Raw genomic sequence first — 72089 nt, forward strand, 5'->3', positions numbered from 1 at the left:
GAAATGTGGGTCTGTCTTCCATCAGCCTGTCTTATAAAGGAAGTGTAGAGTCAGTACTGCCTCGCATCTTCAATCATTTCTCCTGAACCCAGACTGACCTTCGATCTGCTCGGCTTTTTCCATTCGTTCCACTCATCCGCAGATAATTTTTTTTGTATTTTCCAACCATGATTTATTGGATTTCTGGTTCACTCATGTAGCTATGAAAAATGTTCTAATATAGAATATGTAGCATCTGTTTTGCATTTGTATCTAACTATGTATCTCTTGTAAACGTATATTGTAAAGATGAATTGTGGTAGAAACCAGCTTCTAAAACGAGAAACTAATAGAATCCGGTACCAAAATTAAAGATAAACCTGATGTGATCAAAACAAGAACAGACTAATCAGAAAACAGACGATGATATTGCAATGTATGTTTGGGAAAAAACTTTTTGATAGCCAAGAGCGCATAAATTAGTTTTTATTGTTGACAACTGGTTTCGATTGTTACAGTTGTCATCTCCTCGTCTGTAACATAATGCAGATACGTGGAAAGTATCTCTTACCATGATCCATCGAAAAATACTTGAGAAAAAAGTTTTGTGAGATCACAAATATGGAACTTGAAACTGTACATTTATACACCATCAAAAACTTTGTGTTATAAAATGTGTTCCACTCTGAGTTAGTATGTCATCCATGTTCTGTTATTTTATTTCATCCCCCTTGTGCCCCCTATGGGTGGGGGCTGGGCTGCCAGTGGTACAGGTCACCCACTCTTCAGCCAACGGACAATTAAAAAGCAAAGTAGATGAAAAAACAAGAAACAGATAGAGGATATGTATACACTGAATGTAGAACTGTTTAAAGGTGAAAAATAAAATAGAAGTTTTGAGATATATAATGGATGACTTTTTGCACTGGTAGTTAAAAACAGTAATAATAAAAGAAAAAATGAAAAGTAATAATCGTACATTTAATATATGTTGACAAAACACTGATATGTGAAGGAAGCACTTACCTGTCACTAGAAACTTGAAGGACCTGCCATGGGATAGGGTGTCAGGGTTGGTTGGTGAAGTGGGTAGGAATGTGTTGGTGTAAGGATAGGGAACTGGTGCATTGCAGTGATGGGGTAGGAGAGGCTGTTGTGATTAGAAAGTAGGGTGGAGTAGAGGGGGAATTGATGACACTAACAGTGGTTGTGAAAAGGAAGTTGGCGAAAGAAAGGCAGTAGGACAAGAAAGGGAGTAAGGAAATGTGGGGAGGACACGGAGAGAAAAGGTGGATTGGGTGGGGTGGACCTATAGCAGATAGGATGGATAAATGTTGGGGCAGTGTTCATGATCTGGAGTGGGAGATGGTTGAGGTTTTGCTGGGAGAGCATGTGGAGGGAGTGTAGAAGGAGGGTTGGTGGGATGTGTTGGTAAAGGCGCGGCAGTGTAAGAGGATTGGAAAGCAGAGGAGAAACGAAAGAAAGGCAGAAGGACAAGAAAGGGAGTAAGGAAATGTGGGGAGGACACGGAGAGAAAAGGTGGATTGGGTGGGGTGGACCTATAGCAGATAGGATGGATAAATGTTGGGGCAGTGTTCATGATCTGGAGTGGGAGATGGTTGAGGTTTTGCTGGGAGAGCATGTGGAGGGAGTGTAGAAGGAGGGTTGGTGGGATGTGTTGGTAAAGGCGCGGCAGTGTAAGAGGATTGGAAAGCAGAGGAGAAACGATAGATTACTGGAGTCGAGTTTGCGGATGGTGTAGATTGTTCGGAGGTCTTCAGGGTGAGTGAGGGAAGTCAGGAATGTGATGAATCAGGAAGCGATCCTAGTGGGGGAAGCGAAGTGGGGTCATGGCGTTCCAGGATCTGGAGGGAGCTATAGAAATTGGGAGGGGCGGAAATCCTCGCAAAATTTGCACAGCGAAGGACGAGGTGCATTAGGGATTTGTACATGCGAAACACAGTGAAGGGGTGTAGTCCCCGTGTTCGACCGGTTAGAAGTTTGTCTATTGTGGGCTTTCTTTTGGATGGTTAGTAGGCGAGATTTACACGTTAGCTGCTGGTCGAGGGTTAGTCCAAGATGTTTTAATGTGCTAGTTAGCTGGCTGTTGTCAATGGTAGAGTAGGACTAATGGAGGCGAAAGGTGCAGGTGGTTCGTCTTATAATGTAATTATTGCCTGGGTTTTGGAGGGCTTGGTCACACAAGGAGATAAACTAATGGAGGAGGAGTTGGAGGGATCGTTGAGATTGATGGGGCGTGCCATGTTATCACCATAGTTCTGTCGATATTAATTTCATTTACAGTTAAAAAGCATCTTGTACACATGGGCATGTTAACATACATAGCACTCACAGAGGCTTGTTAATTATTAAAACATCAAAAATACAGTAAAACTCATCTATGTTCGTCTATTTATGTTTGCATCACATGTTACATTCATTGTTCAAGCACCTTAGTTAAAGTATACGCTGCAGCAGGTTCACAGTTATGCAAATCTAGGGCGTGAACATGGTTACAGCCACTAGATGGCTCTTTCACAGTTATCGTAAAATCAGAAAATAAATTGTTCTCTTTTTACACTTAAATTACAACCTTTCGTAAATAATCTTCAAACATCGAAACGATTACAAAACTGGGCTGCTCTCTGTACACGTTCTTTTTTTTATGTTTTCACAATACCCTTCAAAGTTCTTATTAAAATATACTTCACAGGTAGGTTTTGGTATTTATTCATCTACAATATATTTCTATATCACAGTGGCATGTGCACCCATACATAACACGGAATCCTACACCTTCTACCCCTCCGCCGGTGTGCCCAAAGGTTCTGTCCTCTCCCCTCTTCTCTACCTTCTGTATACGGCAGACGTGGTGCAACCAGTGGTTGCTCAAGGGCAATCCTTCCAAGACCTAGGCTATCATTATAGGCAAAACCACCCCTTCCTTCCGTCTCCTCGACTTCTATATCACCATTTATGGCCGTCCTATCACCCTCACCCCTACCCTCAAGTATCTTGGCGTCACCCTTGACCGTCACCTCTCCTGGACCCCCCCCCCATCACTGGACAATCCAAGCCAAGGCACACTCCTGCCTCCATCTCCTCAAGCTCCTTTCTGGCCATATATGGGGTCTGGACCCCTCCACCATCCTCCACACCTATAAATCCCTCATTCGCCCCAACCTCTGCTTCACCCACCCTGCATGGATCTCCACCCCTCCTACCTTTTAAAAATCCCTACAAATCCTAGAACGCCATGCACTCTGCCTAGCCTATCGCATCCATCTCCCCTCCTGCACTCGGATCCTATATAACCTTAATCCATTCCTGCACCTCCTCCTTTTCCTTGAATGGATATGGATCCTCTACACCTACCGTAAACTAGATCCCCCTCACCCGCTAGCCTCTCCCATCCTCTCCCACCCACTGCCGCATGGTTATTCCCACGTCCCACCTGCTCTCTACCTCTCCACTCTCCATACTCCCCCTCCCTGATGATACACTCATCCTCTCCATCTAACCCTTCTACAAACTTTGATCCTCCCCTTCCACACCCTGTGTATTTTCCTTAGGGCACCCTCTCTCCCTTCTCTCCCTCCTCTCTTCCTCCCCCGTCCTTCCCCCGGGCTTCCCCTACCCCCCGCCCCCGTACCTTCTTTCCCGCCCATCTCCTCTGCCACTGGCATCTACACTCTCCCCTATCCCTCCTACCCACCTTTTCCCCTTTCGGCAGGTCCCCGGACTCGTACACATCAAGTGAACATTCGCGCACTGGAGATCATCGCCGTCGGTTCTTTGTGTGTGCCGTCGTGTTAGTGCTTCAGTGTTTTCACCGCCCACGCTCCATCGTTCACGTGTGTCATGTCAGTCATCATTGTTCGTGTACAAGTGCTGAACGTTTTTTTATTTTACTACACCTGTCAACGGCTCCGGGCTTTGTCCTCACGTGTCTACTGTTTTTTGTCCACCATTATGTTTTGTTTTTCCGTGTCTTCCTTGTTTCTATTTGTACTATCCGTGGCCGAAGAGCGGCGTAATATTGACGCTGCCGGCCCACCTTTTGTATAAGGTGTTAAATTAACAATAAAGAAAAAAATGGCATGAGCGCGCCAACGGCAACAAAACTACAACATGCAAGGTGCTTGATGCATTCATAAGATACCCAGTGCATGACAGGAATCCTAGAAGAGGGGTGGGGGCGAAGGGGGATGGGAGTGAGATATAGCTGGACATCGCAGCTTAGAGGCCTCTATTCATCTTATGGACACATGTGGTACTGCATGTACCTATCGCCATTCAGTGCTGCAAATAAGAAAACGCAGAATGAATTATTATTAGACGCGACAAATTATCAGCATATTGGATTTTCTATAGTACATGCGAAGTTTTTGTATAATATGGAAATGTAGTCAAGGATGAAAAGAATTTAATGTGTGAAACAAGTCTGTTTCTTTAGAAATCATTAGACTAAAACCTACTTACATGAAACTCAGGACTCATAAAACAAGTGATGGTCAGATAGAAAGGCATAGAAATGAAAAGCACACAGTTTCAGATCTGTGGGAATCCTGAGATTACGGGGGAGAGCAGATGAGAGGAGAACAGAAAGCCGTGAGCCCAAGTGTAGTGGAGACTACCAGTTGCTCAACTGAGGGTCTGATGGCTTCATTGTAAGGACCGTCGCTGAGCTATTGAAAGCGATTAAAATGTTCACTGAATCGTTGTGGTAGAAGTAGACATAATGATTGCACCGTCAAAAATTAACACTGATATACTTGCACTGGAGAAGAAAATATGTTATATGGACATAGATCCTCAAACGGTTTGTATCCATGTTAGAGCTCAGTTCCTCCAAGTCTTTAAAATATTAGTGAAGAGCGCATTTGCTTTAAAGAGAGTTTTGACATATTGTTGAATAAAGTGTACACGTGCAGGAAAACCAGCTGTTAATAGTGCCTGCATCGGCTACACGTGGTAAAGGTACAGCAGGTTCTCATCCAGCACTCTCCAGAACAGCCACGTCGTCAACTTACTTATGTCGGCGCGCCCAGTTAGTCGTGTGGTCTAAGGTACGGCTTTCCGGAGTGGGAAGGAGCGCCCTGTCCCCGCCACGAATCCGCCCCGCGGACTTGTATCGAGATCCGGTGAGCCGGCCAGTCTGTGGATCGTTTTCAGGCAGTTTTCCATATGCTTCGGCGAATGTGGGCTGGTTGCCCTTATTCCGCCTCAGCTACTCTATGTCGGCGATTGCTGCGCAAACAAGTTCTCCACGTACGCGTACAATACCATTACTCTGCCACTCAAACATAGGGGTTACACTCGTCTGGTGTGAGACGTTCCCTGGGTGGTCCATCGGAGGCCGAACCGCACAATAACCTTGAAAGAGTGATTCGGTGTGGGACGGCGGAGGGGTGAAGTGCACTGCGGTGGTAGTTGTGGGGTTGTGGACCACTGCTGCTGCGGCGGGAACGGAGCCTCTCCGTCGTTTCTAGGCCCCCGGTTAACATACAATACAATATATAATTATATTACGCTGACGCTAGGAGTGTCGTGAACTGCACGATAAAGTTGCTTCTCCATTTGAGGTGCCCTCCCTTCCAGGCCTAGTCACGAGTAGTGGGCTTAAACACCCCATGCTCCCTAAGACGACCATCCTGAAAAGTCCTCATGTCGAGGCACAGTCCTTCTGGAAATCTCCTCCGATGCAAACGTGGAGAGCTACGGTCACTACCATCTGCTAGTCCATACAGCAAGTGGGCATCTGCCAACTCCACATTTGAGTACATCTGTTTCAATAACAGACATCCTAAACCGCAAGTGAATTTTAAGTAGAAGAAAGGAAGGATGGAAGATTATACACTCCTGGAAATTGAAATAAGAACACCGTGAATTCATTGTCCCAGGAAGGGGAAACTTTATTGACACATTCCTGGGGTCAGATACATCACATGATCACACTGACAGAACCACAGGCACATAGACACAGGCAACAGAGCATGCACAATGTCGGCACTAGTACAGTGTATATCCACCTTTCGCAGCAATGCAGGCTGCTATTCTCCCATGGAGATGATCGTAGAGATGCTGGATGTAGTCCTGTGGAACGGCTTGCCATGCCATTTCCACCTGGCGCCTCAGTTGGACCAGCGTTCGTGCTGGCCGTGCAGACCGCGTGAGACGACGCTTCATCCAGTCCCAAACATGCTCAATGGGGGACAGATCCGGAGATCTTGATGGCCAGGGTAGTTGACTTACACCTTCTAGAGCACGTTGGGTGGCACGGGATACATGCGGACGTGCATTGTCCTGTTGGAACAGCATGTTCCCTTGCCGGTCTAGGAATGGTAGAACGATGGGTTCGATGACGGTTTGGATGTACCGTGCACTATTCAGTGTCCCCTCGACGATCACCAGTGGTGTACGGCCAGTGTAGGAGATCGCTCCCCACACCATGATGCCGGGTGTTGGCCCTGTGTGCCTCGGTCGTATGCAGTCCTGATTGTGGCGCTCACCTGCACGGCGCCAAACACGCATACGACCATCATTGGCACCAAGGCAGAAACGACTCTCATCGCTGAAGACGACACGTCTCCATTCGTCCCTCCATTCACGCCTGTCGCGACACCACTGGAGGCGGGCTGCACGATGTTGGGGCGTGAGCGGAAGACGGCCTAACGGTGTGCGGGACCGTAGCCCAGCTTCATGGAGACGGTTGCGAATGGTCCACGCCGATACCCCAGGAGCAACAGTGTCCCTAATTTGCTGGGAAGTGGCGGTGCGGTCCCCTACGGCACTGCGTAGGATCCTACGGTCTTGGCGTGCATCCGTGCGTCGCTGCGGTCCGGTCCCAGGTTGACGGGCACGTGCACCTTCCGCCGACCACTGGCGACAACATCGATGTACTGTGGAGACCTCACGCCCCACGTGTTGAGCAATTCGGCGGTACGTCCACCCGGCCTCCCGCATGCCCACTATACGCCCTCGCTCAAAGTCCGTCAACTGCACATACGGTTCACGTCCACGCTGTCGCGGCATGCTACCAGTGTTAAAGACTGCGATGGAGCTCCGTATGCCACGGCAAACTGGCTGACACTGACGGCGGCGGTGCACAAATGCTGCGCAGCTAGCGCCATTCGACGGCCAACACCGCGGTTCCTGGTGTGTCCGCTGTGCCGTGCGTGTGATCATTGCTTGTACAGCCCTCTCGCAGTGTCCGGAGCAAGTATGGTGGGTCTGACACACCGGTGTCAATGTGTTCTTTTTTCCATTTCCAGGAGTGTAGTTCAAAGTCACGTCGACAACTCTGTTATTAGAGACAGAGCACTAGCTCGGATTACGGAAGGATGAGGAAGGAAAACGGAAGTGTCCTTTCCAAATGAATCATCCCACAATTTGCCTCAAGTGCTTTACAAAAATTTCGGAGAACCTAAATCTGAATGAGCGGACCAGGCTTTGAACCGTCTTCCTTCTGAATGAGAATCCAGTGTGCTACCACTGCCCCACCTCACTTAATCTTCCACGCAGCTTCTCTCACATTAAACGATGTACTTATCCAGTGTAGCATCTATATCTACATCATCTACACACACATGGCTATTCTGCAATTCCTACTTATTTGACTGGCATAGGATGTATCGAACACTGATCTGAATCGTACTTGACAAATTGAATGCGAAAGGTTGTACTGAATTCGTTGGACAATGTCGGAAAGATAGAAGATTTTAGTGAGTAGGGTAAAATCACCAAGGGAGCTCCAGAGGGTTCTATTTTGGGTCCACACCCATTCCTTATATATGTGAATGACCTTCCACAATATTCAACAAGCGAAATTAGTACTTTGTACAGACGATACTAGTGGTATAATAAATCCCATTAGAGATAAGGCCAAAGAAGGGTTAGTAAACGATATTTTCCACAGAATTATTAAGTGGATCTCTGAAAATAGACTCTCCCTAAATTCTGAAAAACACACTACATTCAGTTCTGTATAATAAATAGACTAATACCAATAACTGATATACCACGTGAGCAGGAGTCAGTAAGTAGGGTGGAACGCACCACATTTTTGGGTGTATGTACTGATGAAAACTTGAACTGGAAGAAGCATATAACCTAACTTCTCAGACAATGAAGTTCAGCTATTTTTTTTTTTTTGCTCTTCGTGTAATTGCTAATGCTGCAAAACAAAATTATCAAACTCCTGAGATATTTGGCATATTTCCGCTCAGTAAGGTCGTAGGAAATAACTGTCTCGGATAATTCATCACTTGGAAACAACGTATTGATTGCATTAAAGCCAGCAGTAAGGATAATATGTGATGTTCACCTATGGTCATAATGTAGGTGTCTCTTCAAGGAGCGAGGCATCTTAACTGAGCGTCACAATGCATATTTTCGTTAATGAAATTCACCATAAATAATCTATCACGGTCTGAGAAGAATAGTGATGTACATACCGACAGCACTCAAGAGAAAAATGACCGTTATCACCAAACGTTAAAGCTGTCAGTGGCTCAGAGAGCAGTTCCTTAAGTAGCAATAAAATTTTTTGATCATTTCCAGGTAGGGAAGCAAGCTCTAAATGTAGTTTAAAATCACTTCTCCAGAAAACTCCTTCTATCTCACTGACGAATTTCTACTTGAAACCTGGTAGCCAGTAAAAAAAAGTAAAAAAAAAACTTGTTTTTAAGTGGAGTTGCTTGAGTAGGAATACATATCCTGTAAACCGACTCGTTCCACATCATTTCGATAAAGGAATCGTTGAAGTGATCTATGGAACAAGTGAATAACTAACTATAACACTGCTTCCCTACAGTTCCACACACGAAGGGGCTCAGGAAAAAGCGAACAGTTAAATCTTTCTATGCATGCTCTGATTTCTCTTACGTTATTGCAGTGATAATTTCTCGTTACGTATGTGGGTTTCAACAAAATGTTGTATTTTTACATTCGGAGGAGAATGTTGGGGACTGAAATTTCTTGTAAATATCTCGCCGCGATGACAAACGCCTTTTTTAATTCCTTTAAAGTCAGTACCGCCTTTAGACTGTTGTTTATTTACAGTGTTACATTTACACTTACACAATCATGATTTCGGCTTCAAAGTGCCATTGTATAGTGTTTCATGTGTCATAAATTGCCTAAGATGGCATATTATCGTATTAAAATACACTTAATAATTTTTTCATAATGCGGGGCCATAGTCATAATATACTTCTTTAAAGTCAGTACCGCCATTTTTTAATTGATTGCCGCCCTAGATCACGTATCATATCGTGATACCCTCTCCCCAATTTCGCGTTAATACACAACGAACTGCCATTCTTTGAACTTTTTCGATGTCCTCCGTCAATCTTGTTTGGTAAGGATCCCACACAGCACAGAAGTACTGTAAGACAAGACGGACGAGTGTAGTGCAGGCAATCTCTTTAGTCTACCTGTTGCATCTTCTGAGTGTTCTACCAAGAAATCGCAGTCTTTGGTTCGCTTTCCCCACAAAATTATCTATGTGATAGTTACAATATATGATGTTTTCGTAATTGTAATTTTCAGGTATTTATTTGACCTGACAGCCTTTAGGTTCATGTGATTTCTCGTGTAACCGAAATTTAACGGGTTCCTTTTAGTACTCATGAGAATGACCTGACACTTTTAATTGTTTAGTCACATCTGCCACTTTTCGCTCCATAGAAATACTTTGTGTACATCATTTTTAGTGGTTTTAATCTTCTTATGACTTTACTAGATGGTGAATGACAGCATTATCTGGAAACAATCTAACAAGTAAACTAACCCAAAGAATATATTACGCTTTTTATCGGCTTTCAACATGTTTTAGTGTACAGAAAAATAAGAGACATATTTTTTTATTAGTAACCACACGGCTGTTAACTGGGTGAAACATCCCCTTGAAAATAATTGAGTTCAACCTTTCTGAATTAATACCGTTGAAAAAGTAACAGAGATAGGAAAAACTTCAAATAAAAACTCTGTTCTTTTCACTGTGCGCCACAAAAGTGCAGCCATATTTGTCGAAAAAGTCATTTTTTGAAAATGCCGTCTCACTCAACATTTTTTTGATCCAAACAATTCTACGTTTTCAAATTATCGCACAGATATACAATGATGGTACAACAATTATGTACGAACAATTTCAGATATGTCATAATTAAATCTGAAAAAGTTACTACTTGGAAATATACATAAAATGTGAAAGGGAACATAAATCTACCACAAAATATTTTATATTTCGTAAAATTAAAAGTGTATGTACATATACATGTAGGGAAAGACTTATTAAACAACCCAACATGGCAGCTGACATTGAAGCAGACTGTACTGAGCGCACATAGCAACGATGTAGAGATACCACGATATATTAACATGCATAGTACTTTTATTTGAAGATTTTTAATATCTGCCACCGTTTCGACGATATTCATTCAGAAACATTAAACTTATTTTTATGAGAGGGTTTTACACTCCCTTAGCGGGAGTTATAAAGGAATATGCGTCTCTTGGTTTTCTCTACACTACAACATATTGAATGCTGATCAAAATCTAAGTGTATCTTCTGGGTAGGCTTACTTGTAAGAGGGCTACTCAGTTAGTGTAAATCATGTATACAGATTAGAAACAGCAGAGGGCCTGATACCACTTTTGTGTTACTCGATAACTTTCCATCGATGACTACAAATTGTGACGTATCTGACAGGCAATCACGATTCCAGTCGCTAAACTGAGACGATTCTCAATAGAATGCAATGTCACTGGCATGCGCTTGTGAAGAACGGTATCAAAAACCTTTTGGAAACCTAGAAAAATGGAAACAATGTGAGATTCCATGTCGATAGCACTTATTACTTCCTGAGGGTAAGAAATAGTGTTTTCAGTGTGTGACCACAGCGGGCAGGACATATTTGTATAACTAATTTTGTTTCTCAGTTCTAGCTTCTGGCAATTTAGTTTATCTACAGGAATTAATGAGTTTTATTTTCCTCTTTTCTTGAATCACGAACATGGCGTGTATTACAGGATCCGTGCCAGAATTTTGTACGAAATCGTTCAGCGATGTCATACGATAAGGAGAAAGCGGTTATCAGGGACACACTGCACTAGCGTGCTCCATTGGAACACACCTTTCGTAAGTGGCTTTTCAGATTGTAAGGTAAGCCTGAGGCGGATGCAATTATCTTCGTGATCTACTGGAGGGGGAAGAGGAACAACTTGCACTTTTCAATATTGATCAAAAGACAGAGGTTTGTAAGTCGGGTGCTGGAATGGACGACTTCGAGTCAGAAACCGTGAGCCGGAAATTAGCAACAGTATCTCCGAAATATTAGCCCTGACGTGGTGACCTTTTTGCACTAACTGCGCAACTCATGGCGGAGGTCGTAACACTTGCTCGGAAGACCTTTCTGCTATAACATGCACGACCAGCTCCGATCCCGTCATTTCGTTTCGATAAATCGTGGGACCAGTGTTGTCAAGGTAATTATAGAATGCGAAATGAACAGCAATGAACGACTGCTATTAAGTGACAATTTGAGAATTTGATGTCGGCTTGATTGTTCGCCGTCACGCTTTGAAATAATGAAACAAGGAGCTCACAATTCTGAATGGTTTGATGATGTGTAAGGCATCACTATTAAACGATCTCCCCCTGTTGGTTGCATTTTTGCGTAAGAGCGTTCTACCTATCGCTACTCTAATCTGTTTCTTATTCTGGGGGTTTTGTATCCCGCATGGAAGGCGGCAAGTGGGTAGGAGCAGGAGCAAGAAAATTACGTCGGTACTGCAGTGAGTAGAAGTGGTTTACTGGTGCTCGAAGAATACATAACTTTGTACAGATGCGAAGTCTTAAACCCGTCGTATGTAGAACAAAGCTGAAGCAAAGTTTTCTGGCTGGCTGCACCTGATGAAATGGGCCGAAGCAGTTGCGGAGCTCGTAGACCTCGACAGCACCGGCTAGAGGGTTCTGTCGTCTGTGTCTCTCGTAGTGCCAACTTGAGAAACTATGCCGTGACATCGTTGCTATCGATACCACAGGAGGGTGTACTTTACAGCATAAATTGCTGTCTCAAAATCATACAAATGTGTAGTTTTAGTTTCTAGTCCACCGCGTAGGGGACAGTTTACAACCTGTATCTATTGCGCGCAAGCCACAGCATATGCAAGAATCAGGCTGTGTTTTACAATTGTGGCTTCTCCAGAGTCTGTGGTGATTACGTGAGAGAAGCTATCTGTCTTATAGACTGCTGTTGCTACACTCAAGTACACTCTCTAATTAGCTAACTAATTAGAAAGAGTCATGTCCACGGGTAGCGAAGTAATGGCGATCTGGTGATTGATTACAGTACAGTACATCGCAAGCTGCAGCTCACTTACTGAGCTACTAGCCAAGCACTTGGGGAGAGATTCACTCAGCACGCTAAGCCCGCCGCGCTTGGCTCGGGGCCACGACTGCCTCGCTTTCGCGTCTGACTTTTGTTTCCCTGTTCACCGCTTGCGGAGGTGCGCTGACGTCACACCCCTGCGGTCGGTGCTCCAATATTTCACTGCGAAATATGAATACGGGAAACACACAGCGGGTAGTTAGCGGGCCTAATTTATATGAGCATTAATTACAGCTCTACACACACAAAACTGCAGCTTCGCACACACACACACACACACACACACACACACAGGCAGACGCTGAAGCTGCGTCGTGAAATGTGTGAGCCCCAGCAGCTGGTTTTCGTGTCGGGTGTTGGGAATGGACGACTTTCAGTCAGAAACCGAGAGCCGGAAATTAGCAACAGTATCTCCAAAATATTAGCCCTGCCGTGGTGGCCTTTTTTGCAGTAATTGCGCAACTCATGATGGAGGTCGTAATACTTGCTTGTCAGATCTTTCGGCTACAAAATGCACGACCAGCACGGAGCCTCTCCTTTAGTTTCGATAAATCGTGGGACTGGTGTTGTGGAGGTAAGTACAGAATGCGAAAAGATGCGAGTAAATAAGTAGTAATTAGTTGACGATTTAAGAAGCGAGTGAGATGGGGCAGTAGAAGCCTGTTTGACGAGTGTTCATCAGAGACAACGGTATCGTCAAGAGTGCCCAAGGGAAGTGTGATTGGACCGCTCTTATTATCTGCATGCGTAAATTATCTGAAGCACGGCGTAAACAGCAATATACGGCTGTTTGCTGATGATGCTCTGCTGTACGGCAAGGTGTCGTCGCTGATTTACTGTAGGAGCATATAAGATGACTTACACAAAACGTGTAGTGGGTGCGATGAATGGTAGCTTGCAATAAATGCAAAAAAAATGCAAGTTAATGTGAATAAGTAGGGAAAAAAGTCTCATCATGTTCGCCCAGATCACGTAAGAAACAGATTGCCCGACCGCTTGGTCTAGCGGGCAACCCTTGTCAGGGAACGGCCAGCAGGCGGCAACAGCGTCACACCCTTACTTGTGGCACCAACCACTAGATGGCACTCCGTTCTGTGAAATATGTGGCAACATCGTCCGAACGCGTGCAGCTTTCCACCATTTGGCGTCTGTGAAGTACAGCTGTTTCTGACATACCGGTGGTAGTGGATCGAGTAGTCATGTCGAGGGCGTGCGACTATATCAACTGTGAAAGGAGTAGACGGACAAATCCTGAACTAAAAATGTTCAGATTTCCCGTCAAAGATAAAGAAAGGTTACGGGAGTGGATTTTAAATTCAGGTAAATCAATAAATTAGTTACGAGTAAGAATTAATAAAGAGCCCTAAGCATCCGATCCTATCTAAATTTTGTCGATCTTATATTCTGATATAACGTGGCAGCCCTTCCTGTACAAGAATCATATCATACAATTTTTAAATGAAATATTTGCTGCGATTTGGACTTTTTAAAACTGTTTATTCACTTTACTATCGTAATTTTGGCTGTAGAGGCATTTTTGTGTGCAATGTGAAAACTGAAACCAATATAAGATATGGATAACAAAATGCAAAGCATAGTGTGGCAAAATTTGGTAAACAATTTAAGAAGCATTACCTTACAAGACCTAACCCTTGGTACTTGAAAATGGCTCTAGAGCTGAAATCGCAACAATGAAAGAAATGAATGATAGCCGTCATCTAACTGCTAGGTCATCGGTCCCTCTAAATCCTGGTATATACTAGAGCGAACGAAGTGAACGAGTGTAAAACCTCGTTTACACTGCTGCAAATGAGTATTCATAGACAATTCGCCGATGTTTACTGCCATTCGTTTATACTTGTGAACAAGCGTTTATACTGGAATGAAGGGAGAAGAAAAGAAGAGAACGAGCATAACATGCAAACTATAGACGCTGCCTATTTTAATTTTTTCTATCTGTGCGCTAATAATCCTCACACAGCTTTCACTCGAAAACAACACTACTTATAGTTACAGTTCTGCGCGAGTGAGGATATCCCCAGTAATAACTGTGTTGCAGATGAAAGCGTATGTCTGTTGCGAATATTTGCGGGTTATCTTTAAACTGTACAAAGTAAATTTTTAACATAATTATGGTTTGCCGTCTGTGGCTCTTAAAAGTTGACACCGCCAAAATATGCTCGAAAAACACGCTTTCACTTGTATATTACCGCGTTTGCAGCCCCCTTTCAACAACAATAAAAAATTCATCGTTTTGTGCCACTCATATCATTTACGATAAGTTACACGCAAAGTAAAAGAATTTAAATTTGAAATGACTGTCACTGAAATATGTCCAGCCTTAATTCGCATCATAACCGAGTGGGGATTTTGAAAACTTTATAGTGTTAACCTGCACATTGAGATCTTTTTTACCACCATAATCCGTATCAGAAGAGCTGTATAGCAAAGAGGAAATAGACGGCATGGAAGGCGAGTGCAAAACCTATGCGACTGCAATACAATCTGCATTTAAACAGTAACTCGCGAGAAATGTTTGTGTGTTACTTTTCATTTATTTCATTTCGCATATGTTTGTGAGAAATAAACTTGGTTTGTAGAATTACAGGAGCTAATCTACATTCTTAGATTGAAAACTGGGGAAAAACCACAGCCGGTCATGAGCTACAGTCAGCAGTGTGACGAATGCATTTCGCGCACAGCGCTCTAGTCGAACGCAAATCAGCGTCATTCACGTCATCGAAGATACAGCGTTGCCAATTCCACGACATGGACAGCTCGGTTAGCATTGTAGCGTCGCCTGCGACATCTGTTGACCGGCGAGAAAACTATTTTTACGGTTGGCTGTTCCGCTGTAAGGACGGTCAATCTGTTTCTTACGTGATCTGGGATGTTCGAATACAGAACTAGTAACGGGTTGCTTCACACAGTCACATCGACTGAATATCTAGGTGTAACGTCACAAAACGATTTGAAATGAAACGAGTACAAAAGTAGTGTAACAGGGTGGTGCATAGAACGCTAGTGGGGACAATTCTTGGGTGCTGCTCGAGTGTTTGGGATCCCCACCAGACCTGATTAACGGAAAACATCGAAGTAATTCATATGCGTTCTGCGAGATTTGTTAAAAATCGGCTCGATCACTACGCATATATTACGGAGATGCATCGTGAACTCAGATAGGAATCTCTGGAGGAAAGACGACGCTCTTTATCCGAGGCACTACTCGTATTGCAGAAATTCGGCGAATATGAGGGCTCGGCTTTGAACACTATGGGACTTAACATCTGAGGTCATCAGTCCCCTAGAATTTAGAACTACTTAAACCTAACTAACCTAAGCACATCACACACATCCATGCCCGAGGCAGGATTCGGACCGTAGCAGCAGCGCGGTTCCAGACTGAAGCGCCTAGAACCGCTCGACCACACCGGCCGGCAAATTAGGGCTCGTTCAGAAGCTTATGTACAAGCGTTTTTTCCCCGCTCTCACTACGACTGCAACGTAGCACAGTAGCTTGTGGAGTATTTACGTAGATGTAAATGAAGATGTAAATGTGTCCCTCGTGTTATTTCATATGAGTACATGGAATTAAAGTTCGCAGAGATTAAAAAGAAGACTTGTCGATGACTTTATAGTCTCCTAAGATACAGTGGTGGATTAGGTGTAGAAGTTAAATGGAATAAGATGAGTCTGAATGTAACTCAAACGCACGAACTTGACTGTATTCGAATTAGGTCAAATTCTGTTGGGGAGGTACATCAGAAATGAAATTGCGAATGTGTTGCACAAGTATTTGATAAGCGTAGTAACTAAAAACGATACAAATAAAGTGGATATAAAACGTAGACAGGCAACAGGAAAAGAAACTTTCGTATGTTAAGATCTAAATTTTAAGTGGTAGGAAGTCTTTTCTGAAAATATTTTGCTTCGACAATGCCCTTATATGGAAATGGAACGTCGACGATAAACAGTACAGAAGTGAAAGAACAAACCTTTTCAAATGTGGTGCTATAGGAGAACGCCATGTATTAGATGAGTAGATCGTGGGACTAGTGAAGATGTCCTTATCGTATTGGGGAGAAAAGGGTTTAATTTTTCAAAGAGATCTACGGAGGATATAGATAGGTAGGAAACATCATGAGGCAACAAAAAACAACTATGGCGGTAGGAACTGTAGAACAAAGGAAGTAGGTTACAGTACACTTGTCCGCCCAATGCTTGAATACTGCTCAGCAGTGTGGGATCCGTACCAGATAGGGTTGATAGAAGAAATAGAGAAGATCCAACGGAGGGCAGCGCGCTTCGTTACAGGATCATTTAGTAATCGCGAAAGCGTTACGGAGATGATAGATAAACTTCAGTGGAAGAGTCTGCAGGAGAGACGTTCAGTAGCTCGTTACGGGCTTTTTTTGAAGTTTCGAGAACATACCTTCACCGACAAGTCAAGCAGTATGTTGCTCCCTCCTACGTATATCTCGCGAAGAGACCATGAGGATAAAATCAGAGAGATTAGAGCCCACACAGAGGCATACCGACAATCCTTCTTTCCACGAACAATACGAGACTGGAATAGAAGGGCGAACCGATAGAGGTACTCAAGGTACCCTCCGCCACACACCGTCAGGTGGCTTGCGGAGTATGGATGTAGATGTAGAACATCAACACAAGAAAACAGTAAACAGGTACAAACGGATGAAGGTGTATTAAAATGGTTCAAAGGGCTCTAAACACTATGCGACTTAACATCTGATGTCATCAGTCCCCTAGACTTACAACTACTGAAACCTAACTAACCTAAAGACATCACACACATCCATGCCGTAGGCAGGATTCGAACCGTAGCAGCAGCGCGGTTCCAGACTGAAGCGCCTAGAACCGCTCGGTCAGAGCGGCCGGCCCGAGGATGTATTAGTTACGTGGCTCTGCAAAACCTTTTAATGAGATACGGTGTTGGAAAGCAGCATCAAATCAGCCTTTGGATTGATGAAAACAACACCACTATCAGTGGTCCGCATGCATACAGACATGAGTAGCCCGCGATACGGATATATGCCTTACGAAGCAATAAATTAAAGTAAAAAAATTCTGAAGAAAAGTACTGTACATTCACGCTGCGTATAGCAACCGATTCACCAAAATTTTTGACTTGAAGGCTACTGGAGCTTTATGAAACTAACTGCAGTAAATTAAGAATTTTTCGGGCGCTCTAAGAGTTCAAACGCAAGTGTTACACGTTTTCTGTAAAGTGTGTTCTGAGCAATATCTCTAGCTCGTGTTTAGCTCATTTGTGTTACTCATATTTCACTCAGTTTACTAAATTGAAAATAAATTCTCCTAACAGGTTATTTTTAGTGTACTTTGCGCTCCTCTTCGTACTTACCAACTATGACGGACAGGGATGTAATCTGGATACAATCCAATATGATGTTTTTCATGTAACTCATGTTTCTCTGAATTTATCTGATTTTGTGTGCCTTGTACCCTCCTGTTGTCATAGACCGTTTTCCCTGTCTGTCACAGGTCGTACTTACACCAGACAGCAAGCATAATTTCATTTTGATCATATTTTAACTCCACAGTTGGCTTGTTAGTGGTTTCTGATGACACGCCCCCCCCCCCCCCCCCAATCATACCAAGAGGCAAAAGGAAAAAACGGGATGTCACTGAAACTGTACAACGAAATGACATTGACAAATTTATCAAGTATTGTTATTCTTCGAAAACGCTTCAATTTTCGTACTCACAGACGATTCAGTGAAATCGTAGAAAACTTAAACAGATTATGGGAGACGTTCCGAAAAATATTTGAGGATAGCCAATTAACAACATAGGAACATCAACAACTTAAAATTAAACCTCACAGCTTAAATACATTACGATAACGTGATAGTAGTTCTTAAGTACGAATATGTATACGGTATATTTTTGCAAGGGATAAAGTGCCGTGGGAAAAGTGCATGTGTTTCCACCACAAGCAGTATTTTAAGTGTAGGCTTAAGCAAAGTGAACAATAATAAGGAAAGCAGATTTTCTTTTTTAATTTTACATATATATTTTTTGTCCTTCAGACATGCTCCACTCAGTGGACTTCTGGTATACAACATGCTACGAATTATGGTGAGTAACATTTCTTTCACTAAATAAAAGACACATTTAATCACACCTACATCTACATACAGTATATGCTTTGCAAACCATAGTACGGTTCTTGACGGAGCGTATGTTGTACCACTGCTGGCCATTTACTTTCGTGTTCCATTCGCAAATAGAGCACGCTCTGATTTCTCTTATGTTTGTACACCTTACACATAATGTACGTTGAACGAAGTAGAATCGTTCTGCAGTCAGTTTCAAATTACGGTTTCGTAAATTTTCTCAGAAACGTTCCTCGAAAAGAATGTAACGGATTCCCATTCCAGTTTGTAAGGTGGGTTAAATATAAATGTAGGGCCAGCAGGTATATTTTATTCATATTTTTACGCTCTAACAGTACTTCCCAAGTCTATTAATGAACGGGGTAACTGAGATGTTCTTTTTATAATTCGTATAACTATTTGCAAAATAAATATGTAAGGTCCACATGTTGCTCGCGGTCAAGCTAGAAATTTAATTAGCTGTTCACTTCGGTTTGTGAGAAGCTGCATTTTTTCCGTTCATTCAGCATAGCAGCCTAGCAGAGAGCAACGGCAGAGGGATACAAGCATTTGACCTTCACCAAAGACCTAAACCTATAGCATTAAGTGGTCTTCAGAGCGGACGTAGCCTCCACTCTCGCTGACTCCCCCGGACTCGGGGCTAACCGTAGAGACACAAAGGGAAGAAATGTCCCGGGCGGCTAGAAAGCGCTCGCGCACAGACACGATTCATACGTGGATGAACGCCTCCTTTACTTAAAGAAAGCGAAGGTTGGACGTTTTCCGTAGGAAGCGCAAGTCACAGCGTCCCAACGGCCAGTCTGGAACAAGGCTAGAAAACAAATGCGGCTTCTGCCCTTGTCACCATCCACAACATAAACAAAAGCTCCCACTCTAGCTAACGTTCTGTCGAAATCTTTAAATTTCCTTGGGAAGGTGGTCGCAATCTCAGCAAAATTTGGCTGGAGATTGGACGGTGCTAGGAATCATTACTGTCATTGGCGGATGACTTGGAGCTTTCCGAAAACTTGAGAGAGAAGTTAGAATCCCTATCTGGACTCACTTTGCGTTCTGCAAATAGCGCTGAACGTGAAGAAGCAGCTACAACAAACAGTTCAGGAAGTTTTTGAAAAAATTAAAGACTGGCTTGGGGATAGTGATGAAAAGATAGGAGAACACCTTGAGAACAGACCAAAATTCGCCTACCATCGGCACAAGGCAACGGAAGTGTTCTTCAGCAAGACAGAAGAAACCCTTACACATCTAGTTGAAAAGACGGATGTGCAGTTTCGGAAAATAGGCGAACGTCTTAAAGTCGCAAGATGACAGATTCACAAAGGCAGAGCAGCAGATTACAGGTAACAAGAGAGGATGCGAAGGTGGCATCACGATGTTTGACGAGAAAATAGATTCAGAAGTAGGAAAAGTCCAAGAAAAGACAAAAGAAAGCGTAAAAGAGTGCTTCATTGCCGCAGCAGAGGTGGTAATGGTCACTGCCGATGCCGATCGAAAAGATGTAGGCTAGGCGTCTTACAAGAATGGCAAAATGAAGTTTCCGGCAATACGGGTTCGGGCAGGACAGTTCCTGTAAATGTGAAAGATCAGGAAGAGATTATAGATGTTCTTCAGATTAAAGAGATTCAGGCAGATATTGACAGAGGCTGCTTCAATCGTCGAACAAAAATAGAGCCAGGAGAACCTGTCCGTGAATGCTTTACGAAGCGCCGTAATGGCTTAAAAGAGTGACGTTGTCGATAGATCGAACACAGATAATTGAGTTAGATGAAAAGTGTCGAATGGGAGACGTCTGGACAAGCGAGTCCGAGGAAGAGGTGATGAATAATGAATACTTAAGGTGCAACACACTTTCCGAGGTCGGAAAAACGTGTGATGTGTTTTTGCACGTCAAAGAGTGAACGAAAGCATTTTTGTCATTGCCGTTGGAAAAGGAAGATGATTCCATCAGGGATGATTAGTGTTTCAACAGAGACTTAAGGTTAAAGTTTATCATTGACAAGTGTGTACTAGACTCGACAAAATCAGTCGTAGTTCTGTGGAAGGAGAAAGAGGCGCAGGTTGACCCACTTCAAAGCGACAATGAAGACGGGTAATGGGATACGTGGTCTGAGACTGACAATTAGTGTATGTATCATTGATACCGTAGGATGAGTTGGAATAGATTTGATAATACACTGAAGCGCCAAAGAAACTGATATAGGCATGCGTATTCAAATACAGAGATACACGGCTTAGCGGTCGGCAACGCCTATATATTGTACAGTATTGTATTGTGTGGAACTGGGGACCTAGAAACGACGGAGAGGCTTCGTCCGAGCCGTAGCCCTCAGCGGTTCACAACCACACAACAGCCTACAGCCGTCAACTCAAACCCACCGCCGTCCCATACCGAACCCAGGGTTATTGTACGGTTCGGCCCCCAATGGAACCCCTCCCCCCCCCCCCCCCCCCTCCCGGGAACGTCTCACACCAGACGAGTGTAACCCCAACGTTTGCGGGGTAGAGTAATTATGGTGTACGTGTACGTGCATAAAGTGTTTGCACAGCAATCGCCGATACAGTGTAACTGAGGCGGAATAAGGGGAACCAGCCCGCATTTACCAAGGCAGGTGGAAAACCGCCTTAAAATCCATCCGGCACACAGGACGTCAACACTAATCCGCCGGGCGGATTCGTGCCGGGGACCAACACGCCTTCCCGCCAGGAAAGCAGTGAGTTAGACAGGGCGAACAAACGCCTATATAAGATAACGAGTGTCTAGCGCTGTTGTTAGATCCGTTACTACTGCTACAATGGCAGGTTATTAAGTTTTAAGTGAGTTTCAATGTGGTCTTACAGTCGGAGCACGAGCGATGAGACAAAGCATCTCCGAGGTAGGGATGAAGCGGGGATTTTCTCGTACGACCATTTCACGAGTGTTCCATGAATATATGCAGTCCGGTAAAACATTGAATCTCTGGCATCGTTGCGAACGGAAAAAGTTCCTGCAAGAACGGGACCTATGAAGACTGAAGCGAATCGTTCAACGTGACAGAAGTGCAACCCTTCCGCAAACTGCTGCAGATTTCAATGCTTGGCCATCAACAAGCGTCAGCGTGCGAACCATTCAACGAAACATCATCGATATGGGCTTCCGGAGCCGAAGGCCCACTTGTGTATGCTCGATGACTGCACGACACCAAGCTTTACACCTCTCCTGGGCCCGACAACAGCGACATTGGTCTGTTGCTGAGTGGAAAACTGCTGCATGGTCGGACGATTCTCGTTTAAAACTATATCGAGAGGATGGAAGTGTACGGGTAAGGAGACAACCTCATGAATCCATGTATCCTGCATGTCAGCAGGGAACTGTTCAAGCTGTGGAGGCTCTGTAATGCAACGGGGCGTTTGCAGTTGGAGTGATATGGCACCCCTGGTACGTCTAGATACTTCACTGACAGGTGACACGTACATAAGCATTCTGTCGGACCACCTGCGTCCATTCATGTCCATTGTGCATTCCAACGAACTTGGACAATTCCATCAGGACAATGCGACATCCCACAGGTCCAGAATTGCTACAGAGTGGCTTCCGCTTGCCACCAAACTCCCTAGACATGAACATTATCGAGCACATCTGGGATTCTTTGCGATGTGCTGTATAGAAGACATCTCCAGAGCCTCGCACTCTTACGCATTTAAGGACAGTCCTACAGGATTCATGGTGTCAGTTCCCTCCAGCACTACTTCAGACATTAGTCGAGTCCATGCCAAGTAATGTTGTGGAACTTATCAGTACTCATAGGGGCTCTATACGATATCAGGCAGGTGTACCAATTTCTTTGGCTGTTCAGTGTACTTGTTTATTAAGGAAAAGAAAATATTAGCTAGTATATCTTTACTGTCAGTAGATGAATGTGTTCCACCCTATGAAAAGATGTGAGGAGAAGCCACGGAACACAGTAAGCGGGAAAAATTTTGAACTATCATGCGGTTGAACATGCTGATCGGTGAGCCGAAATTCCCTTGAGAAACAGAAGAAAGCTCTACCAGTATGACATAATAAGATATGCGCGAGGATATCAGGTCAATATAAATAACTACAGTTACGCTCAACATGGCAGTTCATAGGCCACTGATTATTTTCGCTGTAGAATGGTCACATATAAAAGCATGTAAACGTATTGTGTTCGAAATGAATGTAGGGGATAGCATTATGCTGTGGATAAAGATGCCTTCAAAGTCAAAGTACCCCACAAGTTATTGAACTGCGAAACTTATGCAATGATTCCTTTCCCTAATGTAAAAGATCATGGGAAAATATAAAAAAAAAATTTTTCATGAAGAAAAACATCCCAGGAGAGTAGTTCTGGTAAAATTTTATTACTGCTTTGGGTGCACAGTACAGTAATCTGGCGGCTGAAGCGGTATGTGTTTGTAGCCAACGAATGTGTCATCGGGGATGGTTTTGCGTACGTTGTTATAGTTATGAATTAGTTGCGAAGAGGCGCACTGATCGTTATGTTTTTATGTTTTGGTTGTCAAGACAGCACCAGTATGAGGATTTTGCGGCAGCGGAGGGTTAAAGATGATTCTTGTTTGATGTATACATAGTAGCAACGAGGTACCTTGTGGCTATGTTAAGTTTATAAGTTTTGTGCGACATTTTCACTTAGCAACGTGAGTTCGCCAAAGTTAATATGTGTATTTAAATTGCGTGCAACAGAATGGTATTTTTATCTGTTAGGATTACCCTGAAGGTAAAGATTCTTCTACATATTTGTGGTCCTAATGTGTGCTCATGTCTTGTGTTTTATGGTTTGAAAATGTTGCAGATTACGACGAAGAATTGTCCTAAAACTAAATTTGAGCGACATAATAAAGCAAAGAGAAATCTAAATGTTATATTGTTAAAGGAGGATATAATGAAGAGCTGGAACCAGAGGTCAAGAAAGTCCTCATAAAAGGATGCTAAGAAAAATAGAACTTGTGATACGTTGCATGAATAGAGGTAGATGGCGCGCTATTAATGGAAATTTGGTACGATTCTAAGGAGTAAAGCTAAATTATTGTTTTATTAACATTTTAAGAGCATGTTTGTGTTAATCTGCATGTATGATGAGGTCATTCCAGCGGCAGTCAGCATCTTACTAGTACAGATATGATTTAATGTGTCAAATACGAAAGATTTAATGTTCATTGTTGTAATTGACAATTCGAAAGTTTTTACAACACAACTTTTATTAGCGTGAGTCTACATGGAAATGACTTAATAACAACGAAAAGTCACAATCATAAAGCCAGCAAGAATTTCTTATTAGAGGCCACAAAACTTCTAAGTTTCCCACAAGAGTCCGTGATAATAAACATACATTTAATTCCATGTCCTGTTCCGATGGCGAAGACGTAGTCCTCCGTGGAGACGTCCTTGAGGTCGATATTCGGCGTGAACTGACATCCGATGTTTTTCTTTCTTTTTTTCTTTTTTTTACTTTATTGAGTTTCGATTCCCCAGCAGCAGCTTAGTACGCCGCTCTTCAGCCTACAGGATTGGTGTTAAAAAATGAAGATAATAAATAATAAAAAAGGCGATAAAATCGGTGATTTAAATCGTAAAATGACAGGAAGCAGACAGGTAAAATAATAGAGAGACAATTAAAAAACACAGCGACAGTCTGGTTTCTGTTCACAAGGGATATAAAAATCACATCCAGCGACAGCATGATTTCTGTTCGCAACACTTTGGAAAGACGCACAACACTGAACACTCACTTGAACACTGCACTAAAAAGTTGGCACAAATATGACATACAACAGCCGAGGGCAGACGGGGGGAACCTGGACAGATGATGGGAAAGAAAAGGGGGGGGGGGAGAGGAGAGGAAAAAAGAAGTGGGGCGGAGGGGGGGAAGGAGTCGACGGAGGACGAGGACTCATAAGAGGGGGGGGGGGGGCTGGGCAGACGAGACGCAAGAGGGAGTGGGGAAAGGCAGAGGAGGGGAATACAAAGACGTCCGATGCTGGTGCTAGCCTCTAAATACTATTGGCCAGCCAATCAGATGTCGGTGTAGCAATACTTCCGGCAGGCCATCTCGAACTCCCTCTACAGGGAGTAGTACGCAGAATGTCTGTTGCCAAAACATTCGATATTTACTATTGCTTACGCCTTTGGCATAGACAACCTCGCTCCTGTGTGGTGTTAGATGTGTTGCCGGCCCGCAGGGGCTACCTTGGCGACGGCGTAACATTCATAAAATCGTTAAATTCTTTAAACGGAAGATATGAAAATAAGTTTATACGTTTGTTCAGTTTAATTTTTTAACCTTTATATAGAAGCATAAATTTGCCACTGAGGCCACGTGATAGGAAGGCTCTTTCCTTTCAAATATTAATATTTTAAAGAATTTTGCCGTTTTTGTCATAAACACGAATTTAGTTGTCATATTGAGTACTTGAAATGTAAAGTTTTTATTGTGTGTAATTCTTATTTTCTTTGTTATATATTTATTCCATTTGTAAATTGTTTAAGGGGAGCAGTGACAGACGCACGCACGTGTGGGAAACACAAGCACTAGACTTCAAAAGGGCACGCACGTACGATAGCCATAATTTGGACAGTATCAATTTTAGCTCAGGTGGTGGCAGGTGACACCAAAGTTACAGGCCTCACGCAAAAACCGATCGCACGCTCTCGCGTGGCTGGAATTCACTTTCCCTGGCATTATGCCTTCGGCAGGGCTCAAGTAGGTCGCCCATACCACTATGCCACGGGTGATGCTTCCCTACGGCGTGGTGAACGACACACAAAGAGGGAACGGACTACCGAGAAGCAGCGAACCTTCCGCTGGCAGTGAATGGAGGGTCATCTGTATTACGTCACTAGCAATTTATGGGCATTCAAGCAAACCTTACGGTCGGCCAGATTCATCTTTTTGCTATTACACCATCAGTTCACCAGTATACGGGGTGAACATCAATAAAACCGGAAAAACTGAGCAAGGTGGCGCAGTGGTTAGCACACTGGACTCGCATTCGGGAGGACGACGTTTCAATCCCACGTCCAGCCATCCTGATTTTGGTTTTCCGCGATTTCCCTAAATCGCTTCAGGCAAATGCCGGGATGGTACCTTTGAAAGGGCACGGCCGACTTCCTTCCCCATTCTTCCCTAATCCGATGAGACCGGTGACCTTTCAGTATGGTCTCCTCTCCCAAATCAACCCCAACCCCAAAACCGGAAAACTGCAGGGACGGATTCCAGACTGGAAATGGAGGTGAAAAGGCTCCTTTAACATGTGTCCGGAAATGCGTCGTTGCCATGGTAGATGGCGCTGACGAGCGACAGTTCCTCTGACCATGTGCAGTGTAGTCCTCGGGTGTCGCACGGTGTGTGATCGACGCAGCATACTGTAAACAGCAGAGTGGTCCGGTGTTAACGTTGGGTACAAGCCGAGATGATGTTTGTGCACGGCCGGGAATATGGAAATAATCGAGAGGAAGCACAGCTATACCGAAACAAGTACCCTCACCAACACCAGCTACATCGCACACTTCAAGCCCTTTCCGGGCGTTTGTATGATCATGTTTCTTTTCAGACAGACGAACGCCCAGGGAGGCGGCGGAATGTGCTTGCACCAGATTTGGAGCACCGGGTTATACGAGACATTGAGACGAACCCTAGTACAAGCTCCAGGCAAGTGGTCCACCAACAGGGTTCAAGCCAAAGTACGAGGATGTGTATCCTGCATGACAACCACTGCTGTCCCTATCACCTCCAACGAGTGCAGGGATATCAGCGGCGGATTTCCCTCTACAGGAAGGATCTTGCCGATGGTTTTTACACCAGACCTCCACAGTTATGGGATTTCTGTCATCAGTCCTCTTTACCGACGAAGCAACCTTTATCAGAACTGGCGTCATCAGTCAGCATAAGCGTCATGTGTAGGCTACAGACAAGACCCGTGGTCAGAGGAACTTTTGTTCGTCAGCACCAACTACCGTGGCATCGATGCATTTCCGGATACATGTTCATGGAACCTTTTCTCCTCGATTTGCAGTTAGGAATGCGTCCCTGGAGTTTGTCGCTTTTATTAATACTCACTCTGTATAGACAACGAACACTATTGCATCCTGATTGTCGTATTTATAGGCAACACAAACTTTGAACTTTCTCTGTTGGTAATGGACATTATGACAACCAATTCAAAATGCTTCTTCAAAAGACATGCTTATGAATAATGAAGCTGTCTATATACCGATGAGGATATGCACGGAAATGCAAATCTTCGTGCAAACTGGCAGTTTAATGATTTCCTCGAGTTCACAAGTTGCTGTATTAACAAACCAAACTTAGACTACTTGCTTGTGACAACCTCGCAACATACAGGGTGTTTCAAAAATGACCGGTATATTTGAAACGGCAATAAAAACTAAACGAGCAGCGATAGAAATACACCGTTTGTTGCAATATGCTTGGTTCAACAGTACATTTTCAGGCGGACAAACTTTCGAAATTACAGTAGTTACCATTTTCAACAACAGATGGCGCTGCAAGTGATGTGAAAGATATAGAAGACAACGCAGTCTGTGGGTGCGCCATTCTGTACGTCGTCTTTCTGCTGTAAGCGTGTGCTGTTCACAACGTGCAAGTGTGCTGTGGACAACATGGTTTATTCCTTAGAACAGAGGATTTTTCTGGTGTTGGAATTCCACCGCCTAGAACACAGTGTTGTTGCAACAAGACGAAGTTTTCAACGGAGGTTTAATGTAACCAAAGAACCGAAAAGCGATAAAATAAAGGATCTGTTTGAAAAATTTCAACGGACTGGGAACGTGACGGATGAACGTGCTGGAAAGGTATGGCGACCGCGTACGGCAACCACAGAGGGCAACGCGCAGCTAGTGCAGCAGGTGATCCAACAGCGGCCTCGGGTTTCCGTTCGCCGTGTTGCAGCTGCGGTCCAAATGACGCCAACGTCCACGTATCGTCTCATGCGCCAGAGTTTACACCTCTATCCATACAAAATTCAAACGCGGCAACCCCTCAGCGCCGCTACCATTGCTGCACGAGAGACATTCGCTAACGATATAGTGCACAGGATTGATGACGGCGATATGCATGTGGGCAGCATTTGGTTTACTGACGAAGCTTATTTGTACCTGGACGGCTTCGTCAATAAACAGACTGGCGCATATGGGGAACCGAAAAGCCCCATGTTGCAGTCCCATCGTCCCTGCATCCTCAAAAAGTACTGGTCTGGGCCGCCATTTCTTCCAAAGGAATCATTGGCCAATTTTTCAGATCCGAAACGATTACTGCATCACGCTGTCTGGACATTCTTCGTGAATTTGTGGCGGTAAAAACTGCCTTAGACGACACTGCGAACACCTCGTGGTTTATGCAAGATGGTGTCCGGCCACATCGCACGGCCGACGTCTTTAATTTCCTGAATGAATATTTCGATGATCGTGTGATTGCTTTGGGCTATCCGAAACATACAGGAGGCGGCGTGGATTGGCCTCCCTAGTCTCCAGACATGAACCCCTGTGACTTCTTTCTGTGGGGACACTTGAAAGACCAGGTGTACCGCCAGAATCCAGAAAAAATTGAACAGCTGAAGCAGTACATCTCATCTGCATGTGAAGCCATTCCGCCAGACACGTTGTCAAAGGTTTCGGGTAATTTCATTCAGAGACTACGCCATATTATTGCTACGCATGGTGGATATGTGGAAAATATCGTACTATAGAGTTTCCCAGACCGCAGCGCCATCTGTTGTTGACAATTGTAACTACTGTAATTTCGAAAGTTTGTCTGCCTGAAAATGTACTGTTGTCCCAAGCATATTGCAACAAACGGTGTATTTCTATCGCTGCTCGTTTAGTTTGTATTGCCGTTTCAAATATACCGGTCATTTTTGAAACACCCTGTATATGCCCATGCCCCGTAATGAACATTCCAACAAATAACAACTCATTTAATGCTTGCAAAATGACTTCACGAAAACAGCACGTTATGTACTGCATTCGACTGTCACAGTCTATTATTAAAGAAGCCGAAACATATGGTTTGTGAACAATGGATGGTCAGCGAAATGATGGTGTTATGGGCCCTAAAAATGCCACAATCATTGTCACTCTTGTCCACTGATTAACATTGTATGAAACTCTAAAACAGTGTCGCACATCCGCGAGAAAATTTCCGCATGATATCCGTCTTGCTGTGTGCTGTTTCCTGCGCCAGTCTCAATTGAAAGTGCATAATATTCATGTGACAATAAGGACTATCATGTGTGGAAAATTGTCTCGCTCCGAAACTAGTGATTTTCTATGAATAATTGTTTTGTTTTCTTTTAGTGCATTATACATGGATATTAACCTTTGTGTAATATCTGTTGTCAAAACAAAATAAATTTTATGTCATTAACGTTCACTGTCTGTTCCATCGACGTGTGCTTTTATTTACGTCGTATAAACACGATTGCTTGTAAAAGAGACGACGATCTTTAATTTGCTATCTCACAGAAAGATGAAGGTCATGAGAAGAAGCAGAAACGAGAAGTGAGAAGCTTAATATCAAAGTTGATGATCACAAAGTAGATGAAGTTACGGAATTCTGCAACCTAGGCAGCAAAATAGCCTATGGTGGATGGAGCAAGGAGGACATAAGAAGCAGAAAATCACAGGCAAAAATTGCATTCATGTACTAGAGAAGTCAGTTGGTATCTAGCATAGCCCTTAATTTGAGGAAGAAATTTCTGAAAATATACGTTTGGAGCTCAGCATTGCATGGTAATGAAACATGGACTGTGGAAAAACCGGAACAGAAGAGAACAGGAGCATTTAAGGTATGGTGCTACGGAAGAATGTTGGAAGTTAGGTGGACTGATGTGCTAAGGAATGAGGAAGTTCTACGCAGAATCGGGGAGGGAAGGAATATCGCTGACTGGAAGACGTCACAGGATGCCTAAAAAGAAAAGGCTCTACTTTGGGTGAGAGATTATCAATATATGCAAGTTACGTCCTTACGTATCAATGCCACACTCTTTGTGAAACCGAAATACGATTCGACACAGAGCTGTAGTCACATTTCACATTTGTCATCAAACACTGTAGATAAAGACGGAGACTGGAAAGCAATCAGCAACAAATAAATGAGGACGTAGGTTGCAAGTGTTACTCTGAGATGAATACGTTGGCACAGGTGAGGAAATCGTGGCGGGAGGGCATGAAGAGAGTCAAAGTAAATAAATGAATGCATAAAATAAAGATTCACAGTCACAAAAGTGTTTGGACACGACATGTTATTTTGATTTTCCTTCTTTTGTTTACCAGTGTCATGTTTTGTTGTTATGCAAAGTTGATGTGTAATTACGAACGGAAGTGTAACGTAATATATATGAAGCTTTGTAAAGTCAATAAAATGAAAAAAAAATCCTCTCTGAGGCCTATTTACTATGTTTACATGTTATATAAACTAACTGTAGCGTAGTAGATGAGAACCTTTGTAACGTGATTTGTTTTATTCTGTGATTTAACTTTGTTCTGTGTGTCTATATCGACACTGTTCTGTATGATTCATATTCTGATTTCGTATCATATGTGATCGTCTGAGAATGTTTTAATGATACAGATAATGTTGTTGAATTGTTGCAGATTCATTCTTTTGTGCTCATGTGATAATCTGTTCCATATTAAAATAATTATGTTGATTTATATGATATTTTTCATTTTATTTTTGTGGTTTGTGTGGTTATGTCACATCGTAATGTTTCACGTATTTAAAGTAGCCAGAGAAGTGCATGAATGAGTTATCTCTGTAAAACAAATTGTATGAATGGGTTCAATTTACTGTAAAGTTTTCAAATGTCCAAATGGGGCCACGATAACAAGTCATCCAAGTGTGAACTATGCTGAGGTTCTGCTTTTTTTGCGTGAAGTAAGCTGGTATGAATGATTTTGAAAGGTCACTTACTGAACTGAGTGAATGAGGTGCATATTTGATTGGTGCTTTGCTTTTCTACATATGTAAATAAATAAAAGAAGAAATTAGAAAACATATAGCTCTTTATCACAAACGTAACTGAATGAGTAGAGGACGCTTGACTTTGAGTATGAGTGACGATAGTTTTTGGTAGCAGTTTTCTGCTTAGAGAAACCCACTAAAAGTAAAATCAGTAGTTCCCCACATGACAGCGAAATAGTAAGGAAAAGTGTCCCTGCTGAACATGAGCCTTGGTTTAACCCTCGCACAACTTCACCTGTGGGCATGTCTAAACAACAGGGTAGTATTGTAAGGTGGTTTAATTGTTCATGTAGCACCACTGCATATTTTATTCATATTTGTACGCTATAATAGCATTACCCCAGTCTATTAAGATAATGAATTGGTAACTGAGAGGTTGTCTTTATAACACGTATTACTGCTTGCAAAATGTCTACGTACTTCCACATTTTGCCTGAGGTCAAGTTAGGAAGTGAATTAGCTGTTCACTTCGGTTTGTCAGAAGCTGTATTTTTCCGTTCACTCGGCAGAGCAGCAAGCAGAGAGAGACGGAAGAGGGGCGCAAGCATTCGACCTTCGCCACAGCGCTAAACGTGAAGCTTTAGGTGGTCTTTAGTGCCGACGCAACCTCACTGATTTCGCTGACTCTGGTCTGACCATGGTAACGCAATGGGAAGTAATGTCCGGGAAGACTAGAAAGCGCTCGTACACAGGCCCGACGCATACGTGGTGGAACGTCTCCTTTACTTAAAGAAAGCGGCGGCCGGGCGTTTTCCGTGGGAAGCGCAAGACACAGCGTCCCAAGAGCCACTATGGAGGATGGCCAGAAACAAACTTAGCTTCTGACCGAGTCCCCATCCACGAAATACACAAAAGCTCTCACTCTTGCTAACGTTCTGTTGAAATCTTGAAATTTCATTCGGACCGTGGTCGTAATGTCGGCAAGGTTTGGCTGGAGACTGGACGGTACTCGAAATCGTTACTGTCATTGGTGGGTTTTTACAAAACTTGAGACAGAAGCTAGGACCTGCGTTTGGACTCTGTCATTTCTGCGAAAATTGCAAGATAAGTTTTACACGTGTGTTATTTAACTGACGTAGCTTACAGTTAGAGTTCATGGTGGTCGATTGATCAGCGCACGCGCTGCGTGAGGCGAATGTATACAGGGTGAGTCACCTAACGTTACCGCTGGATATATTTCGTAAACCACATCAAATACTGACGAATCGATTCCACAGACCGAACGTGAGGGTAGGGGCTAGTGTAATTGGTTAATGCAATCCATAAAAAAATGCACGGAAGTATGTTTTTAACACAAACCTACGTTTTTTAAAGGTAACCCCGTTAGTTTTGTTAGCACATCTGAACATATAAACAAATACGTAATCAGTGCCGTTTGTTGCATTGTAAAATGTTAATTACATCGGTAGATATTGTAACCTAAAGTTGACGCTTGAGTACCACTCCTCCGCTGTTCGATCGTGTGTATCGGAGAGCACCGAATTACGTAGGGATCCAAAGGGAACGGTGATGGACCTTAGGTACAGAAGAGACTGGAAGAGCACATTACGTCCACATGCTAACACCTTTTTATTGGTCTTTTTCACTGACGCACATGTACATTACCATGAGGGGTGAGGTAAACGTACACACGTGGTTTCCGTTTTCAATTACGAAGTAGAATAGAGTGTGTCCCACTGGAAACGCGTCGACGTATGTGGTAACAGGATGATGATGCACCTGCACATTCCGCAATTAACACTAGGCTGACCCTTGACAGGATGTTCGAGGGCGTTTCATAGGACGTGGAGGACGCATAAATTGGCCAGCCCGTTCTCCTGATCTTACACCTCTGTACTTCTTTCTGTGGGGTACGTTAAAGGAGAATGTGTACCGTGATGTGCCTACAACCCCAGAGGATATGAAACAACGTATTGTGGCAGCCTGCGGCGACTTTACACCAGATGTACTGCGGCGTGTACGACAGTCATTACGCCAGAGATTGCAATTGTTTGCAGCAAATGATGGCCACCACATTGAACATCTATTGGCCTGACATGTCGGAACACAGTCTATTCCACTCCGTAATTAAAAACGGAAACCACGTGTGTACGTTTACCTCACCCCTCATGGTAATGTACATGTGCGTCAGTGAAAAAGACCAATAAAAGGATATTAGCATGTGTATGTAATGTGATCTTCCAGTCTCTTCTGTACCTAAGGTCCATCACCGTTCCCTTTGGATCCCTACGTAATTCGGTGCTCTCCGATACACACGATCGAACAGCGGAGGAGTGGTACTCAAGCGTCAACTTTAGGTTACTATATCTCCCGATGTAATTAACATTTTACAATGGAACAAACGGCACTGATTACGTATTTGTTTATATGTTCAGATGTGCTAACAAAACTAACGGGGTTCTATTTTAAAAAAAACGTAGGTTTGTGTTAAAAAACATACTTCCGTGCATTTTTTTATGGTTTGTATTAACCAATTACACTAGCCCCTCTCCTCACGTTCGGTCTGTGGAATCGATTCGTCAGTATTTGATGTGGTTTACGAAATATATCCAGCGGTAATGTTGGGTGACTCACCCTGTATAAGGCAACGGTTTGACTTTCGGTCAAACTTAACTAATAACAAATTTTTTTATCACTGGTCATACTATTTAATGTATATGACATGTGAAAGATAATATGACGAAAAAAAATTCACGTCTATTTGAATGAAGTTTCAATTTATGTTTTCCATGTCCGTGGTGGTACGTTTCTATGGGACCAAGCTACTGAGGTCATCGGTCCTTAGGCTTACAAACTACTTAATCTAACTTAAACTACCTTACGCTAAGGACGACACACACACACCCATGGGGGAGCCGCGTGAACCGTGGAACTGCGCCCGAGACCGCGCGGCTACCTCGCGCAGCTCCATGTTTGCGTGACTAATTCCATCGTGCAACGTGTGATGTCGAGAGTGTATCCTACGAGTAATTGTACATTACTCTTGTGATCTGGCACATTATGACTTATTAAATTACTGATTGTGAATGACGTCACTATGTCATGAAATGAAATGAAACGCCGTGTGGCGAGGGCTTCCCGGCGGGTAGACCCGCTCGCCTGGTGCAAGAGTTCTGAGGTGACGCCACTAAGGCGACTAGCCCCTCGATGAGGATAAAATGATGATGATGTAGACGACACAAACGCTCAGTCCGTGAGCGGAGAAAATCTCTAACCCAGTCGGAAATCGAACCCGGCCCCCCCCCCCCCCCCCAGCATGACAAGCCGGCGCGCTGTCCACTCATTTACGGTGGCGGAGATTCATATCATTATTTATTGAGGTTTGACTTGAGCTTTCCAAGGAGGTCCCTCATCCTTGTAAATTTAATTACAAACAGCAAACAGTCAAATAACGTATGAAACTCACTACAACTTCATGAAAATGCACGTAGTTTCTTTTTCATTATAGTACCACTCAAATGTCATACACATTAAATAATGCGACCAGTGATGAAAAAAATATAGACGAAAAAAGCATACTGTAACAGGATTCGAACAGTCACCTCACCCACCACGCGCTTGCTAAGCGCGAACGCTACCCGCTTTCCCACAAAAACTTCTTCCGAGAGGACCCCTCGCACAGACACGTTAGTTGAATAATAGACGAGCAAAACTTCTCTTGCGATTTTCTCACAACTTCCAGGGCAGGGCACCTTGCTACTTGCGCAGTATGTTGTTTTAATGGCGTATTGCAGGTGTACAAAGTTTGATGCCAATGCGTGGTCAGAACGTCGTGGCCTCCCCTTATGAGATTCGGCCAGCAACGCTTTTCTCTGGAGTTTTGAACTCTGCGGAGTTATTCCTTTCAGTAACTGATGACCACACTTTACAAGCTGTGTGATTCGCAGGGTGCCTGGTGCAATTCTTTTGAGGTGTTTTTTCTTCCGATTTCACTTTACATTTTTTCTTTCTGATATGCTCTTCGCTTGACCTTTGGCAACATTCTTTAAGAGATCTTAAAATTGGTTCCAAGTTCGATATGAAACATAACTGTTCTCTACCTTCGCATTCATTGGTATTTTGTTGAAGGTTTTTACACTTGAAGGCTCGTTAAGAGAAATAAATTGCGTATTTTGACAAGCATACATGCTATTCAATCTGTATATTGAGCAAGCAATAAAGGAAACAAAAGAAAAGTTCGGAGTAGGTATTAAAATCCAGGGAGAACAAAAAAAACTTTGAGGTTCGCCGATGACACTGTAATTCAGTCAGAGACAGCAAAGGACTTGGAAGAGCAGTTGAACGGAATGGGCAGTGTCTGAAAAGGAGGGTATTAGATGAACATCAACGAAAGCAAAACGAGGTTAATGGAATGTAGTCGAATTAAGTCGGGTGATGCTGAGGGAATTAGATTAGGAAATGAGACACTTAAAGTAGTAAAGGAGTTTTGCTATTTGGGGAGCAAAATAACTGATGATGGTCGACGTAGAGAGGGTATAAAATGTAGACTGGCAGTGGCAGGGAAAGCGTTTCTGAAGAAGAGAAATTTGTTAACATCGAGTATTGATTTAAGTGTCAGGAAGTCGTTTCTGAAAGTATTTGTATGGAGTGTAGCCATGTATGGAAATGAAACATGGACGATAAATAGTTTAGACAAGAAGAGAATAGAAGCTTTCGAAATGTGGTGCTACAGAAGAATGCTGAAGATAAGATTGGTAGATCACATAACTAATGAGGAAGTATTGAATAAAATTGGTGGAAGAGGACTTGGTGGCACAATTTGACTAGAAGAATGGATCGGTTGGTAGGACATGTTCTGAGGCATCAAGGGATCACTAATTTAGCATTGGAGGGCAGCGTGGAGGGTAAAGATCGTAGAGGGAGATGGTTCAAATGGCTCTGAGCACTATGGGACTTAACATCTGTGGTCATCAGTCCCCTAGAACTTAGAACTACTTAAACCTAACTAACCTAAGGACTTCACACACAACCATGCCCGAGGCAGGATTCGAACCTGCGACCGTAGCGGTCACGCGGTTCCAGACTGAAACGCCTAGAACCGCACGGCCACACCGGCCGGGGTAGAGGGAGACCAAGAGATGAATACACGAAGCAGACTCAGGAGGATGTAGGCTGCAGTAGGTACTGGGAGATGAAGAAGCTTGCACAGGGTAGAGTAGCATGGAGAGCTGCGTCCAACCAGTCTCAGGACTGAAGACCACAACAACAACAAACAACATTTTCATTTAACAGTTACGTGCCTCCCTAAACTGAATTGAGTTGTCGTGTGGTGGTTGACCTGTGCATTTCATCCATGACTACTAAATTTTAAAGATAAGCCTACCGCTATTAAATTCGGACATAATAAGACGTTATCCCTTGCGTGGCTGTTTATTACTATTTAAAAGTAAATTCGCATGATTGCAGTTGCATAGGGAGTTTCACTCAGTTTTCCGATCACGGGGACTCTAATTTTGCATCTTAGGAGTATGTACACCGCACCTCACAATTTCACAGATTTTCTCCATAATACATCTAGCAGCCCGCCTCTGTATTGCTTCACATCTTCCTTCAATCCGGCCTGGTACGAATCCCAACCATTCAAGCAGTAATCAAGAAAAGGTCTCATCAGCGTCCTGTATGCAATCTCTTTTACAGATAAACCAGACTTTCCTAAAACTCTCCTAACATAGCGAAGACCAGCATTCGCCTTCCCCACCGCAGTTTTCGCGTGCTCATTCCATTTCATATCTTTAAGCAACGTCACGCCTACACATTTAGTCAACTTGACAGTGTCAAGTAGCACAGTACTAATGCTGTACTCGAATGTTTAGAGCTAGTTGCCATTTACTACACCAAGTAGAAAATTTGGCTAAGTCATCTTGTATCCTCCTACAGTCACTTAGCGATGAGACCTTCCAGTACAACAAACCACCATCGGAAAATAGCAGCAGACTTACTGCCCACCCTGTCCCATAGTTAATTTATGTACAGGATGTTTCAAAAATGACCGGTATATTTGAAACGGCAATAAAAACTAAACGAGCAGCGATAGAAATACACAGTTTGTTGCAATATGCTTGGGGCAACAGTACATTTTCAGGCAGACAAACTTTCGAAATTACAGTAGTTACAATTTTCAACAACAGATGGCGCTACGGTCTGGGAAACTCTATAGTACGATATTTTCCACATATCCACCATGCGTAACAATAATATGGCGTAATCTCTGAATGAAATTACCCGAAACCTTTGACAACGTGTCTGGCGGAATGGCTTCACATGCAGATGAGATGTACTGCTTCAGCTGTTCAATTGTTTCTGGATTCTGGCGGTACACCTGGTCTTTCAAGTGTCCCCACAGAAAGAAGTCAAAGGGGTTCATGTCTGGCGAATAGGGAGGCCAATCCACGCCGCCTCCTGTATGTTTCGGATAGCCCAAAGCAATCACACGATCATCGAAATATTCATTCAGGAAATTAAAGACGTCGGCCGTGCGATGTGGCCGGGCACCATCTTGCATAAACCACGAGGTGTTCGCAGTGTCGTCTAAGGCAGTTTGTACCGCCACAAATTCACGAAGAATGTCCAGATAGCGTGATGCAGTAATCGTTTCGGATCTGAAAAATGGGCCAATGATTCCTTAGGAAGACATGGCGGCCCAGACCAGTACTTTTTGAGGGTGCAGGGACGATGGGACTGCAACATGGAGCTTTTCGGTTCCCCATATGCGCCAGTTCTGTTTATTGACGAAGCCGTCCAGGTAAAAGTAAGCTTCGTCAGTAAACCAAATGCTGCCCACATGCATATCGCCGTCATCAATGCTGTGCACTATATCGTTAGCGAATGTCTCTCGTGCAGCAATGGTAGCGGCGCTGAGGGGTTGCCGCGTTTGAATTTTGTATGGATAGAGGTGTAAACTCTGGCGCATGAGACGATACGTGGACGTTGGCGTCATTTGGACCGCAGCTGCAACACGGCGAACGGAAACCCGAGGCCGCTGTTGGATCACCTGCTGCACTAGCTGCGCGTTGCCCTCTGTGGTTGGCGTACGCGGTCGCCCTACCGTTCCAGCACGTTCATCCGTCACGTTCCCAGTCCGTTGAAATTTTTCAAACAGATCCTTTATTGTATCGCTTTTCGGTCCTTTGGTTACATTAAACCTCCGTTGAAAACTTCGTCTTGTTGCAACACCACTGTGTTCTAGGCGGTGGAATTCCAACACCAGAAAAATCCTCTGTTCTAAGGAATAAACCATGTTGTCTACAGCACACTTGCACGTTGTGAACAGCACACGCTTACAGCAGAAAGACGACGTACAGAATGGCGCACCCACAGACTGCGTTGTCTTCTATTTCTTTCACATCACTTGCAGCGCCATCTATTATTGAAAATTGTAACTACTGTAAGTTTGTCCGCCTGAAAATGTACTGTTGTCCCAAGCATATTGCAACAAACGGTGTATTTCTATCGCTGCTCGTTTAGTTTTTATTGCCGTTTCAAATATACCGGTCATTTTTGAAACACCCTGTATACAGACAGCAGCGGTCCCATCACACTTCCCTGGACCACTCTTCACGGTAGCCTTGCCTCTGATGAACACTCGCCGTCGAGGACAACGCACTGTGTTCTCTATTACTTAAGAAGTCTTGGAACCACATGTACATAAATACGTCTGTGTCTCGCATTCCACGCATATAACAGAATGTTTACACACGTAGTAAAGATATTAATTAAATCATTATGTGCTGCGCCGCACAAAACTATATATAGGTTTGTAGAGTGACACATGATTCGTTGTAAGTAATAAGTGTATTCTTATGAGAAATTGTCCACGACGAATTAAGCACTGTAATAAACTGGTTCTTGCGTGGTATCGCAGTGGGAACCCGAGAGTGGTGTGGCGGGTGTAGTACACTACTGGCCATTAAAACTGCTACACCAAGAAGATGACGTGCTACAGACGCGAAATTTAACCGACAGGAAGAAGATGCTGTGATATGCAAATGATTAGCTTTTCAGAGCATTCACACAAGGTTGGCGCCGGTGGCGACACCTACAACGTGCTGCCACGAGGAAAGTTTCCAACCGATTTCTCATACACAAACAGCAGTTGAGCGGCGTTGCATGCCTCGTGTAAGAAGGAGAAATGCGTATCATCACGTTTCCGACTTTGATAAAGGTCGCATTGTAACCTATCGCGACTGCGGTTTATCGTATCGGCACACTGCTGCTCGCGTTGGTCGAGATCCAATGACTGTTAGCAGAATATGGAATCGGGGGGTTCAGGGGGGTAATACGAAAGCCGTGCCGGATCTCAATGGCCTCGTACCAATAGCAGTCGAGATGACAGGCATCTTATCCGCATGGCTGTAACGGATCGTGCAGCCACATCTCGATCCCTGAGTCAACAGCTGCAGACGTTTGCAAGACAACAACCATCTGCATAAACAGTTCGACGACGTTTGCAGCAGCATGGACTATCAGCTCGGAGACCACGGCTGCGTTTACCCTTGACGCTGCATCACAGACAGGAGCGTCTGCGATGGTGTACTCAACGACGAACCTGGGTGCACGAATGGCAAAAGTCATGTTTTCGGATGAATCCAGGTTCTGTTTACAGCATCGTGATAGTCGCATATGTGTTCGGCGACATCGCGGTGAAGGCACATTGGAAGCGATTATTCGTCATCGCCATACTGGCGTATCACCAGGCGTGATGGTATAGGGTGCCACTGGTTACACGTTTCTGTCACCTCTTGTTCGCATTGACGGCACTTTGAACAGTGGACGTTACATTTCAGATGTGTTACGACCCGTGGCTCTTCCCTTCATTTGATCCCTGCAAAACCCTACATTTCAGCAGGATAATGCACGAACGCATGTTGCAGGTCCTATACGTGCCTTTGTGGATACAGAAATTGTTTGACTGATGCTCTGGCCAGCACATTCTCCAGATCTCTCACCAATTGAAAACGTCTGGTCAATAGTGGCCGAGCAACTTGCTCGTCACAATACGCCAGTCACTACTCTTGATGAACTGAGGTATCGTGTTGACGCTGCATGGGAAGCTGTAGCTGTACACGCCATCCAAGCTCTGTTTGACTCAATGCCCAGGCGTATCAAGGCCGTTATTACGGCCAGAGGTGGTTGTTCTGGGTACTGATTTCTCAGGATCTGTGCACCCAAATTGCGTGAAAATGTAATCATATGTCAGTTCTAGTATAATATATTTGTCCATGAATACACGTTTATCATCTGCATTTCTTCTTGTTGTAGTAATTTTAAATTCCAGTATTGTACTTCGTGACAAACGGTGTAGATAGATGGAGGACCCTGAGACGTAGGCACTACGCATTGCACACAAAGAGAAGGATAGGCATACGTGGTAGGCGGAGCAAAAGACTCGGCTGGAGCAACACTCCGTGCGTTCATTCCGGACAGTCATATCGAGATACATGTTCAAGCTATTACGTTCTTAACTTCACTTCCCAGATCCCTTCCTCCAACTGGTTACTCGACAATGCTCTACATCTTATTAAATTTTTGCACGCTTTTTCTGAATCACCTTGTACAGAATTTCATCTTCATTTGAAAGGCGCTGATTAATTCGCTGTTGATTGTCCCCAGGTAACACACACACACACACACACACACACACACACACACACACACACACACGACATTTGGTATACAGAACGTGCAAAGTTCGCCTACGGTATTGTCGAACCCGTTGCCTCCTTCCTTCATGTCTACTGGCTATATTCTCCTGCATTTAAGGGTATGACCAAAATTTTATTTTGTGTTGTTGCAAGGAAATTAAAAAAAGTTACGGGTTCCACTCAGAACTACTGGGAGTTCAGTAGATGCATACATGAAAGCAAATGTTTACAAGTAATGTTGCCTTACCTTCTTATCTTAACAGAGAAACAGAAAAATTCTAATGGCATAGTAAACTTACTATGGATTGAGAATTTAAAAAAGTTAAGACTGATGTGACAAACAATAGTCGAAACCAAAATAAGAACAAATGGGAAAAGACATGTGAAAAAAAAATTTCTGTAGATGTATATAGCTTTTGTAAACAAATGACCTGGAAATATGTTGTGATACAAGAAGGTGCGATTTAAGTGCACTCGAGCAGTAGTAAAAAAAAAAAAAAAAAAAAAAAAAAAGGAGAGAAACTAAGTTTGCAGAGAATTCTTACTTCCTCGTCCAGGCCGAGAGGGTCCAAGGGATGTCTACCGGCCGCCGTGTCATCCTCTGTGTTGCGGTGTCGTGCTGACACGGCATGTGGTCGGCACACCTCATCTCCCGGCCATTTTGCAGCCTTTCCAGACCGTACAGCCACTACTAGTCGGTCAGGCAACTCCTCAACTGCCATCAATAGGCTGAATGCATCCAATACCGGTTCTTTCACCGAGGAGAAATCCATGGCGGTACTGGGAATCTAACCCGCGTCCTCTGCATTGCAGCTGTCAACCCTGTTCGCTCAGGTATGGAGGCCGACAGAAGAATATAATACTTGAGAATTATGTATGAGTGTGCTACGTTATGACTGAGTGGAATTCTAGAATCTAGAATATGCGGTAACGCTAAAATATTGATAAATGACACACTACCCTTTCAGTGCGCAATAGTGGATCAGTAACTTGTCCAAGATCCAACATCAGAATATATCTTACAGAAGCATTTAACTAGTAGGTAACCTGGAACCGACACTCATTAACCATCAAAAAATAAATTGCACACTAGGGAGAAAGTGCTATTCGTCCCACCGTGGGGACTATATCGTAAGTCCACCATAAATACCTGCGCGACCCTCATCTCTCTCTCGTTCCCAGATATGCAAATGTGGCATCTATCCCCGCTCCTCCCACGTTCTATCACCAATATCCAAATTCTTGTACGTCCTGCACTCCTCCTCGCTTTACGTATCTGTTTATCCTCCACCACTCCTGTCCTCTAGGGGCTTACATTTTTTCGACGTTTTCTTAACCATTTGGAATGTCTCTCACAGAAGTTCATCCCAAGACCACAGCATATCGGATATCCTCACCACTCATGGCCTGTATTAACGCGTTCCACTCTCCATACATCTCCAAACTATCGATGTCACCTAGGAAAACAATTTGAACAGACTTTATCTTCCAGGTCACGAAATATTAGAATTCCTAACATCTTGCCGTCTTATGAAGTGTAATGCATCTTACGCCTTCCATTCGCAATGACTGATGCTACCCATTCTTTCCCTACAATTCAGCCTGCCTCCTTCGCCCAACGTCATGTATGTTTATAATTTTCAACAACCATACCTTTTCTTAACATCACTTCCTCGCCTAACAAATTTCCATCGAAATTCCTCACATAAGATGTTCCCTGGAGACCGCAGGGTGATCATCGTAACAGGGAAAACCGCATACTCAGCTTCATTTAATCGTTTTCATTCCTAACCATGTATTATCTGGTGTTTTAAAATTATTTTTATTCAAGCGGTGTATGATGCCCAAATAGTGGCTACTACGTTACACATAAAGAAAAGGAGAGAAACACATAATGATTCGGACGTGTGTGAAGTTTTATGGTGAGCAGAGTGCAGTCTCCAATGAAAGTGACTTGACAACAAGAAGACGCGGTTAGGGACCTGTTTTGCAGGTAACAATGCTGGGACTCTTTCAAGCAGATCAGATACAGGAAGGGCGTGGCGGAGGGAAGGAGCCGAGGGAGCAGGGACGACGATGAACTTAGAGAAGGGGAACAGGCTCGGATTTGGGAAAGTATTCAGCCGTGCACATTTCCAGGGAACCACCCCTACATTCGTCTTAAACGGTTATGGAAGTCACAGAAAGTTAAAACCTGGATGAGTAGTCGGACTGAAACCGCCATTCCCTTTTCCTGATCGGTCAGTCACAGACGGTATTATCAGGCACGTAGATGGACAAAGTGGGTTTTCATGGCCTTGACGACGACTGCAATATTGCCGAGCTCATTATCGACAAGAAGTTACTACCAAAGCGAGTCTTATAATTTACCCACTTCTACGACGATTCTGCTTCACCAGGCTAAAGAGTAAAAATGCTCTGGCTCCTACAGTTCTTTAAATGTTTACGACGATCTGCAGTACAATCCCACGTTTCCACAGTAGAGTTATGTGCAAAGGTCTGTAACGCGCGCAGGAATTACCAGTTTTAACTAGGTTGGCACGGAGGAAGTTGTAGGCTAAATATATGTCTACGTCTTAAAAACGTATACAGAATAGCCGGCCGTGGTAGCCGAACGGTTCTAGGCGCTACAGTCGGGAACCGCGCGACCGCTACGGTCGCAGGTCCGAATCCTCCCTCGGGCATGGATGTGTGTGATGTCCTTAGGTTATTTAGGTTTAAGTAGTTGTAAGTTCTATGGGAATGATGACCTCAGATGTTAAGTCCCATAGTGCTCAGAGCCATTTGAACCATTTTTATACAGAATAAATATTCAAGAAACTCTTAAGGTGCGCTGGGGGTGTTGTCTAAATGAAAAATTGAAGCATAACTCATGGGATCGTCAGTGCTAACTTTTAGTGATAAAGTCAAGGCTCCCAGCAGCTTGTCCATCCTTCGCAACATCGATAGGATCGTGACAAATGTCAAGAGGGACCGGGCCGAATATTTACCAAACGCTTTCTGAGTGGGTGGCTTTATAAAAGCAGAAAATTAACACTTAGTCGGTGCTGTGCAGTGCAGAAACAACCAGATCGTACTCAAATTCGCGTATTAAGAAGTATCGTTAGCGACAGTCACGCCATAGAGTTGGAAGAGAACATATTGCGGCACATGGGTCAAGTGTCCGCCTGCTTAGCTGCGTGGTAACGTGCTTGTCTCCCATGCAGCCAGGCCCTTGTTCGACTCCCGGCCGGGTTAATACTTTCCCCGCTCGTGGACTGGGTGTTGTGTTGTCATCATCATCATTTCATCCTCATCACAGGCGCGCAAGTCGCCCAAAGTGGCGTCGAATTAAATAAGACCTGCACTTGTCAGCCGAACTTCCCCGAATGGGGCCTCGCGGCCAACGATGCCGCACGCTCATTTCCATTTGCATGGGGCAAGTGGAGTCGCGACGGCAGTGACGTAGGACGGGCCAGCGTGGGTCCTGCAACTCCTCTGTGACACAAACTTACGCCGCCTCTAGTGCAGCGCCGGCAGTCGTAATCGGTGACGTCGCCGAGCAAGAGTTGGCCACTTGCAGAAGCCGTTACGCGGAGCGGCGGAGAACACACAGGGGGTGCTGTGGCCGGGCCGCGATGCCTGACTGTGGAGGGATCACGAGGGGTGGGGGGGTGGGGGGGGGGATGCGCCGTCTCCAACTCGTATACAGTAGTTCGTGTGGCGGGACTTTCATGAAATGCAATGTAGGATGTGTCAGTCCTAGAGTAATTTAATATGTCTTCATACTCTAATACTCGCTCTCTGTATGTTGGCAGTTCGTCAGTTTCATGTGCATGGATCATTTTGCACGATAAATAGTAATGATGTAGAACGAGTTATTTTACATTTTGACTAAAGTTCAGTCTTGATCACACCATTTATGTTTCAATGACGTAGGTAACCGGTTTCGGTTATTTTTACATAACCATCATCAGACCCATGGCTCCCTTAGGATGGTAGGCGGAACTCTCCTCAGCTGCTATGAAGTCAACTGATCTACATTTACATTAAATCGCAAATCAACTTGTAAATGTGGCTAAGTGCTAACCATTTAAAGGCTTTTATTATTATTATTATTATACATTATGTAGATTAAAACTGAAGAAAATGCAAAAAGGTGGGAATTTAAGGAGATGGGACCTGGATAAACTGAAAGAACCAAAGGTTGTACAGAGTTTCAGGGAGAGCATAAGGGAACAATTGACGGGAATGGGGGAAAGAAATACAGTAGAAGAAGAATGGGTAGCTTTGAGGAATGAAATAGTGAAGGCAGCAGCGGATCAAGTAGGTGAAAAGACGAGAGCTGGTAGAAATCCTTGGGTAACAGAAGATATACTGAATTTAATTGATGAAAGGAGAAAATATAAAAACGCAGTAAATGAAGCAGGCAAAAAGGAATACAAACGTCTCAAAAATGAGATCGACAGGAAGTGCAAAATAGCTAAGCAGGGATGGCTAGAGGACAAATTTAAGGATGTAGGGGCTTATCTCATGAGGGGTAAGATACATACTGCCTACAGGAAAATTAAAGAGACCTTTGGAGAAAAGAGAACCACCTGCATGAATATCAAGAGCTCAGATGGAAACCCAGTTCTAAGCAAAGAAGGGAAAGCAGAAAGGTGGAAGGAGTATATAGAGGGTCTATACAGGGGCGATGTACTTGAAGACAATATTATGGAGATGGAAGAGGATGTAGATGAAGATGAAATGGGAGATATGATACTGCGTGAAGAGTTTGACAGAGCACTGAAAGACCTGAGTCGAAACAACGCCCTGGGAGTATAATACATTCCATTTGAACTACTGACAGCCTTGGGAGAGCCAGTCCTGACAAAACTCTACCATCTGGTGAGCAAGATGTATGAGACAGGCGAAATTCCCTCAGACTTCAAGAACAATATAATAATTCCAATCCCAAAGAATGCAAGTGTTGACAGATGTGAAAATTACCGAACTATCAGTTTAATAAGTCACGGCTGTAAAATACTAACGCGAATTCCTTACAGACGAATGGAAAAACTGATAGAAGCCGACCTCGGGGAAAATCAGTTTGGATTCCGTAGAAATGTTGGTACACGTGAGGCAATACTGACCTTACGACTTACCTTCGAAGAAAGTTTAAGGAAAGGCAAACCTACGTTTCTAACATTTGTAGACTTAGAGAAAGCTTTTGTCAATGTAGATTGGAATACTCTCTTTCAAATTCGGAAGGTGGCAGGAGTAAAATACAGAGAGCGAAAGACTATTTACAATTTGTACAGAATGCAGATGGCCGTTATAAGAGTCGAGGGGTATGAAAGGGAAGCAGTGGTTGAGAAGGGAGGGAGATAGGGTTGTAGCCTCTACCCGATGCTATTCAATCTGTATATTGAGCAAGCAGTAAAGGAAACGAAAGAAAAGTTCAGCGTAGGTATTAAAATCCATGGAGAAGAATTAAAAACTTTGAGGTTCGCCAATGACATTGTAATTCTGTCAGAGACAGGAAAGGACTTGGAAGAGCAGTTGAATGGAATGGGCAGTGTCTTGAAAGGATGGTATAAGATGAACATCAACAAAAGCAAAACGAGGTTAATGGAATGTAGTCGAATTAAGTCGGATGATGCTGAGGGAATTAGATTAGGAAATGAGACACTTAAAGTAGTAAAGGAGTTTTGCTATTTGTGGAGCAAAATAACTGATGATGGTCGAAGTAGAGAGGATATAAAATGTAGACTGGCAATGGCAAGGAAAGCGTTTCTGAAGAAGAGAAATTTGTTAACATCGAGTATTGATTTAAGTGTCAGGAAGTCGTTTCTGAAAGTATTTGTATGGAGTGTAGCCATGTATGGAAGTGAAACATGGACGATAAATAGTTTGGACAAGAAGAGAATAGAAGCTTTCGAAATGTGGTGCTACAGAAGAATGCTGAAGATTAGATGGGTGGCCACATAACTAATGTGGAGGTATTTAATAAAATTGGGGAGAAGAGGAGTTTGTGACACAACTTGAGGAGATGAAGGGATCGGTTGGTAGGACATGTTCTGAGGCATCAAGGGAACACGAATTTAGTACTGGAGGGCAGCGTGGAGGTTAAAATTCGTAGAGGGAGACCAAGAGATGAATACACTAAGCAGATTCAGAAGGATGTAGGCTGCAGTAGGTACTGGGAGATGAAGAGGCTTGCACAGGATAGAGTAGCATGGAGAGCTGCATCAAACCAGTCTCAGGACTGAAGACCACAACACAACATTATACATATGTCAGTCAGTAATAACGATCCACCACCTTTTATTCATTACAGTAATAGAAATTCTTTAATGGAACAGAAGGACTCGTCGAGGAGAAAGTTTTTCAAGTTTGTAGGAGCCAGAGCATTTTTACTCGTTAGCCTGGTGAAGCAGAATCGTCGTAGAAGTGGGTAAATTATAAGACTCGCCTTGGTAGTAACTTCTTGTCGATAATGAGCTCGGCAATATTGTAGTCGTCGTCAAGGCCATGAAAACCCACTTTGTCCATCTCCTACGTGCCTGATAATACCGTCTGTGACTGACCGATCAGGAAAAGGGAATGGCGGTTTCAGTCCGACTACTCATCCAAGTTTTAACTTTCTGTGACTTCCGTAACCGTTTAAGACGAATGTAGGGGTGGTTCCCTGGAAATGTGCACGGCTGAATACTTTCCCAAATCCGAGCCTGTTCCCCTTCTCTAAGTTCATCGTCGTCCCTGCTCCCTAGGCTCCTTCCCTCCGCCACGCCCTTCCTGTATCTGATCTGCTTGAAAGAGTCCCAGCATTGTTACCTGCAAAACAGGTCCCTAACCGCGTCTTCTTGTTGTCAAGTCACTTTCATTGGAGACTGCACTCTGCTCACCATAAAACTTCACACACGTCCGAATCATTATGTGTTTCTCTTCTTTTCTTTATGTGTAACGTAGTAGCCACTATTTGGGCATCATACACCGCTTGAATAAAAATAATTTTAAAACACCAGATAATACATGGTTAGGAATGAAAACGATTAAATGAAGCTGAGTATGCGGTTTTCCCTGTTACGATGATCACCCTGCGGTCTCCAGGGAACATCTTATGTGAGGAATTTCGATGGAAATTTGTTAGGCGAGGAAGTGATGTTAAAAAAAGGTATGGTTGTTGAAAATTATAAACATACATGACGTTGGGCGAAGGAGGCAGGTTGAATTGCTTTCTGTCATACATTTTATATCACTGGGTAAGTGATCAAAAGTTTATTTTGTAACATTGTGCACATCTTTTTGCGCTAAATACAACCTTAAAGTGGGGTAATGAAAAGCATATCGTCCTTCTAGTATTTTAATTATGTACATCATTGTTCCTTTTGAACTGTGGTGGATTATAAACGTCAAACATCATGGGGTAGTAAAATATACTGTGAGGCAATAGTCAGAATGGCATCTTCTTAAACAGATGTCTACAAGATGATCGTGGGTGAGTAGCGCATTATTCATACAGTACGTTTTTGTTAAATGGAGACTTTCTTTCTTAAAGATGAGTTACTCCAGAACATTGTTCCATATGATATTATTGAATGAAAATATGCAAAATTTATCAGCTTACTGATTTAGCTGTCACCATGATTTTCGTTGATTGTAAATGCAAATGTGTCTCCATTACCTTATTTTAGAAGTGCCAAGACGTGAATTTTCTAGTTTAAATTCTCATCAATATGGATTGTAATGTCCCCACAGAGAACAACCTCTACCACGCACCAATTAATCATTGTCAATCAAACCATCCACATTCATTCACTTTGGAAAAGTATCTGATCTGATTTTCTCGTAACATATGCGGCGACAGCTCGACGACGCCGAAGTATTTTCTAATGCGTTTATTCTTTGAAATAACAGAGATGCATATATGCATTCTCCATGGTTGTTAGAGTGGTAACTAGGACAGCTTCTGGAGTATCGATTGAGGGATTGACGTGTTTCTGAGAGATACATATTCTGCTTTTCTTCTCGCTAAAGCGAGCCAATTAACATTTGTGCCACTAGCGGTTGTTTGAAGAGAAAGAGACTGTAAACGGAAAATAATTAAGACGTGGAATCACCGGAGATCTGGACATGTAATGGAGATGGCTTGAATACACAATTTCCTTCATAAATAAGGTTTGTGACTTTTTTGTTCTGGAGTGAATGGACGAATGAGTTTTTTTCTGAATCATTTGATGATCACGTTGGCCCTGTAATTAGTGGGGAAGTTTCAGCTGTGTCGAAGGGAGCCTGCAATCACTGAGTCTGTGTTAAATCATCCAAAAAGGCTTCGTACACATCTGGAATTCGCAATCTTTCGTAAAAGGAACGAATTGTCCACATGATTGATTCTCCCGACTGAATACAGTGTTTAACAGTAATAATAAATGTAAAGATCTCTTACAGCAAGTCGTCCAACAAATGGGAGGCCCTTACTTTACTGTATAGATTTATGTGTGAAGGTGAAGGGATCTTAAAGGCAACAGATACATGTCTATACAGACAAGACATTACACAAAGTTAGCGGCTAGCTGCATTCATCATCTATTCTTAGATGAAGAGATGGCAACTTATTATCCTTAACATTTTAAAACATGTTAGAGGATACCTAAGAATCTTTAAGTTTCCACCCTATTTACTATTTAAAAATGGTTCAAATGGCTCTGAGCCCAATGGGACTTAACATCTGAGGTCATCAGTCCCCCAGAACTTAGAACTACTTAAACCTAACTAACCTAAGGACATCATACACATCCATGCCCAGGATTCGAAACCTGCGACCGTAGCGGTTCCCAAGTGAAGTGCCTAGAACCGCTCGGCCACACCGCCTGGCTATATTATTTCCTCACCGAATGTTACAGTTAACAATCGTGTAGTAGTCCTAGATGAGAGAACTGTATATGTTGTGTTTTACAAATCGAGGGCGACACCATTCGCAGTAAGTCAGTGAATGATACTTTTAAGAACACTGTTTACTGTTTCTTCTATTCCTCTATGACGCTTGGATTGATTACAATACTTGTGCAATCGGCAGTTTCCGACTGGAAAGATAAGCAAGGCTATAGCATTAAATTCCCCCAGTTCTTGTGTATATATCAGAATAATTCCATTTGAAACACCATTCTGGGATCGGAAAGTAGAAGTCTGATTAATGTGACGGGCAAATTTTATAAAAACCGCAGAACTGCGAATAGAACTCACAGTCCAAGGGTTCCGTACAACTTTATTATGCACGTACGTAGTCCCGGCAATGCTCAATAACTCAATGCATAGAACTGAACTGGATAATGGTGGGATAACGTGGATTATCGACTGCCTTGAGGAGCTCCATTTCTTGGAGCGGGAGGCACACGTTTAAAAATCCAAATTCCTTTGGCACCCATCTACTTAGGGAGAAATGATCGTCAGGATAAAATAAGAGAAATCAGGGCTCGCACAGAAAAATTTAAGTGCTCGTTTTTCCCGAGCGCCGTTCGAGAGTGAAACGGTAGAGAGACAGCATGGAGGTGGTTCATTGAACCCTCTGCCAGGTACTTTATTGTGAATAGCGGAGTAATCACGCAGATGTAGATTGTAATTTTTAATTTATTCTATTAATGTAGGAGTTATATTAACATGCTGTCCTAACTGGCAGTTGCAGGTGTGTCCCTGTTGCGGCTACTGTTAGCATTTGACGGAAGTCTCCAGAGAAGGAAGTGGTACAGTCGCCCATAGGCGTACTGTTTTTACCCAAATGTCGAGTTGTTCTGTGGACAGTTTCATCGGATATTTTATGGGATATTGGAACAACATCCCAAACAAAAGAAATGCAATCCTACATCAGTTGCCAGCATCATTTTGCGTTGCAGGTATTGCACGTGGCGTAGGCATAGATTGTCACAGGTTGTCAGGAATAGTTTGAAAAGGTTGTAAGGGTGTTGCAAGGTACGTTGCGCTGAGAATTAATAGTCGAGAAAAAATTTCGATTCACTGCGCCGTTTTCTAGTTAATTAGTGTTGACGTTAGCCAATCAGACCTTTAGACGATCAAATCCTAGTGGCCCGACAGAGGCGGTGTCCCCAGACGTGTGTTTCGTTTGGTTTCCTGAAAACGAACGGGAGGGAGATACAAAATTGAACATGGGACGGTGTAAAGGATCGAACTCGAGCATAAGGCTGAGCAGTCTCGTGTACCACCGTCTACACCATGCGACCAACAAACACTAACTGCATTTGCGGGCCGCCTGAATTTGCAAGGGTAATGGCCTGTTGGGCTAATCTAAATGGCAATTACATCGGAAACAGCGAAACATCCAGAATGTTTTTATTAACTGTCTTTTGCCGGCCGTGGTGGCCGAGCGGTTCCAGGCACTTCTGTCTGGAACCGCGCGACCGCTACGGTCGCAGGTTCGAATCCTGCCTCGGGCATGGATGTGTGTGATGTCCTTAGGTTAGTTAGGTTTAAGTAGTATTATGTTCTATGGGACTGATGACCTCAGATGTTAAGACCGATAGTGCTCAGAGCCGTTTGAACCGTTAACTATCTTTTGCAGTGCAACCTAGCCTGCAACACCTTCACAAGCTTTTTACACTATTTCTGACCATCCTGTATAGAATTAGCAGTTCCTAACAAGGGAACCTCCCCATCGCACCCCCCTCAGATTTAGTTATAAGTTGTCACAGTGGATAGGCCTTGAAAAACTGAACAAAGATCAATCGAGAAAACAGGAAGAAGTTATGTGGAACTACGAAAAAATAAGCAAAATATAGAAACTGAGTAGTCCATGCGCAACATATATAACATCAAGGAAAGCGTTAGGCGAGTATCGCCGTGGTGCCGTGGTTAGCGTGAGCAGCTACGGAGCGAGAGGTCCTTGGTTCAAGTCTTTCCTCAAGTGAAAATTTTAATTTCTTTATTTTCACGAATTTATGATCTGTCCGTTCGTTCATTGACGTCACTGTTTACTGTAATAAGTTTAGTGTCTGTGTTTTGCGACCGCACCGTAAAACCGTGCGATTAGTAGACGAAAGGACGTGCCTCTCCAATGGGAACAGAAAACATTTGATCGCAAGGTCATAGATCAACCGATTCCTCCACAGAAAAACATGTCTGATATATTCTATACGACACTGGTGACGGCATGTGCGTCACATAACAGGAATTTGTTGTCGACCCACCTAACTTGTACACTTGGCGAATGGGTAAAAAGATTCTTCTACCTTGCACGATTTAGGTTTTCTTGTGGTTGTGATAATGACTCCCAAAAAACTGATGAAAACGTAATAGTTTGTCACATAAACTGAAAATGAAAAATTGAAGTTTTCACTCAAGGGAAGACTTGAACCAAGGACCTCTCGTTTCGCAGCCGCTCACGCTAACCAGGGGACCACGACGCTGCGATGCGAGTATTATCCTTGATGTTGCATATCTTCCGCATGGACTACTCAGTTTATATATTTTGCTCATTTTTTCATAGTTCCACACAACTTCTTCCTGTTTTCTCTATTAATGTGTGTTCAGTTTCTCAAGGCCTATCCACTGTGCCAACTTATAACTAAATCTGAGGGGGGTGCGATGGGGAGGTTCCCTTGTAAGAGACCTGCGATGCTAGCGCTAGGTTGCCTATATAGTTGTGCGGCCTTAGCCTTTCACCGCTAGATGGCAAAAGCATCGTTTGAACACTGGCAGGGGACTTCATCGTAGTTCAACCAATTAGCGCAAAATATTTCTAACTTATACACAGAAACAATGAAGTGTCCCTCGCGGATCAGTCTACCTGTTACTGAAAACCGTGTCGAAATCCTTACGGATTTGCCTATGAATACAGTGTAAGTTCGTAATGGTGTACACACACACACACACACACACACACACACACACACACACACACACACACACACACACATTGCAGGCTCTCAACTGGTCACTGGTCTCCTTATAACCAACACAATGGCACCGAGGCAGAACCAACTTTCATCAGACGACACAACAGACCACCACCCTACTTTCCATTCTAGTGAGCCCTCGCTTGACACCACTCACGTCGCAAATCGCGGTGGTTTGGAGTCAGTGAAATGGACTCTACAGGGCGTCTGGTTTGGAGCCGTCCTCGGAGTAACCAATTTGTAACGGTTCACTGTGTCACTGTGGTGCCAACCGCTCTCATGCTGCTGCTGCAGATAAGTACGACGCGTCAGAGTCATACGCAGAACACGTCAAGTATTCTAGCGGCAAGACACAATCAATGCCTTCTCTGTGCAATAGGCGTGGAAATACTATCGACTACAGTGCTGATAAGGAGAGTTGCTAAGCAGAGCTGCTTCTTTCATGAAAGAAGAAGAATTAAATAGTCCTGATTTCGACTAAAGAATGGCTGCTAACGTAAGTAACTTAGAAGTATGTAACGCCGGCAATGCATATCCTTGTATTTCCATCTATTGTACTATAATTTTTTTCCTTATTTTGTTACCTGAATATATGACGTTTCTGTGTCTTTGTATATTGTAATTGTTTTACTGTTTGTATATATATATATGCATTTATGTCGATGTATAATTGGTTTGTTGTGTAAAGATTATTTGTATTTTTACGCTGAGTCTGGCCTAGGGAAAACTATGCTATAGAACGAATACATCGATAGGTCGTGTGGAGAACCAAAGTCTTTAGGATCTTTGGTAGTGTTAACTCTGCCGCGTGGAGCGCGGGCAGAGCATGAGAGAGTCTGGCTGGAGTAGCGAGTGGAGCAGGTGTGTGGTGTGAAGCTCCCGCGAGTTGCCGCGCTTTCGGGGTTTGGCAGCATGTAATTGCGCTCGACTTGCGATGATAGTTTCTGACATGGTGTCGCGGACGGGAAGCATTAGCTGGCGCACATCAAGAGCCCGTTTCGTCTGGTGACCGTGTCGAGAAGAAGGCGCGCCAACATCCTGCTTCTGCAACAGCGACGGCCGACAATGAGCGACTGTCGCCACATCCTCGATCGACGGCTTCAAACCTTCAATCAACCAACAAGGAAGACTGGAAGCACGTAAAGTTTTAGAACTGTATAGCAGACCTCAGCTTTTCAAACTTTTAAAATTGTTGCATCACAAAATTACAGCTACTTAGCATGAACCTTTGTTGCTCATTGTCCCAATTGCATTACCAAGCAGGGTCCCTTCCTTTTCCGAAATGAACCCGAGTGTCGTCGAAATTCAAACGCCAGCATAATTCCATTTCACTGCTTTAATTTCAAAGTTCAGTTAAAGTATTCATAGCTGGCTACAATACTTAGATTACACAAGCACAAATTAAGAGTGCTAGTTTTGTTACCATATTTTAGCTTACCTGTGACTGCAGCTCAGCTTGGTACGTACTAAATTTTACTATTGTTAATTGTTCAGAATCATTTAATTCAAGTTCAAAGTTAAATCTCTTATTTCTAAATTGCGTATATTCAAGTAGCTTTTGAAATGATTGTTGAGGTAGTCCAAGACTAACCGTATTTTACTGAATTTCGATGTGCTTCAGAAAGAAAGCTCACTATTAACTTCAGTCACTAAATTAACTTTCGATTTTCCGGTTTTATTAATTCTTTTGCTAATTAAGTGTAGCGAAATTTATTACTTCTGACACACTTTCAGTTTTTACACTACACTTGTCAACCTTCAGTTGCCACGCTTCTGGTGCTAATTATATGTGTAATAATCTTTCTTTTTCAGTTACTATAGTAATTGTCCTTAGGACTGGCAACCGTAATTTCCTCCAAATCTCAAATATCTAATTACCGCTAGTTGATTGTTAACGTAACGGCCGCACATTTACTTTCATTATTAACTTTACCCCTATTTCAAAATTAATTTCCACCAGTTTGATTTGCATTTTTCCTTTCATTTAGATGTAACCCTTTCCTCCCTCTTTACCGACAAATTAACCTCGGTGACGATTGCTTTTCCCAAATTTCCATTAGGTACACACGGTTTAATTTTTCACTGTCATTAAGGTCGATAAGTGAGGGGGAGGTTACAAGTAGATATCCTCTGAGTTGTGAAGTAATTTAAATCACTTAATAAAAGCAAGTCTTCCGGTCCAGGCCGTATACTAGTTAGGTTTGTTTCGGTGTATGCTGATACAATAGCTCCATACTTAACAATCATATACAACCGCTCCATCAACGAAACATCCATACGCAAAGACTGGAAAGTTGCACAAGCCACACCAATATTCAAGAAAGGTAGTAGAAGTAATCAACTAAATTACAGGTCCATATCATTATCGTTGGTATGCAGCAGGATTTTGGGACTTATATTGTGTTAGAACATCATGAATCACCTCGAAGGAAACGGTCTATTGACACACAGTCAATACGGATTTAGAAAACATCATTCTTCTGAAAGACATCTAGCTCTTTGCTCACAGACTAAGTGTTGAGTGCTATTGATAAGGGATATCGAATTGATTCCGTATTTCTGGATTTGCGGAAGGCTTTTGACACTTTACCACACAAGCAGCTTGTAGTGAAATTGCGTGCTTATGGAGTATCGTCTTAGTTATGTGACTGGATTCGTGATTTCCTGTTAGAGAGGTCACAGTTCGGAGTAATTGACGGAAAGTCATCGAGTAAGACAGAAGTGATTTCTGGCGTTCCCCAAGGTGGTGTTATAGGCCCTCTGCTGTTCCTTATCTATGTAAACGATTTAGGAGACAATCTGGGCAGCCGTCTAAGGATTTTTGCAGATGATGCTGTCGTTCATCTATCAGTAAAGCCACTAGGAGGTCAAAATTAATTGCAACACTATTTAGAAAAGATATCCACATAGTGCAAAAATTGGGAAATGACCCTAAGTAATGAGAAGAGTGAGGTCATCTGCACAAGTGCTAAAAGCAATCCGTTAAAGTTCGATTATACGATAAATCAGTCAAATCTGAAGGCCGTAAATTCAACTAAATACTTAAGAATTACAATTAAGAACAACTTAAATAGAATGGAACACAGAGAAAATCTTGTGGGTAAGACTAACCAAAGACACTTAGAAAATGTAGCAGATCTACTAAGGAGATTGCCTGCACGACGCTTGTCCGTCCTCTTTCAGAATACTGCTGCGCGGTCTGGGAATCCTTTACAGATGGGAGTGACGGAGTACATCGAAAAAGTTCAAAGAAGGATAGCACGTTTTGTATTATCGCGAAATACGGGAGAGAGTGTCAGTGAAATGATAGAGGATTCCGGATGGACATCATTAAAACAAAGGCGTTTTTTTCGTTGCGGAGGGATTTGCTCACGAAATCCCAATCACCAACTTTCTTTTCCAAATGCAAAAATATTTTGTTGACGCCGACCTACACAGGGGGAAACGATCACCATGATAAAATAAGGGTAATCAGAGCTCGTACGGAAGTATGTAGGTGTTCGTTCTTTCCGTGCACTATGCGAGGTTGGAATAATAGAGAATTATGAAGGTGGTTCGGTGAACCCCACTCCAGGCACGTAAATGTGATTTACAGAGTATTCATGTAAATGTAGCTGTAGACGTAGACGATGGTCTTCTATCTCTGTAGCGCCACGTGGCAGTCCGGAGAGCAGTCTCCTTTTTTTTCCTTTTGTTAATGCAGGGTGGTCCATTGATCGTGACTCTGCCAATTATCTCACGAAATAAGCGTCAAACGAAAAAACTACAAAGAACGAAACTTGTCTAGCTTGAAGGGGGAAGCGAGATGGCGCTATGGTTGGCCCGCTAGAGGGCGCTACCATAGGTCAAACGGATATCAACTGCGTTTTTAAAAAATAGGAACCCATATTTTTTATTACATATTCGTGTAGTTCGTAAAGAAATATGAATGTTTTAGTTGGACTACGTTTTTCGCTTTGTGATAGATGGCGCTGTAATAGTCACAAACATATGGCTCACAATTTTAGACGAATAGTTGGTAACACGTAGGTTCTTTAAATTAAAATACAAAACGTAGGTACGTTTGAACATTTTATTTCAGTTGTTCGAATGTGATACACGTACCTTTGTGAACTTATCATTTCTGAGAACGCATGCTGTTACAGCGTGATTACCTGTAAATACCACATTAATGCAATAAATGCTCAAAATGATCTCCGTCAACCTCAATACATTTGGCATTCCTCTCAACAGCGAGTAGTTCGCCTTCCGTAATGTTCGCACATGCATTGACAATGCGCTGACGCATGTTGTCAGGCGTTGTTGGGAAAGTTTCTGTGGGGAAAATTGAAGTATATTTGCTATCGTGATAATATACTTCAGCTTTCCTCACAGAAAGAAATCCGGGGACGTAAGATCCGGTGAACATGTGGGCCATGGTATGGTGCTTCGACGACCAATCCACCTGTCATAAAATATGCTATTTAATACCGCTTCAACCGTACGCGAGCTATGTGCCGGACATCCATCATCTTGGAAGGACATCGCCATTCTGTCATGCAGTGAAAGATCTTGTAGTAACGTCGGTAGAACATTACGTAGAAAATCAGCATAAATTGCACCATTTAGATTGCCGTCGATAAAATGGGGGCCAATTATCCTTCCTCCCATAATGCTGCACCATACATTAACCCACCAAGGTCGTTGATGTTCCACTTGTCGCACCCATTGTGGATTTCCGTTGCCCAATAGTGCATATTTTGCCGGTTTACGTTGCCGCTGTAGGTGAATGACGCTTCGTCGCTAAATAGAACGCGTGTAAAAAATCTGTCATCGTCCTGTAATTTATCTTGTGCCCAGTGGCAGGACTGTACACGACGTTCAAAGTCGTCGCCATGCAACTCCTGGTGCATAGAAATATGGTACGGGTGCAATCGATGATGATGTAGCATTCTCAACACCGACGTTTTTGAGATTCCAGATTCTGGCGCAGTTTGTCTGCTATTGATGTGCGGATTAGCCACGACATCAGCTAAAACACCTACTTGGGCATCATCAGTTGTTGCAGGTCGTGGTTGACGTTTCACATGTGGCTGAACACTTCATGTTTCCTTAAATAAAGTAACTATCCGGCGAACGGTCCGGACACTTGGATGATGTCGTCCAGGATACCGAGCAGCATACATAGCACACTCCCGTTGGTCATTTTGATCACAATACCCATACATCAACACGATATCGACCTTTTCGCAATTGGTAAACGGTCTATTTTAACACGGGTAATGTATCACGAAGCAAATACCGTCCGCACTGGCTGAATGTTACGTGATACCACGTACTTATACGTTTGTGACTATTACAGCGCCATCTATTACAAAGCGAAAAATGTGGTCCGACTAAAACACTCATATTTCTTTACGTACTACACGAATATGTAATAAAAAATGGGGGTTCCTATTTTAAAAAAAACGCTGTTGATATGCGTTTGACCTATGGCAGTGCCATCTAGCGGGCCAACCATAGCGCCATCTGGTTTCCCCCTTCAGGCGAGACGAGTTTCGTTCTTTGTAGTTTTTTCGTTTGATGCTTATTTCGTGAGATATCTGCCTCGGTCACTGTCAATGGATCACCCAGTGTATCTACAGCATGCTGAATCATTATATTTGTAATACTATATGTATGTATTGGTGTTGTGTATGTAGTGTATCCGTCTGTGTTGTATGACGATGATAATAGAAGGGAGAGGGTGAAACCCGGTGCCGCGAACAGCCTACTCCTCTCGAATAGCAGCGAGGTGGCCGCCAACTTTAACGCCCCCATCCTACGCAGGGACCATCAACAGCGTCACACGCCTTCACTTCATCAGACACCGCGGTGAGGTTTGGTATTTAAACCAGGACGTTATCTCAAAGTCTTGTGATCAGGACCCTTACGCCACCACCTCTTCTCCCTCTGTCGGCCAAATCCTGGCAGTGATTATCATCAACAAGGTTCGAATCTACCTACCCAGGGTCGAGCGTCGCCACAAAAGTGTGCGTTAGCGACCTCGCACACGGAAGCAGTGGAGTCACGTCTATTCGCGACCGTACGTTCTTGTACGCTTGGATTGATTACAATACTAGTGCAATCGGCAGTTTCCGACTGGAAAGATAAGCAATGGCTATACCATTAAATTCCGCCAGTTCTTGTGTATATTTATGAGCAGCCAGGAGTCATGTGCAGTGGCTACATTCGTGCCGAGTTTTTCTGCAAATATCGCAGAAGGAACATCTGTCCATGTGCCCTAAGAGGCTTAATGAGTTGAACACGTGATCAGGAACACTCCAACGTGTCTCTTCCTTTTCACACTGTTTCAATTTATCGTCCGCTCTCACTTCATTAGAAACTCAACTTTTTACCTCGATGTGCACCTTTTAATTATCAGTTAGCCTTTCCTTTCGTCCTCTGCCAAAGCTGCACACGATTATAGAAGTGACCACTCGCATCTAGGTTTAATTGCAAGAGCGATTATTTCGTGGGCCATCACTGTGAAAAACATTCTCTTCCTCTGCAAATACTAAGAAGCTTGTTCTCCGTTTACCTTTCTTCTATCTCCTTATTAGTCGTAGGATCGCTATCTCGTAGTGCGTAGATATCTTCGGTACTCGAAATTTATCTTCCCCGAAGTTAGCTTTTAGCGGACATTCCATTATTCTGTAAATTACTCACAGGATTATTTTGCAACCATGAATTGTTAAACTGATGGTTTTGTAATACTCACACCATTCAGCACATCCTTTCCCAAGCTGTTGACCATTGCTGGTTCTTCTGCCTCTTAGGAGCAGTGCTCCCCCCGGCCAAAGGGCAAGAGCCGGCCACGAACCTCTGTTCTCTGCTCTGCAGAGCGACAGTAACTCACAATACTAGTATCCAATGACAAGCGTTTATGATGATATTTATTTAAAATTCAGACATTGGCTGGATCAAACCTCGGACCTAGGATTGTTTGGTTATTAGTCCAAAACGATACCTATGGAGCATGGTCACCTTAATAGGAACAGTCACACCTAAAAATTTGATAAAGTGTGAAAAGTAAGAACCGAGGCATATTGAAACGGCTTCAGCTTACCACCGGCTTCTGCGCACCGCAGTGAATAAAAAACTACGGCTATTACTGGGATTAGTGATCATGCTGTCATTATAACAACTATGTTTACGAAAGGTAATAAACCAGTTAAGAAGGCTAGGAATAGTGTTTCTGCAAAAAAAATAGCTGATAAGCATTTGTTAGCATCTCAAAATGGCTCTGAGCACTACGGGACATAACTTCTGAGGTCATCAGTCCCCTAGAACTTAGAGCTACTTAAACCTAACTAACCTAAGGACATTACACACATCCATGTCCAAGGCAGGATTCGAAACAGCGACCGCAGCGGTCGCCCGGTTCCAGACTGTAGCGCCTAGAACCGCCCGGCCAGCCCGGCCGGTTGTTAGCATCTCAGTTAGACAGAGAATTGTCATCACTTAGTTCCAGTAAGATGGACGTAGAGAAATTATGGACAAAGTTTAAGCAGATTGTAAAACGTGGTCTGGAGAACTATATGCCCAGTAAGTGGATTGAGGACGGAAAAGACCCTCCTTGGTTCAATAACGAGATTCGGAAACTGCCGAGGAAGCAGCGGCTGTTGCCATCTCGGTTCAAAATATAAAACGGGATTGACGATAACCGGAGGTTAGTAGAGATTCGTGCGTCTTTGAAAAGATCAACGCGCGAAGCATACAGTTACTACCACGGCCATAGCTTAGCAAAAGATATGCCGGAGAACCCGAGAAAATTCTGGTCCTTTGTAAAATTTGTGAGTGCATCTAAGGCTGCCATCCAGTCACTTGTTCACCAGTCTGGCGCGGCACTCGAAGGCAGAAAAACGAAAGCCGAAGTTTTGAGTTTCACGTTCAAGAAATTGTTCACGCAGGAAAATCGTTACATACCTACCGTCGTTTGACCATCGAACAGACTCCTGTATGGACTACACAGTAATAAGCATTCCAGGCGTAGAGAAACAACTGAAGGACTTGAAAACAGCAGCTCCGGATGGAATCCCAACTCGGTTTTTAAAATAGTTACTTAGCTTGCAATTATCGCGAACCTCTCGCCCAGCACAAAGTCCTAATCGACTGGAGAAAAGCTCAGGTGACTCCTCTGTATAAGGGCATAAGAACGGATCCGCAAATTACAGACCAATGTCGCTGACATATATAATAAATTTTCTTAATACCGAGAATCATATGTTCACGACTGAGCATAGTTTTGGAAAATATCGCTGGTGCGAAACTCAGCTTGCCCTTTCCTCACATGATATACTGACAACTATGGACGATGGGCAACAGACTGATTCCTTATTTCTAGATATGCAGAGAGCGTTTGACGCATTTCCCCGTTACAGGCTGTCAAAGAAGATACGTTGTTGTTGTTGTGGTCTTCAGTCCTGAGACTGGTTTGATGCAGCTCTCCATGCTACTCTATCTTTTGTGACGGCCTTCGTAGCGACAACACTTCGCTGTAGACACGGCCTACAAAGTAACCGCCACACTTTTAATAGCGGGCCGACCGGTCCGCTGGAACAGTGAACAGAAAGATGAAAACCCAAACACTCGGATTAAATGAAAGTCGGTACTTATCTTTATTAACGACGATACGGAACACAGTGGTGAACATGGTCTACAGAAAACTGTCTAGTTCGAGTTGGAGCGGCAAGGTCAGCGTCGGCTGACGACAAACAACAACTCTGCCGCGATGAACACACAACTGACTAGCAAGTACACAATTCGGTGGCGAGTATACAACTGAGCGGCGAATACAGAACTGTCCTAGCGCTCGCGACTCCAGCGCTTAAGAAGCCAGAAGCCAGCGGTGGCGCGCGCAGACTTGCGGCGATTTCCTGTATCGCTGGCGCTGCTTATGCGGACGGCGTCCGGACTTTGATGCTGCCAACCTTTTTGGCAGCGGGCTCGGTTGGCATTACTGGCTAGGATATAACACTCCTCCCCCCCCCCCAAATCGCCGCACCGTCGTTGAATAATGACGTGGCGAACGTCGACGGCGGGGGAGGGGTCTGGTCGCAGACGTAGCAGAAGAGACCGGGGCGGAGACTGTTGTCGGTGGCAGTCCCCGGTCCGCACCCCAGCATTGGCTGCGCGGGGCCTCGGGAAACACCGACTGAAAACCGAGGTCAGGGTGCACGCCTGTGACCATGGGCGCAGCTTCTGGTACTGGACGCGACGGGGCGTCGGGACCCACGAAGAGAGGCAGCGTCTCCTGACGCTGCGTCGACGGCTGCCGAGTGGGCGCCGGACAAGGCGCTGCGGTGTCAGACTCCTTGGGGGTGCCCAGGGAAAGCGGCTGCAGGACAGGCTGCACAGCCACCGCTTGGGAAGGCGGCCCGGCTGAGGGGTCGACGTCCATCAGCTCCGAAGGCGGTGGCGACTGAAGAGGGACCGCAGGCGCCGGAGCGACCACCTGGGGCGCTCCCGGATGAAGCTGCGCGGGAGGCATCAACGGGACGGGCTGTCGGCGTGGTAGCGGCGACGGCTGCTGCTACTGCCCTGGGGACGGCAGCGAAGTCGGAAGGCGCGGCTGGAACCCGCCGCGGACCAAATCTGTGGACAAAGAACGAGCGGCAGAATCCGGGCGGCCAGCGCGGCGCAACTGGTTCTGATGCCTCCTGTGCACCCCAGTAGCACCTTGAACAGTATAAAAACCGCGAACCTGGACACTTATCACGGTACCACGTTCCCAACGACGGCGACCGTGATAAACTCTGAAAAAAAACGGCGTCGTTGCGCTGAAAACGCGTGTGAGGCTCAGAAGCGGCGGGTCGATCCGGGGGGTGCAACAACCGTAGTAGGGTGCGATGACGACGGCCGTGGAGAAGCTCCGCAGGCGAAGGGCCGTCGCGTGGCGTGGTCCGGTACGACGACAGGAACGTGATGAGGGCCTGCTGACGAGAGTGCGTAGCACGAAGGCGGTCCATATGATCCTTGAATGTGCGTACAAAACGTTCCGCGGCACCATTCGATTGAGGGTGGAACGGCGGAGTAAGAACATGGCGAATGCCATTGACAGAACAAAAACTTTCAAATTCAGCAGAGGTTAATTGTGGACCATTGTCAAACACTAAAACTTCTGGAAGACCCTCAATACAAAAAATTGAAGTCAACGCCTGTATAGTTTGTGCAGACGTTGTAGACTGCATGGGCACAACAAACGGAAAATTACTAAATGCATCTATCACGATGAGCCAACGAGAATGCCAATATGGACCAGCGAAATCAATATGTACTCGCTGCCAGGGACCGGCAGGGCGTGCCCACTCAAAATAGCGTTGAGGCGGAGCAGCTTGGTGTTCGGCACACGTCGAACAATCTGTAGACATCTGCGTAATCTGCTTATCAATGCCGATCCACGTACAATGACGGCGGGCAAGCTGCTTGGTGCGGACCACTCCCCAATGACCTTGATGCAACAAGTCGAGGACCTTGGATTGGAGCACTTGGGGAACCACTACCCGAAGCTGGTCATTCTCGGTGCGTAACAGCAAAACTCCGTGCGAAACAGACAACAGATGACGTTGCGGATAATAGCGACGAACCACAGGATCCGATATGTCCTTTGCCTTGGACGGCCAACCACGTTGAACAAAACGTAATAGTAAACTCAGATGAGGATCCGTAGCTGTCTCACGTGCCACCTGACGATAATCGATCGGAAAATCCCGGAGGGATTGATGCTCATCGGCGTCAATCTGATGGCAAGAGTCTTCAGAGGAATCGAAGACATCATCCGCAGCAATCGGCAATCTAGAAAGCGCGTCAGCGTTTGCATGCTGAGCTGTAGGGCGATACAGTATCTCATACTGGTATTGTGATAACAAAAGAGCCCAACGTTGTAGTCTCTGAGCTGTTCGCTGAGGAACTGCTTTAGACGGATGAAACAGTGACGTCAGGGGCTTGTGATCTGTGACTAAATAGAATGGCCTACCATAGAGGTAGTGATGGAATTTTGTGACACCGAACACAATAGCCAACGCTTCCTTGTCCAATTGGCTATAATTACACTGAGCTTTGTTTAGCAATTTAGAGGCGAACGCAATAGGACTTTCGGTGTTACCGACTCGGTGAGACAACACAGCACCGAGGCCGAAAGAAGAGGCATCACAAGCTAACACCAGAGGCTTGGTAGGGTCGTAATGGACCAGACAACGATCATTCAATAACGCCTCTTTAAGCTGCTGAAAGGCTGATTGGCAATCAGCTGACCACACAAACGGAACATTCTTACGGCGGAGACGATGCAACGGTGCAGCAATCTGTGATGCATTAGGTATAAACCTAATATAATATGTCAATTTGCCAAGAACTGCTTGCAATTCATGCAGATTGCGAGGGGCGGGCAAATCACGAATAGCTGCTATATGTGACTGGGAGGGATGAATGCCTTGAGCATTAATAACATGTCCCAGATACTCCAACTCCGTAAGGAAAAATGAACATTTATCGATGTTGCAACGTAGGCCTGCCTGAGACAACACTGTAAACAAACACTCCAAATTACGGAGATGTTCAGCAGGCGTCCGACCGGACACAACAATATCGTCTAAATAGTTGCAACACGATGGCACATTAGCCAAAAGTTGGGACAAAAAACGCTGAAAAACAGCTGGAGCTGACGCACAACCAAAAGGCAAACGCAGGAAACGGAACAACCCCAACGACGTGTTTATGACAAAATACTGTTGTGATTGCTCGTCGAGGGGCAATTGCAAATATGCTTCACGGAGATCAATTTTGGAAAAGAAACGAGCGTCCCCTAACTTATCCATCAGCTCGTCCGGTCTAGGTAAAGGAAAAGAATCAATGACAGTCTGAGGATTAACTGTCGACTTAAAATCAGCACACAAACGTAACTTGCCAGACGGTTTCTTTATAATAACTAAGGGAGAAGCCCACTGGCTCGCTGAAACGGGTTGAATAACACCGTCGTTTTGCCAACGACGAAGTTCATCTTCTACAGGTGCCCGGAGGGCGTGAGGCACTGGACGAGCACGAAAAAATCGAGGCTGAGCATTATCTTTTAACGTAATATGAGCGGCAAAGTTCGCAGCACAACCGAGTTCGTCTTTAAATATGTCACTGTATCGTTTACACAAATCGGTTATGCTGTCTTGAGGAACAACAACAGAATTAATTTACAACACATTGTCTTGGATAGACAGGCCAAACAAGTCAAAACAGTCTAATCCGAAAATGTTTACACTGTCTGTAGCGCGGAGCACTGTGAATGAAACTGTTTTTGTGTTGCCACGGAATGGGGCTGGCACGCTACATACACCTAACACAGGAATGTGTTCGCCACTATGCCGGCCGCGGTGGTCTCGCGGTTCTAGGCGCGCAGTCCGGAACCGTGCGACCGCTACGGTCGCAGGTTCGAATCCTGCCTCGGGCATGGATGTGTGTGATGTCCTTAGGTTAGTTAGGTTTAAGTAGTTCTAAGTTCTAGGGGACTGATGACCACAGCAGTTGAGTCCCATAGTGCTCAGAGCCATTTGAACCATTTTTTTGTTCGCCACTATAAGTAGCCAAAGAATGTTTTGCCGCTGAAAGTTTAGGGCGGCCGATAGCCGCATACGTAGCACTATTTATGAGAGTCACAGACGCACCAGTGTCTAATTGAAAATTGAAGGTCTTATCCTGGATGCGTAGCTTCACAAATAGTTTATTACACTGTCTCTGTATCGGTGCAGCGGAGGCGGAAGACACAAAATCAGCGCGTTTAGCGCGTGTTCGCTGCTTACGACAACTCGTGGGTTGGGCGGGTGGAACAACAACTCCCGCTTCACTTGCAGTCTGTACATTACGTGTTACAGCGTTTGAAGTACGCTTGGGTCGCATAGCAGAGGGCCGGGTGGGTGGCGTATTGCGAACAAGTTTATTACCCACACGAACCGTGGAAGAGTCTTTAAACCCGACCTTCTGGGCGGGCTGGCTTTGAAGAACATGAATATCCATGGGCTGGGCAGCACTAGAATTGGTCTTGCGTTTACGCAAACAAACAGTCTGGATGTGTCCTTTCCTTTGACAAAAGTGACAAACCGCGTTTCTTAACGGGCAACGTTCACGAGGATGAGCAAGAACACACTTAGGGCAAGACTTAACTCTATCATTTTGCACACGCGGCTGACGAATGTGTTTAACATGACGCGGCCGGCTAGTGTTTACAGTCTGACTCCGCCGGTGGGGCCGCGGGCGTGACATAACTTGCTTAGCACAGGCAATTTGAGAAATACATGGCTGATCTAACTCACACTCAGCATAGTCAAAAGTATCTTGGGCTTCAATAATGTTCATCACAGTCTCTAATGACGGGTCAGGCAACTTTAAGATAGCAGCACGAATACGAGAATCTGCAATGTTTTGAGTAATAGCGTCGCGTAACATGACATCACTGTAGGAAGCTCCACACACACACAATTAAATCGGCACTGACGGGTGAGGCCCCGTAAATCTGTTAACCACTGTTTATTAGATTGATGTGGCAGTTTCTTTAATCTGAAGAACTTGAATCTGGCTGCTGCCACATGAACTCGCGACTCGAAATACTCAGCAAGCTTGTTAACAACAACGTCATAGTCTAAAGCTTCTGGCTTGGATTCCGGGAACAACTTACAAAGTAGTCTATAGACTTCCACGCCTGCAGTGGAAATTAAATAAAGCTGCCGCTCATTACCTGTGATTTTGTAGACTGACATGTGCGCCTGCAACTGCGCGAAATATTCTTGCCATTCTTCTTGTGATGCCTCAAAAGCACGAAAAGGCGGTGCTGCCTGTGCTTGTTCCTTGTGTGGTGGTGGATTAGCCGCTTGTTTGGCGATTGCTTCCACCAGACTTTGTATTTGCTGACTCTGTAACAAGATCAACTGTTGTAAGTCGGCAGACATAGTGAACACAAATTAAACCAGCCCCCAAAATTCTATCTCAAGAAACAAGTTGAACCAGCCCTGCACACGAGTTCGGAAGTCCTCGTCGCCAGTTTTGTGACGGCCTTCGTAGCGACAACACTTCGCTGTAGACACGGCCTACGAAGTCACCGCCACACTTTTAATAGCGGGCCGACCGGTCCGCTGGAACAGTGAACAGAAAGATGAAAACCCAAACACTCGGATTAAATGAAAGTCGGTACTTATCTTTATTAACGACGATACAGAACACAGTGGTGAACATGGTCTACAGAAAACTGTCTAGTTCGAGTCGGAGCGGCTAGGTCAGCGTCGGCTGACGACAAACAACAACTCTGCTGCGATGAACACACAACTGACTAGCAAGTACATAATTCGGTGGCGAGTATACAACTGAGCGGCGAATACAGAATTGTCCTAGCGCTCGCGACTCCAGCGCTTAAGAAGCCAGAAGCCAGCGGTGGCGCGCGCAGACTTGCGGCGATTTCCTGTATCGCTGGCGCTGCTTATGCGGACGGCGTCCGGACTTTGATGCTGCCAACCTTTTTGGCAGCGGGCTCGGTTGGCATTACTGGCTAGGATATAACACTATCCTGTGCAAGCTTCTTCATCTACCAGTACCTACTGCAACCTACATCCTTCTGAATCTGCTTAGTGTATTCATCTCTTGGTCTCCCTCTACGATTTTTACCCTCCACGCCGCCCTCCAATGCTAAATTTGTGATCCCTTGTTGCCTCAGAACATGTCCTACCAACCGGTCCCTTCTTCTAGTCAAGTTGTGCCACAAACTCCTCTTCTCCCCAATTCTATTCAATACCTCCTCATTAGTTATGTGATCTACCCATCTAATCTTCAGCATTCTTCTGTAGCACCACATTTCGAAAGCTTCTATTCTCCTCCTGTCCGAACTGTTTATCGTCCATGTTTCACTTCCATACATGGCTACACTCCATACAAATACTTTCAGAAACGACTTCCTGACACTTAAATCTATACTCGATGTTAAAAAATTTCTCTTCTTCAGAAACGATTTCCTTGCCATTGCCAGTCTACATTTTATATCCTCTCTACTTCGACCATCATCAGTTATTTTACTCCCTAAATAGCAAAACTCCTTTACTACTTTAAGTACCTCCTTTCCTAATCTAATTCCCTCAGCATCACCCGATTTAATTTGACTACATTCCATTATCCTCGTTTTGCTTTTGTTGACGTTCATCTTATATCCTCCTTTCAAGACACTGTCCATTCCGTTCAACTGCTCTTCCAAGTCCTTTGCTGTCTCTGACAGAATTACAATGTCATCGGCGAACCTCAAAGTTTTTACTTCTTCTCCATGAATTTTAATACCTACTCCGAATTTTTCTTTTCTTTCCTTTACTGCTTGCTCAATATACAGATTGAATAACATCGGGGAGAGGCTACAACCCTGTCTCACTCCTTTCCCAACCACTGCTTCCCTTTCATGCCCCTCGACTCTTATAACTGCCATCTGGTTTCTGTACAAATTGTAAATGGCCTTTCGCTCCCTGTATTTTACCCCTGCCACCTTCAAAATTTGAAAGAGAGTATTCCAGTTAACATTGTCAAAAGCTTTCTCTAAGTCTGCAAATGCTAGAAACGATACGAGCATATGGAATAGGTTCACAGATATGTGAGAGGCTGGAAGATTTCTTAAGCCATGGAAGCAAGTTGTTGTCCTCGACAGCGAGTGTCCATCAGAGACAAGAGTATCGTCGGAAGTGTCCCAGGAACTGTGATAGGACCGCTGTTCTTCTGCATGTACATAAATGATTTGGTTGGCAGCGTGGGAGGGAATCTGTGGTAGTTTGCTAATGACGCTACGGTGTACGGTAAGATGTCAAAAAATGTTCAAATGTGTGTGAAATCTTATGGGACCTAACTGCTAAGGTCATCAGTTCCTAAGCTTACACACTACTTAACCTAAATTATCCTAAGCAAAAACACACACACCCATGACCGAGGGAGGACTCGAACCTCCGCCGGGACCAGCCGCACAGTCCATGACTGCAGCGCCTAAGACCGCTCGGGTAATCCCGTGCGGTAAGATGTCGAATTTGAGCGAGTGTAGGAGCACACAAGATGACTTAGACAAATTTTTTATTTGGTTTCATGAATGACAGCTAGCTTTAAATATGTAAAAACGTAAATTAATTGATGTGAGTCAGAAAAACAAACCCTTAACGTTTATATTAGAACAAATAAGCCCTCGGTCACAAATATTAAGTCAACATTGACCAGGTCTTCAGAATTACACTAGCTGTTGTAAAACAAAATAGGTATATAAGACGTTATAATACTAAAGATTTCTTAAGATTTCTTAAGTCTTCCCCCCATGAACCAAGGACCTTGCCGTTGGTGGGGAGGCTTGCGTACCTCAGCGATACAAATAGCCGTACCGTAGGTGCAACCACATCGGAGGGGTATCTGTTGAGAGGCCAGACAAACGTGTGGTTCCTGAAGAGGGCAGCAGCCTTTTCAGTAGTTGCAAGGGCAACAGTCAGGATGATTGACTGATCTGGCCTTGTAACACTAACCAAAACAGCCTTGCTGTGCTGGTACTGCGAACGGCTGAAATCAAGGGGAAACTACAGCCGTAATTTTTCCCGAGGGCATGCAGCTTTACTGCATGGTTAAATGGTGATGGCGTCCTCTTGGGTAAAATATTCCGGAGGTAAAATAGTCCCCCATTCGGATCTCCGGGAGGGGACTATTCAAGAGGACGTCGTTATCAGGAGAAAGAAAAGTGGCGTTCTACGGATCGGAGCGTGGAATGTCAGATCCCTTAATCGGGCAGGTAGGTTAGAAAATTTAAAAAGGGAAATGGATAGATTAAAGTTAGATATAGTGGGAATTAGTGAAGTTCGGTGGCAGGAGGAACAAGACTTCTGGACAGGTGACTCCAGGGCTATAAACACAAAATCAAATAGGGGTAATGCAGGCGTAGGTTTAATAATGAATAGGAAAATAGGAATGCGGGTAAACTACTACAAACAGCATAGTGAATGCATTATTGTGGCAAAGATAGAAACGAAGCCCACGCCTACTACAGTTGTACAAGTTTATATGCCAACTAGCTCTGCAGATGACGAAGAAATTGAAGAAATGTATGATGAAATAAAATAAATTATTCAGATAGTGAAGGGTGACGAAAATTTAATAGTCATAGGTGACTGGAATTCGGTTGTAGAAAAAGGGAGAGAAGGAAACATAGTTGGTGAATATGGATTGGGGCTAAGAAATGAAAGAGGAAGCCGCCTGGTAGAATTTTGGTTGGTTGGTTGGTTTGGGGAAGGAGACCAGACAGCGAGGTCATCGGTCTCATCGGATTAGGGAAGGATGGGGAAGAAAGTCGGCCGTGCCCTTTGAAAGGAACCATCCCGGCATTTGCCTGGAGCGATTTAGGGAAATACCGGAAAACCTAAATCAGGATGGCCGGACGCGGGATTGAACCGTCGTCCTCCCGAATGCGAGTCCAGTGTCTAACCACTGCGCCACCTCGCTCGGTGGTAGAATTTTGCACAGAGCATAAGTTAATCATAGCTAACACTTGGTTCAAGAATCATAAAAAAAGGTTGTAAACATGGAAGAATCCTGGAGATACTAAAAGGTATCAGATACATTATATAATGGTAAGACAGAGATTTAGGAACCAGGTTTTAAATTGTAAGACATTACCATGAGCAGATGTGGACTCTGACCACAATCTATTGATTATGATCTGTAGATTAAAACTGAAGAAACTGCAAAAAGGTGTGAATTTAAGGAGATGGGACCTGGATAAACTGAAAGAACCAGAGGTTGTACAGAGTTTCAGGGAGAGCATAAGGGAACAATTGACAGGAATGGGGGAAAGAAACACAGTAGAAGAAGAATGGGTAGCTCTAAGGGATGAAGTAGTGAAGGCAGCAGAGGATCAAGTAGGTAAAAAGACGAGGGCTATTAGAAATCCTTGGATAACAGAAGAGATATTGCATGTAATTGATGAAAGGAGAAAATATAAAAATGCAGTAAATGAAGCAAAAAAAGGAATGCAAACGTCTCAAAAATGAGATGGACAGGAAGTGCAAAATGGCTAAGTAGTGATGGCATGAGAACAAATGTAAGGATGTAGAGGCGTATATCACTAGGAGAAAGATAGAAACTGCCTACAGGAAAATTAAAGAGATCTTTGGAGAAAAGAGAACCACTTGCATGAAAATCAAGAGCTCAGATGAATCCCAATTCTAAGCAAAGAAGGGAAAGCAGAAAGGTGGGAGGATTATATAGAGGGACTATACAAGGGCGATGTTCTTGAGGACAATATTATGGAAATGGAAGCGGATGTAGATGAAGATGAAATGGGAGAAACGATACTACGTGAGGAGTTTGACAGAGCAATGAAAGACCTGAGTCGAAACAAGGCCCCCGGAGTAGACAACATTCCATTAGAACTACTGACGGCATTGGGAGAGCCAGTCCTGACAAAACTCTACCATCTGGTGAGCAAGATGTATGAGACAGGCGAAATACCCTCAGACTTCAAGAAGAATATAATAATTCCAATCCCAAAGAAAGCAGGTGTTGACAAATGTGAAAATCGCCGAACTATCCGTTGAATAAGTCACGGGTACAAAATACTAACGCGAATTCTTTACAGACGAATGGAAAAACTAGTAGGAGCCGACCTCGGGGAAGATCAGTTTGGATTCCGTAGAAATGTTGGAACACGTGAGCCAATACTGACCTTACGATTTATTTTACAAGAAAGATTAAGGAAAGGCAAACCTATGTCTCTAGCATTTGTAGATTTAGAGAAAGCTTTTGACAATGTTGACTGGAATACTCTCTTTCAAATTCTGACGGTGGCAGGGGTAAACTACAGGGAGCGAAAGGCTATTTACAATTTGTACAGAAACCAGATGGCAGTTATAAGAGTCGATGGACATGAAAGGGAAGCAGTGGTTGGGAAGGGAGTGAGACAGGGTTGTAGTCTCTCTCAGATGTTATTCAACCTGTATATTGAGCAAGCAGTAAAGGAAAGAAAAGAAAAATTCGGAGTAGAAATTAAAATCAATGGAGAAGAAATAAAAATTTGAGGTTCGCCGATGACATTGTAATTCTGTCAGAGACAGCAAAGGACTTGGAAGAGCTGTTGAACGGAATGGACAGTGCCTTGATAGGAGGATATAAGATGAACATCAACAAAAGCAAAACGAGGATAATGGAATGTAGTCGAATTAAGTCGGGTGATGCTGAGGGAATTACATTAGGAAATGAGACACTTAAAGTAGTAAAGGAGTTTTGCTATTTAGGGAGTAAAATAACTGATGATGGTCAAAGTAGAGAGGATATAAAATGTAGACTGGCAATGGCAAGGAAATCGTTTCTGAAGAAGAGAAATTTTTTAACATCGAGTAAAGATTTAAGTGTCAGGAAGTCGTTTCTGAAAGTATTTGTATGGAGTGTAGCGATGTATGGAAGTTAAACATGGACGATAAATAGTCTGGACAAGAAGAGAATAGAAGCTTTCGAAATGTGGTGCTACAGAAGAATGCTGATGATTAGATGGGTAGATCACATAACTAATGAGGAGGTATTGAATAGGATTGGCGAGAAGAGACGTTTGTGGCACAACTTGACTAGAAGAAGGGATCGGTTGTAGGACATGTTCTGAGGCATCAAGGGATCACCAATTTAGCATTGGAGGGCAGCGTTGAGGGTAAAAATCGTAGAGGGACACCAAGAGATGAATACACTAAGCAGATTGAGAAGGAGGTAGGTTGCAGTAAGTACTGGGAGATGAAGAAGCTTGCACAGGATAGAGTTACATGGAGAGCTGCATTAAACCAGTCTCAGGACTGAAGACCACAACAACAACAACAATACGATACCAGTTATGGTTGCATAACAAGCTGTGAACAGTTTCCGTAAGCGACTGATGCACACAAATTACAAAGTGAAGAATTGGAATGGAGTGTGGGAAGCACGATTAGAGGTGTCGTCGTCTATATGTGTTACATGAAGGTTTTACATTGTGTTCATATAAAACAGTTACAAAGATAAGATAAAGTTT

This window comes from Schistocerca nitens, chromosome 8 (assembly GCF_023898315.1).
Source record: "Schistocerca nitens isolate TAMUIC-IGC-003100 chromosome 8, iqSchNite1.1, whole genome shotgun sequence".
NCBI classification, from domain to species: Eukaryota; Metazoa; Arthropoda; class Insecta; order Orthoptera; family Acrididae; genus Schistocerca; species Schistocerca nitens.